The sequence below is a fragment of the Pinus tabuliformis genome, chromosome 7 (genome assembly GCF_031772625.1).
Source record: "Pinus tabuliformis cultivar Carrire ecotype Pingquan chromosome 7, CPIR1, whole genome shotgun sequence".
Classification (NCBI taxonomy): Eukaryota; Viridiplantae; Streptophyta; class Pinopsida; order Pinales; family Pinaceae; genus Pinus; species Pinus tabuliformis.
This window is the reverse complement of record NC_142293.1, coordinates 1,076,694,538-1,076,766,626: the sequence shown is the minus strand read 5'-3', so window position 1 is coordinate 1,076,766,626 and position 72,089 is coordinate 1,076,694,538. Positions and strand designations below refer to the sequence as shown.

The 72,089-nt window shown below is 38.7% G+C and overlaps 1 long non-coding RNA gene and 1 pseudogene across 7 annotated transcripts; one reads left to right on the top strand and one right to left on the bottom strand.

Annotated features, from left to right (window-relative positions):
- The first annotated feature begins 27,182 nt into the window (after window positions 1-27,182).
- On the top strand, window positions 27,183-29,227 carry LOC149251321 (uncharacterized; annotated as a pseudogene).
- Window positions 29,228-31,467: 2,240 nt separating this feature from the next.
- Window positions 31,468-56,396, bottom strand: LOC149251320 (uncharacterized). Of its 7 annotated transcripts, XR_016266867.1 has the most exons (6): window positions 56,259-56,396; window positions 55,952-56,062; window positions 35,468-35,631; window positions 35,060-35,352; window positions 31,818-31,980; window positions 31,468-31,702 (listed from the first exon to the last, which is right to left on the bottom strand). It is a non-coding gene; the product is annotated as an uncharacterized LOC149251320 (long non-coding RNA). The 7 variants fall into 7 exon arrangements; XR_016266862.1 differs by having other exon boundaries at window positions 31,818-35,352; XR_016266866.1 differs by having other exon boundaries at window positions 31,834-35,352.
- Between the last annotated feature and the right edge of the window lie 15,693 nt (window positions 56,397-72,089).

Genomic DNA, 72,089 nt, shown 5'->3' with positions numbered 1-72,089 from the left:
AGGCTTGATGAGACCCATTGTATTACTGTGATGGTGATCGAAGCACAAAAGAAATGAGTTAAGCCCATTTTGATCAAACTGTTTCTCCAAGCATTTTTGTTGAAGGTGACTTGGTCCTCCTGTATGATCAAGCAATGATAGGTTGGGAGCTAGGAAGTTCGAACCTATGTGGCATGGGCCATATATTGTAAAGTGTGTTTTACAAAAAGTCACCTATGAGCTAGTTGACTATGAAGGAAATGCATTGTCACAACCCTGCAACGGGTTGTATCTGAAAAAGTATTATGCGTGAGTTCCATGTAATTACTTTTGTACATTAGTGTGTGAATTCATTGGTGTGCAGTTTTGATTTTTTGGTGTGATTGTTTACTTTGCAAACATGTTTTTTCTACTTACCTTGTGTTCCACTCAGTTTGTAGATGTCATCAAACCATTATGTTGGTTTTGTTGATGGTGCTTGTCATAGCACACAGAATTTGTCTTCCGCGGCTTGGACACTCTTTGCCCCTGATGGTGAGTTGATCGATTTACAAGGTATTTTCCTGGAACGGATAACTAATAATATTGTCGAATACGATGCAGTCACTGAATTGTTATCAAAAGCAATTGCTCTTGGCATTAGAATATTAGTTGTTAAATTAGATTCACAACTCGTTGTGTTACAATTGAATAATCATTACTCAGTAAGAAATCCACAAATTTTGTGTATGTATCTATGTGTTCAATTACTAGAAAGAAATTTTGATTTTATCACATATCAACACATTCCATGTAACTTGAATACATTAACAGATGCATTAGCAAATTATGTTCTTGATAGACATTTGCGTAATTTATAAAATTGATCATATCATCATGATACATCAACACGTAAGTAGAAAATAAAATTTTATATATATATATATCGCGTATGTTAGAGTTTTTCCATCAAAATCTCAAAAAATAAATTGTTCCGAGACACATGGCTTTCAAATCCTACAACAATGCAAAAAACAACAAGAAAGGCTATTCGCCCGAATGACATTCACGATAACATGAGACCACTCTAATCACTCGTCCTAGTAACCAACACAGTCTGGCAGACACTTCGACTATATGCCTCTGGTATCGCAGTGGCACGTCATCTATAATCACATATTCTAGAATCCCACGGATGATCACTTCCAGATTGTGTTCCATCTCCACCTTGGGATCTACTCCTTCCTCATATGGAGCATCTTCTATCTGACGTGCTACTCATCGTTCTATTGGAGACATGCCAGGAGGTCTTTCTAGTCCAACATCTTCACATTTATTACAAGTTAAATCCAAAAAACAAGTTTTACCTGCATCAGACCATTGTTCACCCGGTGGTAGAGGTAGATCTAGATCCTATTTGAAATCTATGCCTACAGAGGAATAATCATCCACAACGATTAGTTAGCGACACAACCAACTAAAAACTGCAGAGGGAAATGCATCTGTTGGCCCCCTCCTCCATGAGGCATGAGTTCACTCCATCCTCGGATCTTGTGGAGTGGGATCTAGCACCTCTGTCCATTGATACTAAAATAGGGGCACTCACTCCAAAAACAAAGTGACCATGATCGAACCAAAGTCGAACTGATCCAAGTTTCCCCGCTTACCTTTGGTGAGTTGCCTCTTCATATTTGCCAATAACCCATCACACCAATTGAATATTGTTGGAGTAAGGCAGTCTACTGCATACTGGAATTGAGATTTTGAAATATCGTGTAAATCCTGTGACCCGGCTATACGATCCATGGTGTGTAGAATCTTCCTCAAGGGAAGATTGTTGACATTTATTATCTTCACATTCCCAGTCACTATTGTTTCTGCACCCGGGCAATGTCTCCTGACTAGGGCGCTCGTGCTCTCACCTCCAGGACGAGATCCAAAGAGTTGAACCATTTCCCTCTTCTAGACAATCCAGTAATGAAGTAGATGTCTGCTACTTCCAGCTCCAGTTCTTGGTCTCCAATAATGAAGATATCCCTATCAACATCCCATAAAATGATCAAGTAATGTAGTAGCTCGTTTTGGGCTACGAGTCCTGTGGTTCGGAAGAATTTCAATAGCCCACAGTTCCTCAAATAATTCACACATTCTGGATCTTGGGATGCCTAGTGATCTTCTACCTCGTGGCCTCTCTCCTTCCATTTGATGACCATGTTATTGAAATATCCTGCAAAACAACCATTAAACATTGATTATATGCTTTTCAATGGATAAAACCTAAAAAAAATCACTTTAAGGGGAATTTTTTCTTCAAATATTTTTCCCTGCAGCCATCACGTCTATTTTAATTAAACCTGCAATGCCAGTGCGAGAGCCTTTCAGGCTCTGGGGCAACCATCATGAGTCTAATGAGAAAACCTACAATGATCGCCCCCACTATAAAAAAATTGAAATCCACTACAAGAAAAAAGGACATTGGTGAGGGGCGAAAAATGTCACCATAAGCTCATTTGTGACAGTCAAAAGAGCCTTCATCACCAAAAACTGAACATCACCAAAGGTGGCGTCACTAAAATTATAGGTGTTGTAGTTACATTAAAATTTCGTCAATAATAATGATTTATAATGACGAATAGCAATCATCACCATTTCATATGAGCAATGGTGACAGACCATAGCCTCCGTCACCAAAAATTAAACGTCACCAAAGGTGGTGTAGCCAAAAGTATAGGTGTTGTAGTGACATTCAAAATCCATCACCAATAATGATTTATAATAATGGATAGCAACCATCACCATTTCACATGAGAAATGGTGATGGACCATAGCCTCCATCACCAAAAACTGAATGTCACCAAAGGTGGCGTCGCCAAAAGTATAGGTGTTATGGTGACATTCAAGGTCCGTCACGAACATTAATTATAATGGCAGATAGTGACCATCACCATTTCATATGAACAAAAATGATTTATTGTGATGGATCTTTCATGGTCGTCACTATTGGTGCATATATATAGTGACGTTTGTTGACCATCACCAAAAGTTGCATTTCCAGAAGTATAGGCGTTGTGGTGACTTTCAAGGTCTGTCAAGAATAATGACTATAATGACGAACAATGACCATTTTCATATCAACAACAACGATTTATGGTTACAGACCTTTGAGGGTCGTCACTATTGATGCATATATATGGTGGCATTCATTGACCACCATTTCATATTTTGGTCAGGGTCGAAAAATGTCACCAAAGCTCATTGGTGACGGTCAAAAAAACCTCTGTCACTAAAAATTGATCATCTCCATTCCATATGGATGTTAGGGCATGATGGAATTGAATCACCAACCTCCTACTTGTAAAGAAAGTTCTCTTCCATTGAGCTAGAACCCTTTAAAGAATGAGACTTTTAAAAATTAGACCTTGAAACTTCATAAATTGTAAATTCTACAACTTTCAATAATTTAAAGTCTCAGTGTTGGCTTGTTGGGCCTGACCCAGGTTCAGAGGTGATTTAGCCAAACAAATCCTGGTACCACTGGCCCTTTCGGCAACAGTCCATGGAGCGCGGACTGAGGTCTCACCCGAAGTAGTATGGGAGGGTGCTAGAAACAGGTTTCCGCACACTGGAGATGTCTGATGAGTTCAAGTGGTTTGTGGTTCGACCCTGCGTGCACGTCGCTACACGCACTCACCCGTACCTCACAGCTGGAAATGTTGCCTTCGTGCAGCCATACCCAAGGGTCAAACAATGTTACCACCCAAGTCCTTACTAATAATCTAATATTAGTTGATTAACTTAGCTTATATGTATGCTTTCAGTTATTCTTAACAATATTCACCATTCATATAAGTGCGCGCAGTAAAGAAACAGTATATTCGCAAATGATATAAAACATGTAATAACTCAGAACAAATACACAAAAGTGGTAGCAAAACCTTTCTTTATTAATCTCTTCTCTAGTTACAGACTCAACGCTACCCTGCGCACTCTGCTGCAGGGGTCCACGCACTCAGCTGCAGACTCTACCAGGCCTTTGCCCACTCAGTTGCAAAGCCTTTTCCTACTCTACGACCCAAGACACACTTCGCACTTCACTTAATCTCTAAGACCCTTCATGCCCATCCTCCATTCCATGTCTTTACAACTTAGAGCCTCTCTTTATTTATACAATCCCATGGTTTGCGGACCATGGGTAGGCTGAAATTATATTCAAAACTTAGGGCAAACAACCCTATGACTCTAACATACATTTCACGCCCGCAATTCCCGGAGCTTTACGACAATATCAACTCAAAACTTGGGCTTTGAGCCCCAAAACATGTTCTGGGGGGATTCCATGCCCAACAAGCCCCCAACACAAACATCGTGACTCACCCTCGAGTCACTCTTTCAGAGGGGTGACCTTGGCATGACTCCCTCCAACTATTCTCGAATGGTAACTAATGTCCGCAGCTTGCTGAACCTGCTGCATCCATTCTGTTGAGACTTCGGGGCTGAATTGTTCCCATCCATCTTGACTGGTATATGTTTATAGTCCCGTGCCTTTGTCCAGCTCCCTAGAGCGTGAAGACTGTACTTTTGTTGGTTAGTCAAATAGTCGGCCCACCCATGTAATGCTTCAAGCAGCTTCCATTCACTTTGCTTGGGAAGGGTTCTCCATTTAATTTGACGAGCTAGACCGTGCCTCCATCTGTGACTTCCTTAACTACATATGGTCCCAGCCAATGCATCCTAAATTTTCCCAGAAATTTTTCAAACTTACTGTCATATAGCAATACTAAGTCATTTACTTTGAATGTGCACAACTTAATATGACGATCGTGCCAAGCTTTCTCATGCTGCTTTTGAACCTACTAATGAAAACCAGCCAAGAACCGTTCCTCTTCAAGTTCTTCTAATTGCGCAAGTCTTTCTTCCAAAGCTTCGCGGTTCGTCATCCCTGTGAGCGCTGCTATTCATAGACTAGGTATGATACATTCCATTGGCATGAAAACTTCCATGCCATAAACTAACTGGAAAGGTGTTTGTCCCGTCAGTTTCTTTCACGTTGTTCTATAAGCCCATAGCACTGCCGATACGCGCAGGTACCAATCGCTTCACTGCGCGTTGCACACTTTGGTTAGTGCAATCTCCAGTATTTTGTTGAATGCCTCTATTATCCCATTAGCTTGTGGGTGATACGGTGTACTCTTTTTATGATACACCTGGAACTCTTCTGTGAGCGCACTGATGGTTTCATTTAAGAAATGTGTTTTGCGATCACTCATTAAAATTTTCGGACACCCAAATCGGGTCAACACATTGTCAAACAAAAACTTTGCAGCTGTAGTAGTCGTGTAGTCTTTGACTAGTTGCGCCTCTGCCCATCGTGTCAGGTACTCCATTGCAGTGATGATGTAGCGCGCGCCCGTATTTCCCTGAGGTTTGATTGGTCCCACAAAGTCGATTTCCCATTTCTCGAATGGTTGCAGTCTCACCTGTGAATTTAATGCCATCTCGTCCCTCGTGATGGTTTTCCAGTCTTTGACATATATCGCAAGCCTTACAATGTGCTTTCAAATCCTAGTGCACGGTTGGCCACCACAACCCTACGCAGAGAATCTTTTGTGTAGTTGCTCATCATGCATAGTGTCCTCCTGCAGCGCCCCCATGTGCTTCCACGAGGATCTGACTTCGTTCAAATTTAGGTACGTATCTTCGTAATATCTCATCATTACCCATTTTATATAGGTGCCCCGCGATGACAGAAAAATCCACTGCACGCACCACCAATTCCTTCTTATGTTGGACAGAGTATTCCTTTGGCGCAGTCCCTGTGGTCAGAAAGTGGATTATATCTTCGAAGTGTCCATCCGCGACACGCACAACAAAAAGCTGAGCGTCAGGTAGTCCCTCCTCCAAATTAGTGGGTTCCTCACTCGTCTCAATTCACAACAAGTGATCTAGTCCTGCGTTTAGGCGTTCCAACTTTAATATGACCTCAAAATCATATTCCTGGAACAATAAGAGCCACCTGCAGATGCGTACCCCCAACACAGGCATATTGACCAGGTATTTCAGCGCAGAATGGTTGGTATACATCTTGAAATGTCCTTCGAGCAAATAGTGTCGGTATTTTTGGAGTGCGTACACCATCGCCAACCCCTCGCGCTCGATGGTGGAATAGTTCTTCTCTACTTTGGACAACCTCCGACTTGCAAACGTGATAGGGTGATCCAAGCCTTCCCTGCCCTCCTGTGTGAGCACTGCTCCCAGCGCGATACATGACGCATCAACATGGACATGAAACTCCACATCCCATTTTGGGAAGACCAGGATTGGAGCGGAGGCCAATTTCCCCTTCAGGACATCCAAACTTTTCATGCAATCGTCATTCCAGCAAAATGTAACATCCTTTTTCAATAGTTTTTCCATCGGCGCGGTGATTTGGGCATAGCTTTTGATAAACTTTCTGTAGTACCCGGTGTGTCCCAAGGTAGTGCGCAACTGTTTAACACTTCGCGGTGCTTCCAAATTTAGAATAACGGCAATCTTCGCAGGGTCCACCATCAGTCCCTGTTTGCAGACCACATGTCCCAATAGGTTTCCAAAGGGAATGAGGAATGTGCACTTCTTAAGGTTCAGCGCAATCTGGTGTCGTCGGCAAGTATCCAGCATCAAGTGTAAACTTGCTACATGGTGCTTAACTAATCCGAAGACAGTCCAATCATCTAGATAGACCTCCAAGAACTTGTGGATGTATTCTTTGAACGCGGCAACAATGATGTGCAAAATATGGTTGGTGTGTTCTTCAATCCAAACGGCATAACAGTGTATTGGAAGAAACCCCATTCCATTGCGAAGGTCGTTTTGTTTATATCTTCCGGTGCGATCTTGATCTGGTGGAACCCCAAGAACCCATCCATGAACGAGTATGCTTCTTGTCCACCAACATTTTCCAATATTTCATCTGTGAATGGTGTTGGGAATGGGTCGTGTACACAAGTGTCGTTCAGTGTCCTGAGGTCCACGCATATTCTTATTTCTCCCTTCTACTTTTTCTCCTGTACTACCATAGGACTCACCCAGTCAAATTCTTCCACTGGCTCAATAATTCTGGCTGCGAGAATTTTGTCTAATTCTACGTGGACCTTTTCCTTATATTTCGGATTCAAGCGGTAAGGCCTCTACTTAACCGGCTTGACGTCGGGTTTTAGGGTGATCTTCATCATCCCTAAGTTGCCAACGATCCCTTTTAAATCTGTAATTTTGGTCAGGAATAAGTCTTGGTATTCGTGGAGTAATTCAATGACCTTATCCACCGCGGCATCATCCCAATAATCTCCGAGCATGGCATACTTTGGTTCTGTGTTTGTCCCAATGTTTACCTGTTGTGTTTTTAACAGTGCGGTGATGTCAGGATCCTCAATCAATGGTCCTCAAACCTCACGACATCCTTCCGTTTCTGGTATGTTAATATTCCATGGATCCTCATCATCCTCCTCAACATTTGCATTGTAACATTCCAGCACCCAGCTCAGCTGTGTCACCCATTTCGGCTGAAGCACTTCCATTGACTCCTGGGGAATTTTGGAGATAGTTGCTTTTACTGCTTGTAGCGCATCATCAACTTTATCCCACCAACGATCTTCAAATGTGAAAGTTAACAGAAATCCCTCGCGCAAGATATCCCATTCGCTCGTACCATGGCAGAGCTTCGTCTCAGCATACCAATTCATGGGTATGACATCCAGGGTATGGTAGAACAAATGCACCCATTCAAGTTGTGGCTCTTTCCCGTAGACCTTGGTCTATTTCGCAAGGTGTGCATGTGGATCATCATGGCCATCATATTTATCTATTAACCGCATCTGTGGTTTCCCAAATCATAGGTGCATCATCTTTCTACATTCGCGCCAGTCCCCAAAACTCTGCTGGTGCATACCCCACCACCTTGAGGGTGTGGTGTGCAGTGCCCATTTTAGAGCATCGAACCGCTACTGTTCTGGCACTTTGCTTTTGAATTTTTTCAGGAATTCATCCACCGCGGTCAACCTGTCATACATAGGTAAAAATCTCACCTCTATTACTACACATCGTAGTGACTTTATCATCATGTTGCAGTTTAGTGTGGTTACCTCGTGTAATTGGTTCTGCCATTATTCTATTTCCTCATTTGAATCCGACGTGCAGGAGCTTTCGCGCTCCCACAAAATCATGCCATCTATTGTTGGATTCACCCAATCCTACTCTCACATGGTTATCTTAGATATAGTCGATATCGTCATCACTATCATTATCGCGCACCGGTTCTGTATAGCGCGCTCCCTCCGAGGGGTCTAGCAGTACCACTATGCGTAATGACTTTTTCTCGAAAATCATCTTGCACTTCTTGAGATTGATCACCCCATTCATGTCAGTGGCCCAATCTATTCCTAGTAACGCGGGATAGGGATTGTTGTCATCAACAATCTCTATTACTTCGAAATCGGCAAGCACGCTCGCACCTTCAATATCCACCGTTACTCCCTGCAATCTTCCCATGGGTAGGATATTTTGTTGGTTCGCCATTCGAATTAAATAGAATACCACTGCAACGTGGGCCTACCCATGTGCTCCCATGTCTGCTTTGGCAATATATTCGCGTCCAATCCTAGATCCATAATTACTTGATCCATTTCATACTCCCTAATTTGTGCAGTCAATCTCATTTCCTTTCCTGTTCGCGATGTGTGTTTCCCGAGCTTCCGGGTTATGCGTGGTTCTCCTGACCCAGCGCACCTACTGAGAAGTTCCTGCAATCCCTTCATCGCTTTGTTGTCATGCAGCAGCTTCATGCATGTCTCTAGAAGGGTAGTGAGCATTGAAGGATCCATCTCCGATTCTATTTGATCCTTACTACCTGAAGTGGAGGCCTCCATGAAGCTCTTCTTAGCTTCCATGAATGTCTCCTTCGCGCGCTCCAAATCAAATTCAAGTTCCTTTGTAGGAGCCTTGTGAACCAACGCACATTCTTCAGGTTGCTTACCTTTGTCATCTCCTGTCATGATACCACTTCGAAGCATGATGTTTTCATTCGGGTCCTCTTCGTGCGGCTCAGATCTCATCATTTGTAGATTCTGAGTCGGGGGAGGCTAGAGTATTCCTTTATCGCGCAACCTCACTATCAATGTAGGGAATTCCTCCATCTCATGATCAAATTGGGTACAATATAAACATGATTCTCTCATCAGATTTGTACAATTGCGGGCATAATGCCCTGGCCCTCCCAATTGTAACAAATCAACTGTCTGTGACCCCTTCCTGGTCCCATTCCACCTTGACCTCGTCCGCGCCCCTGAAATCCAGTACGCGCCATCATTTTGATCGAGGGCTCACATTTCGGTCTGCACCATATAGGTAGGGGTATGATCCATCATTAATTCATAACTTATGCAGGTGTGCTCATCATGGCCTACCGACCTGCAGAAATTACAGAACAATTACTGGGATGTCTGCGTATACTTTTGTAATAGATGACAATTATACGTAGCATGTTTTCCTCCTATCTGACAAATCCTGCACCATAATGCAGGATCCACGCTCGGTCCTACTTGTTCCTTTGGTCTCAATGGCATTGGCCCTCCTCCCACCAAGAAATTCGCGAAGACTGGACAATGGTCCTTGTCATGTCCCTGTCCCTTGCATTCTATGCAGCATACCTCCTCGTGCACCTCTGGGCGAGTTGTCCTATCCTGTTTTAAACTCTGCATTTCCAGACATAAATTTTTCAGTTGCACGTGGATTTGTTGGACTCCCAAGCCAGGATCTTGTATTGGGGTCTCATGTAGTCTCATTGCAATCTCCAAATCTTCAGTATGGGTGGATAACTTCTGTTGCGATAGCGCCATTCTTAGATGTGGTGTTAGTGACGCTACAAACCATGCGCGGTGTTGTCCATCTGTCAAGGTCAGGTTGGCTTCACGAATCATTCCCTTCAGTCTCTGATCCAGCACCCAGGGGGTCTCGCCTGGAAGCATCATGATTTCGTTAAACCCGATAATTGACTGTGTCTCCGATTTTGGCTTGCTAAATTCCCTGTTCAGCACGGCTTGGATATCTGTGATCCCTGCATTTGGATTGTCATTAGAGTGCTTAATGTACCACGTTAGTGCGCGATCCTGCAATATGATTACCAGTGTTTCCTTCTTTATTTTTTCATCCGTGACTCCTTGCGCTTCCCATACAGCCTTACCCACGAACCAAAATTGGTCTGGATCTTTGTTCCCTACCCCTTTCAATACCGGAAATTTATTGCGCTCGCCATATGGAACTATGGTGGTGGCGGAGATGGTGTGGGTGGAGATGGAGGTGACGAATGTGAAACCGATGGCGGTGTAGGTGGGGGTGGTATGCGTGGAATTCGTTGCCTTATCAGACTGATCGCGCTTCTCGGAGAAACTTTCGCGAGCTCTTCCTCGTTTTCTCGCAGAGGTGAAATCAAGGGACTAGTCTCTAATTCTTCGCTCCTTCCGTTTTTGTAGATCTTCCCACTTCACATGGCCCCAAACATCAATTTATTCGCATAACCCGCTTTTCACACAGTAGCATTTTAATTCAAGTATTCAAATATTTAATGTACTTACCTCGCGGTCCTTCGAGGAAGCGTTGTTCCACCTCGTTGTAGCTGACTGACGTATTGACCGCGAACTCAGTGATAAACCCCCCTATAATTCGATCGAGCCAATGGTCCATAGCACGCGCAATTCTATCTTCCAACGCTTCTATTCTGTGCACCAACTCTGGAGTCCACACGATTGGTTTGTTAAGCCTACACCTTCCCTGACTATCTGCTAGCTTCGCGATCCACTCGTACAGCTCAGAGGGGAAGGATGCAAAGAAAATTTCATGGATTTCTGTATATACGTAGCGTTATAACCATTGTTCCTTCGATAATCGTGGATTCCTATTTTCCTGCACCGCAAACTCGTGAATATTTCTATGCAACTTCTTTTTAATTTCTTTCTTTGTCGGATTCCAATGACACGACATCAAACATCCCTTATGCAGATCCCGGTCCCGGCAACAAAACCATTTGTTGGCTTGTTGGGGCCTGACCCAGGTTCAGAGGTGATTTAGCCAAACAAATCCTGGTACTACTAGCCCTTTCGGCAACAGTCCATGGGGCGCGGACTGAGGTCTCACCCAAAGTAGTATGGGAGGGTGCTAGAACCAGGTTTCTGCACCATGGAGATGTCTGATGAGTTCAAGTGGTCCGCAGTTCGACCCTGCGCACATGTCGCTACGCGCACTCACTCGTACCTCTCAGCTGGAGATGTTGCCTTTACGCAGCCCTACTCGGGGGCCGAATAATGTTATCACCCAAGTCCTTAATAGTAATCTAATGTTAGTTTATTAACTTAGCTTATCTATATGCTTTCAGTTATTCTTAACAATATTCACCATTCATATAAGTGCACGCAGTAAAGAAACAGTATATTCGCAAATGATATCAAACATGTAATAACTCAGAACAAATACACAGAAGTGGTAACAAAACCTTTCTTTATTAATCTCTTCTCCAGTTATAGACTCAACTCTACCCTGCGCACTCAGCTGCAGGGTTCCGCACACTCAGTTGCGGACTCTACTAGACCTCTGCGCACTCAGCTACAGAGCCTTTTCCTACTCTACGACCCAAGACACACTTCGGACTTGACTTAATCTCTTAGACCCTTCATGCCCATCCTCCATTCCATGTCTTTACAACCTCGAGCCTCACTCTATTTATACAATCCCATGGTCTGCAGACCATGGGCAGGCCGAAATTACTTTCAAAACTTAGGGCGAACAGCCCTATGACTCTAACATACATTTCACGCCCGCAAATTCATGGAGATTTACAACAATATCAACTCAAAACTTGGGCTTTGAGCCCCAAAACATGTCGTGGGGCAATTCCATGCCCAACACTTAGCAATATTTTACTAAAGAAGCAAAGCAACATCGAATTTGTAGGTCCCTACCTAATGGTTATGGAAGTTATGAAAAGTGGGTGGAGGGAAAAATAAATATGTATAAGAGAATCAATATGTTCATATTAATACTCAATTAGAAGTGAACTATGAAGACATTTATAATCTATAAATGACCTATAACTAGCAAATGCACCAAATATTGCAAAAGAAATGTCATAAGTGGACAGCATATGGAAGAAGAACATTGATGAAGATAGATGCAATATGTTATAGGTTGAGTGAAAGAAAAATCTCAATTTTGTTGTTGTTTGGTGTTTAGATATCTGAATGATATCTAAACTTTTGTGCAAATGTAACACGGATCTCCGGAAACCATGAACGACATATGATAAAATATATATATATATATATATATATATATATATATATATATCCCCTTTACATAAACCAACATGCAATTTGGAATTTCACAAGTCCGCACTCAAAACATGACAACAACCAACAAATAAAAGAAATTGACTTGGACAGAAAGCAATAGCTTCACCTTCATTCTTGAGCTGCTTCTGTTTATTTGAATTTGACTTGTGACATTCTTTATTTGACAAGGAATCAAAATCATCACTAGTATTAAATTCGTCCAACGCGGACTTTGGAGATCCCATTGACATCTGTGTTTTTGTTGCCATGCCTAAAAACCATGGAGATCCATGTTTGATAGTAGAATAAGATGTGTGTATGTTGCTCAAGAAAATATTCCTTATTAACCATTATTACCTGACAGAAACCAAAGAGACAACACAATATCAGCATACACAAAATCCCCTACCGAAATATAATCATAAATTAGCTAAGAATTCTAACAGATGTTCTTAATTAATAAACTTTGTATTTGGAAATTTTGTTTCTTTAGATTTAAAAAAGACTATGTTGTACAACACATCTGTCTATTTATCCAGGAAATTATATCATAGCATATGTCACAAGGTAGCAATCTACAGTACCTAAAGTAAAAATACAAATTTGCTCAAGAAAATAGATTTAGAAAAGAGCTTTGAAAACTATATGTTTGCCATCAAAGCTTTAATTAGTTTAACAACAAACTAGTTGGAGTTTGAAAATCAAAATCATTCATAGGAAACAAATAGGACAATCGCCAAAGTCACTTTCATACAAATAAAGCTAGAGTCACTATTGTCACTGCAGATAACTAAAATTTGGGCACTGATCTAACAATTAGAGCTTATTTGCAGGGAAGACTCATCAATACCATCATTGTTTTTTCCACGGTCTGTTGTGTCTCTAGATCCAGATCAGATAGCTTGTTATTCTCAAGTTCTACCTTTCAAGTGTTGATTTCTGGCTCACCCTTTAAAACACAATTCTACCACTCCATTTGATTTTGTTTTGTCAAGAGAATTGGTAGGACCTTCCCATCCTTTGTTTTACATCAATCAATAACCATCCATCAATGATATAAAGAATAACGGATACACAACAAAGGCAAAAGATGCACTTGTTGTATACCTATGTTCTAGGAATTATCTGACCTTACTGGTGCAAAGAGATCAGCTTGAAAAAACAACATCCACGTGGAATTTACAAAACTTTTTTAAATCAAGCTCCAAGTAAACCAATCAAAATATGAATATCCTTTTAACCAATAAAATCTTTGACTTAAAATAAAAGTGGCCTAGAATTGAATGCTATATCAACCATGTCAAGTAACTAACATCGAGTGAGAAATACAGGCCATGCATATTGGATTAGCAAAATAATTGATGTGATAAAGCTCAAAATCAAACAAATGACTTACAACTAAGAAACGCAAAGAAATGACTTACAACTAAGACATGAGGTTGCCCTTTCAACCCTTTCGTTAAATAACTCTTCTTTGTGTCACAGACCATTAAACTTTTTCTGATACCAGGTCGAAGTGGTATTGTAAAATAAACCTCTGGTAGAGTCTATGTCCATGACTACTTCTCAAGATCCGCTCCATTACCAACATTTGGGGATAGATACAATACATGAAAAAGCCATCAACATGAAAATGAAATCTACATCCTTGTAAAAAAATGGGAGGAAAAAATAAATCCACAAATTGAAACAGACTGTAGGATAACTCATTCCTACAACATGATTATCCTGTCATGAACAATAAAAATAAAAATAAAAATAAATCAGGAGAAATGTAAATTTTGCCACATTTTGACAATCATTTCCTTTTGCATATTCTATGATAAATTGATGAAAAAAGTAAACTAAAGCTTGTCAACATCAAGATTATAGTAAAACACAAAGGAACCGATCCAACACATATAATCCTAAACATAAGTATCTATACATATAAGTATTTATTGAGGACATTGTATTTTGTGAAAATATGGAAGTCAAATTGATCCAGGAGGATCTTGTCAGATCAGTTGCACAGGTTCAGTTTCGTCGTCAGCACTCAGTGTCCGGTGTCGTCAGCTTCGACGGTGATGTTTATAGTTCAAGTTGTCCAGTAATGTATATGGTTTTCATGGTGATATGGATTGATACATGGTTTTCGACATGTGATTATCGTCAGTTCCACTAGGATTTGATCGTCGAAATGGGTTTGTCGACCGCCTCGCAGGTTTTGGTTCTAAACGGGTTTTTTCATCATGTGATGTTTGTTGCTAATGTTGCTTTATGACATTTGGTTGTAAATGGGTTATTTTAGAACAAAATGATGTTAATAACAAACCCTAACCTAAGACCTAAACCCATTATACAAAAACCTATGCTAAGACCTAGCCCTAAAAAGCTATGTATTAAAAATACATTAAAAACCATAAACCTAAGTTCTAAGACCATTACAATACAAATCAAATACCTAACCCTAAGCTAAAACCCATTCAGGCTATTAAAAAACATTACACATTAAAAAAAAATTGCATAAAACATATATCAGAGCTCTAACCGCGCGGGAGAAGACCGCAGCGGTTACGAGTTCATGTGAGCAGGCAAAGGTAACATAGTGGCTAGCATTCCTAACCATCAGGCTTGGAGACCGCAAGTCGGAACCACCAGAGGTAAGTCGTAACTGCACCAAAAGTTGTTACATATAACCATCAAATCACCGCAAGCTGGAATCGTCGAAGATCATCGCCAGGTGGCAGCCTGCGGTTTGACCGTGGCTGGCCATATGTTAACTGCTTGACTTCCTCCGCTCGGTTAGTAAACAGCTAACGGTTCTGATTTATTATAAGGTATATTTTGGGTTTTTAGTTGTTTTTTACATTGAAACTATTTGAAGACCATGCATTTTATTTGTAGGTGGAAAATCATAACTAGACCGAGGGCATATGAACCTTATTGTAGTTCATTCATTCCGATCTCAACCTAAGTAGGTTAGAGTGAATCTGAAGGATTATAAAAGGCAGTTTTTCTCATTGAAGAGGGGCGGAGTTGTTTTGAGTTTTATGTGCAGGTTCTGGAGGATATAGGCGATTTTGTTTTCAGTGTAACAAGGCATCGAGATTTGGAATTTTAAACCAAGATAGGCGTTGGAAAGTTGGTTCAGGGAGATTCCTTATGAAAGTGACCAGAAGTGCCTGCATGCACATTCCGTTTGGTCAATTTTTTGTGTAATCGACCTCCTCGGATTCAATCCTAATAAAGCGGCCGCCTATCTTGAAAGTGGACCCAGAGACGTAGTCCATCAGGGACGAACTCCGTAATCAATATTTATGTCTAGCATCACTGTGTATTTTTTGTTTTCACTTCTATTTTTCATCTTGCTTATGTTTATCATCTGTCGTAAAGTCTTTCTTCTCAAGCAGTTCTCACGGTTTCAACACTTTAAGTTAACATTTATTTCACTGTTGGCATAATCAATTCTACTTCAGTTTCAACATATGATCATTTCCAATCATATAATTTGGTATCAGAGCAAGTTGCGTTTATAGAATTTGTCAGTGAATGTTAACCAATTCAAAGTTGCAACGTGGAGAAGGAATCCTCAAGGAGATTAATCCAGAAATTGGAAAGTGAAGAGTCGCTCATAAGTCGACCATGATAGGATCTGATGCAGGTGAAACACCAAAAACTAAGATGAGTGATGAACAGTTTCAGAAACCATTCTTGACTATGCAGCAGATGTTGGGATAAGTTTACGAAGATAAGAAGGTGAGAGATGCAGCTTCTTCTTCAAAGACATTGAAGAAGGACAAATTTAAAGGCAAGGTTGATAAAACACCTTCACCTCCATCATCTTCATCGTCATATTATTCTTCTTCTTCTTCCAGTGCAGAATCTGAAACAGAAAAGAAACCTAATAAAACATCTCTTTTAAAACTTGATGTAAAATTTGAGTTACCTTTTTATGATGACGAAATGAATCCTGAAAATCTAGATAATTGGATTAAGCAATTAGAAGTGTATTGTCATATTCAGAAAATTTATGATGATAAAACGAAAATTCAGTTAGCTACACTTAGAATGGGGGGAACAGCTTTAATTTGGTGGGGAAAGTAAAACTCAAATAGATGTAAAGCAGAAAGGTAAAGTCATCTCTTCATGGTCTAAGTTTTTAAAAGCTCTTAGGGAACAATTCCCTTTGGCATACATGCAGCGAGTTGTTATTGATTGGCAGCATTTGAGGCAAGGTAAAGGGAAAAGTGTTCAAGAGTTTACTCAAGAATTCAGAAAAAAATAAAAAAAAATAAAATAATAAATAAATAAAATAAAATTCATTTGTGCTTGGTATTTCATTGGATACACGTGAAACTTTATTAAAGTACATCGGCAGTTTACATTCATATTTGCAGCATACATTATTGATGTTTAATCCTAATGATTTTGAGGAAGTGTGTGTTCAAGCCATACATATAGAATTAGGTGGCAGACCATTCAAGTTTTCATGACAATCATCCAAAGAGTTGGAAATTAAGGATTCCAATGATGATAAAGGGACGAACAATTCGAAGAGAAAGAAATCGGTGACAGCTCATAAGGAAAGACCTACTTGTTCTCATTTCTAGGGAATCGGTCATGATGAATCTAAGTGTTGGAGACTTCATCCAGAACTTAAGCCCAAAAATTTACTTAAAGAGAAGGATGACAAGAAGGCAATTGCAGCAGTCCAGCAAGATCTAGGTTCTGATTCAGGTGATGAAAGGAGGATAACTGCCATAGTTTCGACAAGTAAAACTTCTGACACTGGTTCAAGTTTGAATACTATTTCATCTTCATCAAACATGAATCCTTCAAATGAGGATAAAAGAGTTGAATTATTTAACATAAGGATAACTTCTAAGCACACAAAGATAGATACAATGTTTGACAGTGGATCACAGGCAAATTTAATATTTGAATGCTTAGTTAATAACTTGGGTTTGGAGACACAGAATCATCCAAGACCTTACCCATTAGGATGGCTAAATAAATCAACTCAGATAAAAGTCACAAAACAATGTCGATTAATATTTTCCATTACAGCTAATTACATTGATGAAGTGGAATTAGATGTGGTTCCAATAGACATATGTGGAGTTGTCTTAGGAAGTCCTTATCTTTATGATCGTGATGCAGTGTTTTATAGAAGACAACATAAATATCACCTTAAGAAAGATGGGGTTGAATTTATTGTCAGGGCACATCAAAGTAAAAATCACTTGAATTTAGTTGTTGCTAATCAGATGAAGCGATTAATAAGTTCAAATAAAATATTTGTAATCATGTGTGTAAAGGAACAACATAAGAATCGACAAGATGTTTGTTCAAGTTATGAGTCTCAGCTTAAAGATAGTTTGATCAAAGAGGTAGAAACTTTTCCAGTTCTATTTAAAGAAACCAAACATCTTACTCATAAGCAGGGAATACAACATGAATTACAGTTGATGCCTAAAGCTCCTCTTCCTAATGTCAGAATGAATCAATTCAGTCCAAGTTTGGAAGTTAACAGTTACAGGGATGCAGGTCAGTATTGGGGAAAGTCAGTGTTAAATTTCTCTTGTATTGTGTCACCATTTCATGTTTCAAACAGTTTGGAAGCCTCTTTTCAAGTGGAGAGGAAGCCTATTTGTTTTCATATCAAAGCCTTTTCTAAAGCAGTGTCAAAGTATTCAATACATCTAAGGGAAACTTATGCATCAGGGGAAAGTGCTAATCAATGGAAACATCATTTAATGAATAAGGAAATAATGATTCAAACAAATCAACAGCCACTTCAATACTTTCAAAATCAAACCAAGTGTAGTAGTTTTCATATTACAGTTTGATGGGTTTCTTGCAGCAACTTCACTTAGTAATCAAGAATCAGGAAAGTATCACAAGTCAAGTAGTTGGTAGGATGTCAAAAATGTCTTTGATTGTCTCTGTCATTCCGCAATATAGATTGTTAATACATGTCAGTAGTATTGAACAATATCTTGTAGAGACTATTTTCAAAGATGTGTATGAGTCACTAACTCATGGTATTTCATGGAAAGAAGTCAATTGCCATGCTCATAACAAGTTGTTTAACCATCTTCTCAAGTTGTTCATATTGCAGATGGATGGAACAGGTCATTGATTCAAAATGTGCCATGATCAACATCATCAAGGTCATCACTTTCAGGCGTTTGATCAAATGTATTGGTACATCTTCAGGACAAGATGGAGAGTGAGGGAGCTCTACCCTCATTTACTATATGTCTAGTCAAAATTTTGTGGTCCAAAAGCTTTCAATTGGAGAGGATTAACCCGGGAGGATCTTGTCAGATCAGTTGCACAGGTTCAGTTTCGTCGTCAACACTTAGCGTCCGATGTCATCAGCTTCGATAGTGATGTTTATGGTTCAGGTTGTCCGGTAATGTATATGGTTTTCATGGTGATATGGTTTGATACCTAGTTGTCAACATGTGATTGTCATCAGTTTCGCCAAGATTTGATCGCCGAAATGGGTTTGTCGACTACCTCGTAGGTTTTGGTTGTCGACAGGTTTTGTCATCATGTGATGTTTGTTGCTAATGTTTCTTTGTGACATTTGGTTGTAAATCGGTTATTTTAGAACAAAATGATGTTAATAGCAAACCCTAACCTAAGACCTAAACCCATTATACTAAAACCTATGCTAAGACCTAGCCCTAAAAAGCTAAGGTGCAAACCATGCATTAAAATGACCTAACCTATGTATTAAAAATACACTAAAAACCATAAACCTAAGTTCTAAAACCATTACAATACAAATCAAATACCTAACCCTAAGCTGAAACCCATTCGGGCTATTAAAAAGCATTACACATTAAAAAAACATTGCATAAAACATATATTAGATCTCTAACCGTGTGAGAGAAGACCGCAGCGGTCACGAGTTCATGTGAGCAGGCAGAGGTAACATAGCGGCTAGCAGTCCTAACCGTCGGGCTTGGAGACCACTGCGGGACCGTAGGACATGTGAGCAGTTGGGAGGTTATATGAAACAGTTACCGCAGTAGTTTATACTGCAAGTCGGAACCGCCAGAGGTAAGCCGTAACTGCACCAAAAGCTGTCACATATAACCGTTGGAGCACCGCAAGTTGGAACTGTCAGAGATCATCGCCGGGTGGCAGCCTGTGGCTAGATGTGGCTCGTCTCATGTTAACTGCATCCCTTCCTCTACCCGGTTAGCAAACGACTAACGGTTCTTATTTATTATAAGGTCTATTTTGGATTTTTGGTTGTTTTTGACATTGAAACTAATTCGAAAACCATGCATGTTATCCCTAGGTGGAAAATCATAACAAGACCAAGGGCATATGAACCCTAATTGCAGCTCATTCATCCTAAACTCAACCTAAGGAGGTGAGAGTGAATTTGAATGATTATAAAAGTCAATTTTTCTCATTGAAGAGGGGAGGAGTGGTTTTGAGTTTTATGAGCAGGTACTGGAGGATATAGGCGATTTTGTTTTCAGTGTAATAGGGGCATCAGGAGTCAGAATCGGAAACCAAGATAGGCATTGGAAAGTTGGTTCAGAGATCTTTCTTATGACAGTGACCAGAATTGTCTGCATGCACATTCAGTTTGGTCAATCTTTTGTGTAATCAACCTCCTCGAATTCAATCCTAATAAAGTGGTCTCCCATCTTGAAAGCAGACCCGGAGATGTAGTCCATCGGGGAAGAACTCCATAATCAATCTTGTTGTCTGGTATCATTGTGTATTTGCTGTTTTCACTTCTTTTTTGCATCTTGCTTATGTTTATCATCTGTCGTAAAGTCTTTCTTCTCAAGCAGTTCTCACAGTTTCAGCACTTTAAGTTAACATTCATTTCACTGTTGGCATAATCTATTCTACTTAAATTTTAACATATGATCATTTCAGATCACAAATCTTTGAAATAACACAATTTATGGTACCACTTCCTTATAAAGTCCATTCGTTCGAGTATTTACAAAGTCCATTCAGGGATTTCTTCAAAGTTAAAAGTCCAAACAATTAACATGTAGCCTAAAAAACTCAGATTTGAAAAGGAGATAACCCAAAGATGTAGAGTATATATCTCACATTTATATATCCTAATTTCCAAACATTGAAATGACACTTTTTAGCATACTATTGTGAATTCAGCCCAAAATGCTAGAAAAAAATATTCATGGTTATTTTTGTTTAAAATGGAAACTAGGGCCAAATTCCACTTTAAACAACACCTTTGGGGAATTGAATTGTGGCATTGAATTCCTCTTTTCAAGAGGACCAAAATCGATCTAAAGATCGTCAAATTTGGATAAGTAGAAGTGGAATTTTGAATTTATGTTTCTCTCATGTAAATTATTTAGGTCGGCCTCAACTATATGTCGGCTTAAGAAGATCAAAAGTCACGTCCCCTCAACTCCACTGAATTGTATATATAGAGGAGCATTCTCTCTCATTTGGGACACATCAATCAAAAGAAAAAGATATCTCTGTGGTAGTGAAGATTAAGGAGGATAAATTCTGGTTATTGTTGGGACTGTTTTGGTTAGGGGTTTGTCATAACAGGTCTGAGTTTGGAACAGTGTTTCGCTATGGTTAAGGACAATCTTATATATGGGTTTTGACTTGTTTCGTATGGGAATTCTTCCTGGATATATCTATCTAAGATATATCGAATACTTCAAATAACAAGTATAGGTTTGCATTCATTCTATCATTACTTTTGAAGCTGAGATTCTTTCCTAAGAAGTTACAATCCTGAACATCGATCAAGTGTACAAAATCCTAGACCAAAACATATTTTAGAAGGGTCCCGAAATCTAAAATTCCTCCATCAAATTCTGAACATGATCGCCATGATCATTGATTAGTATAAATTGTTCAACACCTATTCTCTCTATCAATGCCTTTGGTTTTGGAAGGATATTTTTCTTTGAAGATAGAAATTTTTTGTGATAGGGTCAAGTCACTATGATGCCTTACTTGAAGGATCGAATCATCTAACTTGCTGCAAAAATAAAGCCGATGGATTGCGTAAGAGAAAAGTTAAAGAAGGATCATATTGATCTCAAAAGACATATTATGGTTATGTTGTAGGTATCCCTAAAACAATGTTATCGATAATCTAAGCAAAGGAATTAGTCAACACTTGGCACTTGATGGTCATTTTACACAATCTCTCGGCCTCCTTGAAGGTCATTGTTGCAGTGAAATTATAGTATATTCTTGTTGGGGAAAGCTGCAGTAACTATGAAAACTTGGTTATTATTATTTGGAAGGCTCATATATGAACTTTGTGGCATATTGAACTTTCTCATTGACTGAAGCATGATAACCTTGTCATTAACATAACTGTGTGGCCTCCTTGAGAGATGACTGATTCATTATACCATCCTACAACTCGCAATTTGATTGGCTATTAAATTTAGATATATGTGAGCATGAAAGTTTAAATAAGTCATTTTTGTCAAGATTCTGATAGAGGTAAACTCTAGCAGCAAGACCAAGATGACTCTATATGATGGAAAACAATAACACAAATGAGACTAAATGAACACAGTCCACATAAAAATGGTTTTAAACTTTTATTGTTGAATATCCTACAATTGTGATAATTATCATCAACACATGTATCTATTTTCCTTTGATAACACTGTAGTTTGATAACTTAAAAGCAATACAGCTGAAACGCAAACAAAAAATTTACTACATGTAGAATTTCTTGCCAAGACTCTCATCAGATTTGTAGTCATGCATTTGTGCTTTATTGTTGTGACACTCACTATTTCCAAACTAAGAAAAACATGGAAAAAGATAAAAATAACTTGGCGAAGTTGAAGGCTCTGTTTTCCTTATTATCATCTTCCTTTGACAAGGATATTGGTCATCTATAGGTCTTTGGGCACACAGCACTGGATGTTAATTGGATGAATGCACAAGGTCAGATTCAGGATACTTCCTTGTCTCCCTTAGCTACTCAGATGAAAGACCTCTCTAAGCAGTTCTAGATGATAATAACCTCTCATGTGTCTGGAGAACTTAATAGGACAACATATACTCTTTGAAAGGAAGGACTGCAGTCGTAGGAGAACTAAACTCTGGACAAGGAATTCATTGATGGTCATTTATCTTATTTAAGAGAAAAACATAATAGGTTCCACAACATGGAGACCTTAATTCAAAGCATTCATATCAAACTACAGTTGTTTAACATTTTTAAATTGCAGTAAGCAGAGAAAGGTAATTTTATTGATGTCCAACAAATGACAAAAAAAATATGCCAATGAGACTAGAATGTACAATCAGTAATTACCAATCTGTAGAGGTGTCATGGACTACCTTGAAAGCATAAAGAGAAACTTGTTTAGTTTTGTTAGAGTGCACTTGTGCCAAAGTTTTAATTCTAAATTTGGGTTCTCTTTACAGACAACTTCCACACAAGCCTCCCTAAGATCCCACTTTTATCAATAAATGATCCCACATTTAGTGCAAAAACCACTAGTGGAGTTTTAAGACCTCCTAGTCATTAGGGAAGTTGATTATTAGTATTACTTGTGACATCATGTGTATTTTTCAAATGCCAATACACCATATATAATTCTTATGTATTTTAGAAACTCCAATACAAAATCAATATTACTAGGAGTCATCAAGGCCAACAAATATATCTTCAACCATATAGTTGGCCTTGATGACTCCTAGTAATATTGTTGCCTTCACTAAATGTATATGTAAGATGAATTCTACTCACATCCAAATATATGTTTATAAGAAATAGCTTGCAGGTTATTAAGGATCATTTAAGAGGTAGTGTCCAAATCATGTAGGTTAATTGTGTGTGCAAGTGTTGTAAAATTTAAATATACCTGGATCTCGTGTGCAGTGCTCTATTTACATTTTCCTAAAGGCAAATAGCATCATGTACCTCATGTGGAGTGCTATGTTTAGTTTGTCCTAAAGGCAGATAACATTGACTAGAAGTGATGAGGTATACTCATCTGGACAATTGAAAAAAGTTATTTTGTTTACTGTCATGTCTTGAGGCTCCACTTCTCAACATACCACAAACACTTGAAATGGTGTTGGTGGAAATACATGACACCACAGCAATGGTTGTACCACACCTGCCAATGAACTTGTATGAACCTGAAGATTATGGAATTCCTGGAAACTGTTTGTATTGATGTTGTTTCTTACCCTTCCCATTCTTCTTAGAACACTAAGAAGCATAGTGGTCGTCCATACTCGAAGCTTCTACAATTCTTGCAAACTATTTTATTGTTATTGTTGCTTACCCTTCCCCTACTTCTCAAGATACTGAGAAGCATATTGGTCATGCTTATTGCACTTGATATGGCTCAAATTACTCTTCTGATGGTTAGAATAGCTTGAATCTTCCTTCTTCTTCTAACCCTTCACAAATCCTATTTTATTTCCTCCTTTCCTCACCCTCCCAATGAGGTCTAGCTCTGGTACATCCTCATCACTGGCTAAAACCATCTCTAATCTCATTTCCTCCCCGATAAATGCATCCCACAAACTTTTAATTGAGGGTAGCTTCTCACAAGCACATACAAATTGTACAAAATGGTGCCAAGATGGACCAAAGCCATTCAAACTGATCCAAATTAGTCCATTCTCCTTGTCATCAAGTGTAGCTCGTTGATCTCTCCACTCTTGATCTTTATCAAATAGATAACTATTGTAGTAGTGTTGCTCATGCAAGTAATGGATGATTTCTTCATTAAGAGAATTCTCCTAGACATGTTCTCTCTCCAATTCAATGTAATCAAGGTAATATGCATTTCCATATGAATATTTTTCTCTACAATGAAATGGGTTAGACGATCCTTCACCAAATCCAAAACTATTCATTCCAGTTCAACCAATTTCTAATCATGCTCAGCCAACTCCTTGGTATCTGTTGAAAGTAAAATCTCCTTCTCCACGAGGTACCACAATTCAACCTCTTCCAAGAGATGTTTCATCCTAAACTATAATAGAGTTGGAAGTTCCCTCCAACATGTGACAATCCTAAAGACCCTAACTACTTGTGATTACAACTCTTTAAACAAACATGAAAACATATCAAGAACTAAGAATCAAACCTACAACCTCTTATAGGTGGAGGCCACCTTTCGCAAACACGCAAAATAACACTCCAATCCCTAGAGCAATTGGGACATCACACCCCATGGGCCACAACCTTTAACCAATCGAAATCTGCTTCACTTGCTGAAACTCGGGCATCCCACCCTTGAAACCCTTCAACAACTCCCTCTAACAAGATGCAATCCTATCCATGCACAACTTCCTGTTAGTTTCAATGAAAGTTCTCCAATACCATGTAATTCAGACAATAGTAAGTAAATTTTGCAGTAAAATAATATTCCTAAGATCCTAGGTAATTTAAATCCCTTAATGGGTATACTAGAATCTACAAAAACACACTACAGAAAAATAATAAGAGCATGTACACAGATTTGAAATCTCAATCACATTTATCTTCTATTGAATGCAGAGAAAATAAAATACAATGCAATACCTCAAAAGCAAAATCTTGCTAACCAACACGGAAGTGTTCACTACATCTCCTTTATAGAATAGGAAGATGAGAAAAGATACAAAGTATTTGGTCACATGCATGAAGCACTCAAGGTGACTCAGTCAAACACTAGCCTAAGTTCAATCATCTAGTGTACCCATGTTGCATGGATAAGTGTGCCAAGTAAGTGCATCTCAACTGGAAGACAAACAGAAGCATGCATCCCCTTCCTTGAGAATTGTGCCCCCTACCTAAATTGGAACATTATCATGCAAAAGCACTCTAATTATCTAGGGTTTTGTGCCCTCCAAATATTAGATCATGCATGCAGAACTGAACTGAACTGAATCTGAACTACAAACTCAATTGAACTGAGGAAAAAATGGAATTTCTTAATCTTAAACAACATGCAAACTGAAATTAATTGAGGGTAGAAAAACTAGAAATATATCGTCTACTCTCTTACATAACAACACCTCCCTCATACTATAATGTGCACAGAAACCATGAAAAATTGTTGCCATTATTACTGTTGTATGGACCTGCAAAAAGTACACCCTTACTATTGTTGTACCTTCCAATTAAGTGCACCCTGGTACTGTGGAGAAGACTGTCAAAGTTAAACAAGGTAGAAAATCTAACAAAGGATATGAAGCAACTGATCAAAAAAATATTACCACAGTGATAAATTGAATCCTTAAAAGAGTGACTAGCATGGGAAGACACATTGTTAAGTCAAACACAGTATAAATATTTGCCATAGATAAGACAAAATTTACTGCATGGTTTTAAGAAAATTCATCTCAATGGGAAAATAAATTGTTTCAAACCCTGAGATTGAAAGGAAAATGACTTACTGTACAACAAAATGTTAGTATTTTGTTATGTTGCATCTGCATTTACTCAGAGGTGTTGATTTGATGCTATATAATTCGTAAATCCATGTTCAACCTACAATGAGTCTCTAGCTTTTCTGTTGTTAAAGTTGCAGACCTATTTTAGCAAAGTCATAGGCTTTTATCATGATGAAATGTAGTTAAAGGGTTTTTTATGGATTTATATATTTTTCACAGTTTAGTTTCAATTATGCATTTTTTGGGACCAAGTAAGAAATAAAACAAACCATTAGCAAACAAAGAACATATCAATCAAAGCTAAACATGTAAAATAGAACGGATAAAGGATATACAAATGCAGAATCCAAAGTTTTAACTTAGAAACTGAATAGAAAGTGTGGTGTTAATAGTACTTATATAGCAAGATTTGATATCAGGAGTAAAGACACACCAAGTCCATCGAATGCCTCTTTCCAAGAACCCTCAGTAAGAGTTTTCCAAAGTCCCTTTGATTTCCCAAATGTGCTAGTTTACATCCGAGCAAAAGCTGTGTCTAGTGGCTTTCCAAAACAAAATAAACCACCACATAACATAGTGTTTATGTATAAATTTGAGCAAGAAATGTGCAAGTCAAAATACCAAAATTTGGCTAGAAAATCCAAATCACTAGGACAAATCAGGACGAAAAGGAGTTGTACCTGTGTTATCACAACTATGTAAGCTCTAGTTGCAGCAACTACAGTGAAATTTGCCTTTGTTCCCATGTACGTGTTCCTATGTTTCAAGTAAAATCTCTTAGACTATAGCTATAATAGTATTGGTTAAATTTATGATGTATAATTACTTGATGAAAATTGAATAAGCTAAACGAATGGTAAATAATATCACAAGTATCTGTAGATCAAAAAAGGTTTTTCAACATGGTATCAAAGAAGTGAGATGAGGCAGTGGAGTGTGTCTTGGTGGAATGATCTTCCATCAAACAAATCTGTGTATTTTCCCTGGAACTAGTTTATCTGCAGATCTGAGAATTCAAGCGTGCATTACGTAAAGATCCATTGGCTCTAGCACCATTATTATACACAACTGCTTTTGAATTTTTGTTTTATCTTATTCTGGAACAAGTGTAAGGAAGTGAGAATGATCATTCTCCATATTCAAGTTGAAGGGAGTCGTAGCATCAGCTGTGTGGAAAAGTAAATATTAATTCATGACAATTTGCAATCCCAAGGGCATGGTTTTATGTAGTCTCCTCTACTCTGATTTGCTTTGAGCACCACAGATATAAAAAACTGAAGGCAAAGGTAAGGGGGCATTGCAATAATATTACTCTATATTCAAAGAGTTGTCACATAATTTCCAGACATGCATTGGAAGATGTACATATATATGGCAACAAAATAGAATACATACATGTTTGGTGCGATCAAATTCTCCACAATCTAAATATCACACCATGAGATAGAACGTCTAAATCGACTTGAGGATAAGCTAGTGACAACAATGGCTCAGTATAGCAGTGGAAGCATTTACTGGTGGCGCAAAAATGTCCATACCCATTTTGCAAACCCTAGTTTCTCTAGTATGGCACTGCAACCTTTTCTATACCAATCCACTTGGGATGAGATTAACCATGGATTGAGTCCTAATGTCGATATTGCAAGGCTAGGGTTAGGCCTTGGGAAATTATTAGCACATTCATCTTGTATTGTTTGCTTTTGGGATGACAATTGCCCCTTTCTAGGTAGTCCTTTAGAAAGAGAAGCAGGAAGTTAAAGTTTGAAACCAAGCTCTGTATAGTCCCTGGGCCAAGAGTATGTTGAATGGCCTTGCGGAAAGGATTAGAGAGAGCACAAGCGAGCAAGCAAAAGGTGGTAAGGGTAGTGATGGTGATGACGATGGCAATTTCAGAAGTAGTGTACGAGATGGTGAATATGGTGAACAAGAGAACCAATTTCTACTACCTCTATTGACTATGGCGTTTGTAGCTTTTAATTTAGGGTATTGTATTATTGTCCCGGTTATGGATGGCAATATGAACAACAACTTCTTGCGAACAAGTTGTGGACTCTTTTGTCTCCTCATGCAATTGATTATCAGATTCTTGAATGACAATCTAAACCTGGAGGGAATGCACACCACACCTAAAGTTTTGTTGAGGAAATGGTGTACATGTAGGAAACCTTCCTCAATTATATCAAATTTTTGTTTCGCCAAATTGAGATCATTGAGTATATGCAAAGTGTTGTTCCTTTATTCTCATGTATGTCTCCCATGTTGTCCCCTTCTTATGAATATGTTTTGGTAGGGAAATGATCACCTCCCCTTCTTCTCTATCTCCTGTAGGTGATATATGCACTGTACTTTGGAAAAATTCAATCCTCTTAATCAACAAGCTCGCATAATCATTAGCTCTGATACCACTGTAATGTAACCAACCACTATGAAACGCAAGTTGTAGTACCTGTTCACTATGAGGTGCAAGATGACAACACTAGTTCTCTCTTTTGGTTTTCCTTTTTAAGATTTGTTCACTGAGATTGTGTGGTTTTTATCTGGTTGACTACTAAGTGTATAGATTGTTTTATAGGAATAGATTGTTTTAAGGGTTTCTTTTATAAATTTGTTTGCAAGCATGGGATACCATTCATCACAAGGTAACAATTACATACATACATAAATATAAAATATAAAATAAATACATACATATATAAAGAGATTATAGGCTCAAGGATTAGCTCCATTGCTAAATGCTTCGTAGGGTGCTCCTGTGTGAAAGCTCTCAGAGGTCTTCGGATTACTTCCATTGAGTATGTTGGAGATACCAACCAGTATTCTCGTTGGTGGTTACTATCCTACTCCATCTAGGAAGGAAACCAGGGAAGGGAGGAATATATTTCTCTGTGAAATAAATAAAGATTATATAATGTGAAAGGAAATTATATAACAAAAACATAGATTATTAGACAGTTTTATTTTATTTTAATTATGCAATTGCCTATTTAAAATCCATCTTAAAATGGGATCTTTTAAACACCTAAGATATTTGGATCTCTATCCCTTTTTAATCTTTCTTGTTGCTTAATGAATCTGAGATAAGATTAATCTACATTATGTGTGGAAAAATCAAAGTTGTGGCAACTTTCTGAATCCTTACCCTAAGAATACGCCTTTTCACGCCTCGGCTCATTGCTTTCTTATTGACTGAACTGTCAGAAAACATCTTCATAGTACAGTTGCAACTTCTAATTAGGGGAGAGTCATGAGATCGATATAAATCATTTCACCAATGTCCAAAGCCGCATTCAGAAATAAAAAATTAAACGTTTGCTGCACAAGAGGGGCTGAAATTGCCAGAAACCTTGGAAGTGGGTAGATAGCTGAAATTGCCAAAAACCTTGGAAGTGGGGAGATATCTTACACGCATTACAGTGCGATCCGCTAGGTCCATTTTATTTAGAAGAACCAGACGCTTCTTTCTTGATATGAAGTCATGCATGTTTGCATTTTCTGAACTCAGTGGACTCCGTTACACGGACAACAAATAATGTTATACATAATAGTGAAGCATGCCTCCCTAATAATTCATACAACTCGTTTTAGGCTTTGAGCTGCCTGAATAAACTGTAAATTTGGATTCATTTCCAAAAATATCACAAATAATTCTCACTAGTAATAAAATTCATATTCTGAATCGTATAAGTTAAATCTAAGGATGTAAGTAGAAACAATTATAATGGAATGTAATCACTGATGTAATGCAGAGAGTAAAGGGTACTCGGGTGTCTCGGATATCGAGGACCATATCAACTAAGTCGATTCGCTCTCGAATGTCCTGGAAAGCGGCCGCTTGAACACCTGAGAAACTATTTATAACTCCTAATACTGCTTCTCCTCTGTCATTGAAGGCTTTTTCTCCCAGACGCTTTGCCAGTCCCGCCATCGCCATTGACGGTCTAACTCTGTTCCTCTCCTTTCCTAAAACCCTTCTAAGACCTTTCCAATTTTAAGGTCTATTTTGCTTTTCTGTTCGTATGGAATTTATGGTTTTAAATTTAGTTAGATGTTTTGCCACACCCGCCATCCGCATGAGGAATCCACTTTCTTACTTTCTTCAAATTCTCCGGAAAGCTGTGAAACAAATTTCATTTTTGCCCGCTCAGATTGAATCGATCGAATCAGAGAAGATACCATACGTTGATCAATGATTTGGTCAGCAATTTTTTTTAAAGTAAATTATTGAGTGGAGATGGCATTAATTATTTAAGTAAATCGTTAAGGGCTAGAATTGTAAATTATCATTGCCATTAACATAATCAGAAACATGCTTGAATAATTGTTGAGATAACAGATTGCCGATCTGAAGCTACCATAATGGTCTGGTGTGATTATGATTATATAGGTGTTGCACGCTCTTAATGGATCTAGCCAATCAATTGCACATCTGGTATGATATCTCGTATCGAGAGCTCCTGGAATGACTAACTTATCTGTAACGTAGATCTGGTTTACTCCTTGTGGATGTGATAAATTCAATGATGGCATTCGATGAGGACTCGAAATTTAATGTCTGTGCCTAGTTCTTATTCTCCCTGCAGTTCTTATTCCCCATGCAGGCCCTTCAACCTTCTCCAGCATATATATATATATATATATAAACAAACTAACATGTAGCGTAGATCTGGTTTACTCCTTGTGGATGTGATAAATTCAATGATGGCCTTCGATGAGGACCCGAAATTTTATGTCTGGTACCTAGTTCTTATTTCCCATGCGGCCCTTCAACCTTCTCGAGCATATATATATAAACAAAATTATTTGTAGCATAGATCTGGTTTGCTCCTTGTAGATGTGATAAATGTGATAAATTCAATGATGGCCTTCGATGAGGACCCAAAATTTCATATCTGGTGTGTAGTTCGTATTGCCCCATGCAGGCCCTTCAACCTTCTCCAACATATATATAAACGATGGTCCAACCCCCGCGCTTCACAATGCACCAGCGTATGTTTTCCAATTCAGAATTGTGGTGTTTGGTCACTGTTATGGGCCCGATCTGACCCTAATAACCCAGGCCCTCGAATATCCATAATTGCAACCCTTTTGATGATCATATCTGTTATGAGCCATCGCATAATCTTCTGTTGACTACCCACAGTGGCCACAATCATCCCGTCACACGGGAAAAATTGGACCAGTGATAGTGGAAGTATAAATTTGATCTTCAACCGCATAAGAGCAACTCTTACCTTTACCTTTACGGGATCATATTAGTAAATAGGTTGGAAGTATAAATTTGATCTTCAACCGCATAAGAGCAACTCTTACCTTTACCTTTACGGGATCATATTAGTAAATAGGTTGGAGCTAAAGAAGGAACGGGAATAAATTTTGAAGGCTCATGAACGATTGAATTTGTAATGCTGCGGGAAGAGAAGTAGTTTATGCTGCAAGCGGCTACAGACTTTTTTAAGTAATTTCGACTTATAAATCATACCGTTTTTAAAAGTAATTTCTACTTATTACACCGTTTTTAAAAGTAATTTCTACTTATTTTACCCTCCTTGTTGCGTCTTCGAGACTGAAGACCACATTATGACATATCTTTTCCAGCACGAAAAAAGCCATATATTCATATTGTATATTTAGCAAGATTGCTTTACATGTGCCTTAATTGTTTTTTCTATGATCCGAGGCTTAAATCAAGGACTTAAACCCTTTGAAATCCACCTGGAATGAGTACTTGTCACTTCCTATTGTTCACCATTGACTGCTACATGTGAAGCCATGTCATCGCTATGACAACGCCATCGAACATTACTTGAAATCACCAAGTCATTGTTTAAACCACACCACTGCTACTTGATGCCATGTGAAATGTTATGTCAACATTAGAATTTCGTATTGGATCATTTCTGCATAACATGCGTCTGGAAATAGTCTATCTTCAATTTAGTAAACACGTCTTGCAGAATTTTATAATTCTAGATCATGTCATGCTCTGTTTTTGCATCGAAATTTACCTGCAATGTAGCAAATTCCAAAGGGTCATCAAATACTCCATAGATTCTCCATAGATTTCAAAAATTTTAGGCAGAGTGAATCATCAAAAGACGAGCAGCGATTCAGACCAACAACCTGGAATAGGTTTTACCAGATCTGTTGTGCTTCTAATGTATAATACAAAACAAGTCTGCATAACATGCGTCTGGAAATAGTCTATCTTCAATTTAGTAAACACGTCTTGCAGAATTTTATAATTCTAGCTCATGTCATGATCTGTTTTTGCATCGAAATTTACCTGCAATGCAGCAAATTCCAATGGGTCATCAAATACTCCATAGATTCTCCATAGATTTCAAAAATTTTAGGCAGAGTGAATCATCAAAAGACGAGCAGCGATTCATACCAACAACCTGTGCATGGATTCAAATAGAATTACATGGCAATTGTGCTCAAAAGCCATTGTGAGTTTTATTTAATTTAAACCTTGTGCATGGAGACAACTCCTGGGTGAACCATGTCTATCACTTGGCATTGAACAGCTCCTGATGCAGCCTGTATATATATACACATAACCATCATCCTGATTTCAGAAATCAAGACATGGAAATGTGTTGGGCCCTCAAATGATACATACAGAATCCCTTACAAATGATCATTCAATGATGGCATCCTGCTACTATCATGTTTTAACATCTCAGCATTCAAATACTGGCGATAACAATGAATTGGGTATGTATTGACTATTGAGTACCTCCTCTATTTTGGAGAGATTGAGCTGCAGGGCAGAATTGATCCATGCTAGGAGTTATTTATTAAAATAATAATATATATTTGGTTAAGAAAACTAGTTGCTAGGAGTCCAAATAAATCCAAATCTTGCAGCTCGTTTCCACCATTAGTATTAGTTAAAAATCCATTAAACACAGCAATCATTCTATAATGGTAAAGGCATATAGATTTGGCAAACACCGCAATCATTATTAAGGGCACAGGACACATATTCAGTCCCTTGTCTATAAGTTAGATGAAGGAAAATGGCTCTATGAATTTGCTTCCCCACAATGCCTAGACCCTGTCAAGAAAAATGAGGGGGCTTAAACCCTGACAAGAAAAATAATGGGGCTTAGACCCTGTCAAAGAAAATGAGGGGCTTGCAACTTTCTCTTCAGCGAACCTCTTATTTGATCAATCAAGAATAATAATGCCCAGAAGTTGTTCTTCAACAGACAGAATTACGTACAGAATTACAAATTAGAGTTGTAATTTGAATTGTAATTTTGAATAACTGCTTTTAATTCAATAGAATCATCGCTACATGGTTGAGTTCATAAAAAACATTCACGAGTTCTCTTCAACCAAGGGTCCGTTTAATAAGGTTTCATTGGTGAAAGAACCTTTGTGTGTGTATTATGATTGCATTTATATTCTATCATTTACGTTATTTTGATTGCATTTATATTCTATCATTACGTTATTTTGACTGCATTTATATTCTATCACTATGTTTATGATTATTTAGTTCAGCGTCCTAAATGCTGGGAGAATTGTTATATAATTATATACTTAATTTAACATCCACTTCTTCACATTGTTTTCTTGTTGAAATCTTACTAACATGACACGACCTTATATTTTGCAGAAGCAAATGTTGTAATGTTAAATGTAAGCAGTTCAGGCAAGCCCTGCACAGACAGATCAATGTATAGTCTTTTCCAATGTTATAAAAGACTTTTTCTTCAAGATATATGTATGAGCACATCCCACACCTAACAGAGAACAGAGAATAGAGCCTTATAAATTTGATTCAAAATTATTTCCTAGTTGAAATAATTTAGTTATATATATGCTTTCTTGATAATTTAAACTTTATCCCTTTCTGTTAAACTAATGCAACGTGGTGCCATCGTGTCTGTCTTGTTTATTCAAAAATGGTCATGATCATGCAGTTTCACTTGCATTCATAGTAGTCTTTGCAGCTGCTAGGAGTTCTTCAGAAACAGGGCTCGCTTTTATCTTTAATGAGTCAAAATCTTCTTGGGCAGAATTTGGCAAAAGAAATTGTAGGATCGAGGCAAGCTATTCAGTGCCTTTATGGGAACAGGGCACAGCTGAATTTGATATCTGCGCACCTTGGAGAAAGTGTTGGCAATTTTTTTCTTTACTACTTGTTCTCGGATCATCTTGCATGTAGTCCAATCCCTTTTCTGTTATTGAATTTGCAGTTGTTTCTCCCTACCTTTATCTGACAATGGCCATTTTTTACTATATAGCACGCATTTGCAAGCTAAATGTGATATTAACTAATTTGTAGTTGCTGTTTTTTTTCCCTTTTTACAATAGTTGGATGCTAAGTTAACACTATCACGATACATCTATGGGTTGTCCCGGAAACATTAGATAGAATGGAGTTGCATGTTTTCATGTTAGAATGTGTATCTAGCTCATAAGGCTAGCATTCTAGGTCTTTTTTTGCGTCTCCTATATTTCATAACTTTTCAACCAAGCAAAATATATAGAAGTGGATAGAAGCTCTTCATTTGTTGGTCAGAATTCTTGCATCACTTTAAAAATTGGGAAATCTCACCAACTATTTAGGAAAGCGTGTACTCCCTTAATGCTTTTCAACTATTCTGATATAATAATCACCTCTTAATTTGCATAGCACTGTGCAGCTTATGTTGGTTGCTCACACAGTAATGTTAAATACAGATACTTTGCCTTTGCCTACTCTATTTTCTCACTGGGCAATTCAACTTTCAGCATTGAAGGACATTTTTTGGGCGTTCTCTGTATTTCTTCGTCTCCGGTAACAGCCTTAATCTCCTTTCCAAGTTTTTGCTTCATTCCTATTCATCCATGGACCATGATAGAAAATCCTCTTCCATCAATTGTACATTAGCCACTGAGTAGCTACAGAGCCTTATAAATTTGATTCAAAATTATTTCCTGGTTGAAATGATTTAGTTATATATATGCTTCTTGATAATTTAAACTTTATCCCTTTCTGTTAAACTAATGCAAAGTGGTGCCATCGTGTATGTCTTGTTTCTAGTGAACAAACTCTTGTCTTGTCTCTAAATCGCTTCTTTGATATAGTTGTGTCCTTTCCTCCTTATTCTCATCTAACTGCAAAGTGCAATTTCTTGACTGCAATACCTACCTTTTTAATCTTCAACCCCACAAATATCACATCGATAGTTCTTCCTTATATATCCAGTATCAGTTTCTTGTTAACTGTTAAATGTGGTTATTTTGGATTTATTGATAGTCGTTTATTTTACAACTGTCGAATACCAGATACCTAGAATTGTGCCTTAATTGTTTTTTCTATGATCCGAGGCTTAAATCAAGGACTTAAACCCTTTGAAATCCACCTGGAATGAGTACTTGTCACTTCCTATTGTTCACCATTGACTGCTACATGTGAAGCCATGTCATCGCTATGACAACGCCATCGAACATTACTTGAAATCACCAAGTCATTGTTTAAACCACACCACTGCTACTTGATGCCATGTGAAATGTTATGTCAACATTGGAATTTCGTATTGGATCATTTCTGCATAACATGCGTCTGGAAATAGTCTATCTTCAATTTAGTAAACACGTCTTGCAGAATTTTATAATTCTAGATCATGTCATGCTCTGTTTTTGAATCGAAATTTACCTGCAATGTAGCAAATTCCAAAGGGTCATCAAATACTCCATAGATTCTCCATAGATTTCAAAAATTTTAGGCAGAGTGAATCATGAAAAGACGAGCAGCGATTCAGACCAACAACCTGGAATAGGTTTTATCAGATCTGTTGTGCTTCTAATGTATAATACAAAACAAGTCTGCATAACATGCGTCTGGAAATAGTCTATCTTCAATTTAGTAAACACGTCTTGCAGAATTTTATAATTCTAGCTCATGTCATGCTCTGTTTTTTGCATCGAAATTTACCTGCAATGTAGCAAATTCCAATGGGTCATCAAATACTCCATAGATTCTCCATAGATTTCAAAAATTTTAGGCAGAGTGAATCATCAAAAGACGAGCAGCGATTCAGACCAACAACCTGAGCATGGATTCAAATAGAATTACATGGCAATTGTGCTCAAAATCCATTGTGAGTTTTATTTAATTTAAACCTTGTGCATGGAGACAACTCCTGGGTGAACCATGTCTATCATTTGGCATTGAACAGCTCCTGATGCAGCCTGTATATATATACACATAACCATCATCCTGATTTCAGAAATCAAGACATGGAAATGTGTTGGGCCCTCAAATGATACATACAGAATCCCTTACAAATGATCATTCAATGATGGCATCCTGCTACTATCATGTTTTAACATCTCAACATTCAAATACTGGCGATAACAATGAATTGGGTATGTATTGACTATTGAGTACCTCCTCTATTTTGGAGAGATTGAGCTGCAGGGCAGAATTGATCCATGCTAGGAGTTTTTTTTTCAGACGAAAAATCAAAATATATTATATTCAGGAAATATAATGATCTGTTTACATATGAAACTTGAAAGTTTGAAACTCAGAAATAAATAGCTAAAACATAACCAGCATGACTGGCTGTTGCGGTAGCAAATAAACCCCTGCATCCAAACATGATAAACCAGCAAAAATGATAAACCACCCATCGCCGAACTGAGTGAAACTAAAACATCTGAAGACCATCAACAACTTAACAGGACACATTACGCATCCAGGGGATGGATTAAAAACTGTATTGGAAACTATAGAATCATCATAGACAGAACAGCATGCCAAAAACCTCTAGAAACACCCGCATTTTGCGAATGAGGACCAAGAAGACGAAGTATAGAAAACATATCAGACCATGGTTAATCAGAGGAGGGCATATGGCCCGTGATTGAGATGAGGACGGAATCGAGGGGCCTCCTGATTTTCTAAAAAATGCATGTATTACGCCACTTCCATAGGAACCAGCAAGTGAGAATAAATAGTGTGATAGGAGTTATTTATTAAAATAATAATATATATTTGGTTAAGAAAACTAGTTGCTAGGAGTCATATCATTTTTATATGTAGGCACACTCATCAGATATAGTTGAGGTGTTTTTCATGTAAATCTACGGAAATCTTTCGTAAGTGCTGGTTTGCAACAATTTGAATGTACCAGCGACTTTCAAAAACGCGTACAATACAGCCGGGATGTTTGTAACCCCTTCAATAATTCAAGCTCCCAAATTTGCACACTTATATGTAATCATTTCAACAATTAATAACTTTAATTTGAATTTGATTTTGTTCAAAAAAAAATGAAAATGCTAGAGATTAGATAAATATGATCTAATATATGATCGAAAAGTCCTGTTTCATTTTATATTAAACATTTACAATAGTTTTTATGATTTTTTTATTCAATCAAATACACATTATATGTGTGGTTTAGCTCCGTCCAAACATGGTAGGTTATATTTTTCTTCTAATAGTATTTAGAAAAGAATTATCAAGTATCATCTTACTTCAATTTGTCTTGGATAATACAACAGAGCAGAGAATTGAAAGGTTATAGCATGGCCATGTTGTTCTTTATCTTTTCTGTCATTTGTTTTATTAATTTTGTATTGGGATTTTTTTGTTTTTTTTGTTTTTTGTGTCTTTATTGTCTATATTTATATCCCTAAAGAAGTCATGGATAATCTGCAAGTAGGGAAGTCATGCATAATCTACAAGTAGGGACTTGCTACTGAGCAGCGTCCTTGTTCATTAATGAAATAGTAAAAGTTGGAAGTTGTGTTCAAAAAGGACATCTTGTTATTTATTAATTAAAGATGTGCATTCTAAGATTTGCTTATCAGTGAAATGTTGTTGTAAGCATTTTTCAACGATAACTGGATGCCAATTGACTTATAACAAATGGATTGGCATGAAATAGAATACCTACATTTCTGGCAATGATCCTCATATATTTCATGATAAGAAAAAGACCGATTAAGTGAATCTCCTCAAATTTTATATAAACCATTTAAGTCCATAATAGGAGGAAACATTACACCACATTCATGAATTAATAAAGGGAAACACAATCATAGCTAACAGCAACCGATGAACTGTCATAAAAATCTATTTGTAGTCGGTTTCTGCAATTAGTCAATTACTACTACCTCTCATGGAAATGGCCATAAATTAATGACTTGCTTAACGCAATTGAATCCCAAAAATGATATCTAACATTAATATTCTTGCAAAACATTCTAATATACACTCTCTTAATACATAGATATACACTGTTATAACCTACTGCCCTTAATCTTTGCCACATATTGAGTGGGGTCTTACTACTACACCACTATGACTGTTGTATTAATTATTATCTGTTTTCTTCAAATTTCAAGTGACTATCATTGCAACTGATTGGTTGTCTTTGTTTGTGCCAATATGCAGGCTAGTCAATCTGAGGTTTGTTGCATTTTCTTTGTTAAATTATGTACCATTGAAGTTCAGGATTGCGGGCATCAAACTTGAGGGCACATGCTCGATTCCCTTGATTGCAATAATGGCATTCAGGAACATATAAAGCCTGCACAAGAGAAAAAACCAAATAAAGTGCAGGACCTTACCTCACTTGGAAGGCATTGAATTCTTTGAGCTCAGTTGAAATACCCAGTAAAGCTTTTCAGTATAAAATGAAGCTGGCACATGAACTTATCTTAGAAGGTTAGAGTTTCCATGACCAATCTATGAAAAACTCCAATTCACATGTACAAACCTCTGTTTGAATGCAAGGCCTCTCTTCAATCTCATTCTTTCAACTGTATTATAGAAATTTTATAAGTTATTGATGTAGACAGACCTCCCAAATCATGGAGTTATCTTTGAGATTTTATCTTTTGATAGCCTTATAAATTACTTATAAAAGAGACTGCATTATGAACTATGGGACCAACCTAGAAGATGAGGTTTCTGTTCTTAGAAAGTTTTTAGAGACTCAACCAAGTATTTATGGCTATGAGAACACCATTGAAGTTGATGTGGATAGAATGTTAGATGTTGGACAATTCTTCTTGGAGGTAGCATTCTTCAATTTGTCATTTTATCTCTTCAAGTGATATGGGAATAAGCTATTGGTGTTGGTCCCTTCTCTCTTTGACTATTTGGCTATGTTCATGCTCTATTATGAACTGTTGGACCACTTTCAGTATTGTAAGAATAACTCAATAAATTTCAATGTTATGGGTATCTTTTCAGGCACAATAAAAAGTCTCATGATGTTTTAATGTTTAGGGAATCACTCGAAAACATTTTTGTATCGATTAGTACGACCAACACAGGGGCAATGAGTGCACATAGATGGATTATGAATCCATTAGTTTTATCATTAAACATAAATTTTGAATGATACGAATTCTTCCCTACTGTGTTCTGTCTTTAAACAGCAGCAATAGACAATTTATTTCACTGGCTTTCAGATGGCATTTTGGCAATACAATGGTAAATGGAAGATTCAAATCATTTTATTTCATGGATATGTCAAAATGAGTTCGGAATTTTTCATCTCTACCCACCAATCCTAGCTAGATTCGACCTTAGGAAATCTCCTCTTAGGTAAGGAAGTCCCTTCTTAGCCTTAAAGCAAGAGGCAAGGCCACTGAGGTGACAGTGGGTGGCTTGCCTGTAGTTGCACCTTGGCTCTCCCATTGGCTTGGGACTTTTTCCTTAGGATAGGGTTCAAGAAGTAACAGAAACCAAAGGTAAGTCACCTTAAAATCTTTACGTATGTTGCTTATAAGGCGGTTATGGGGGAAGTATGAGTGAGTATCTAACTGCTGTTAATATTATAATTTTTACACCTAAAAGCAAAGAATTTACATAGTCTAACTTATCAATCAATTTACTTGGTCTCATCTCCCATAGAGAGAGGAGAGGAGGATATGTATACAATAGTGACTGTAAAAATTATTCACTTTATAGTGATGATTCTTGGGGAATATCTGGAGGAGACAACTTACAGAGGGATATGCAGTATCATAAGAAAAGAGATCAAGAAAATAATACTACCTATCCTTTATATTAAGACAAACGTATTATGGAAGAAATAATGCAGGAAAAAAAATACCTCTGTTTCTAAAATCAAGGTTACAGTAATGAGTTGAGTGAACCTCATGGCAAAAATTATATGAAAGATAGAGGCAATGAATGCACATAGATGGATTATGAATCCATTAGTTTTATTTGTTATTATTTTTGACTTGTGATCATCACTGACATTGTTTTTTCTAAAATCATGTACAATCAAAGCGTCATAGATGCGTGATGCTACCACAATGACTTCAGTAGGAATAGATTTGGATGCCTATAATCATAGTTTTTATATTTGACCAGGGAATATTTGCGAAGGCAATCTCATGTGCCTTTTATACAAACCGCTTACTTAACTTTATGCCCGTTAATTTTGAGCGTTGGACCTTTCGATAGGTTGCACGGAGACTGTAACAAGGTTGGTTTACCAACCCGTTGCTTTCACTAATAGTAATTGTCCTATAATTTCACTAATAGTAATTGTCCCATAAGCTAGGAAAGTAGCCAAGAGTTTTCACACAAGCACTGCATCTTACATTAAGGATGAAATTCAATCAACTATGGAAGAAATAATGCAGGAAAAATAATCCCCCTCTGTTTATAAAATCAAGGTCATTAAGACAAACAATGCAGACTTCAGTGAAAATTTGATCCTATGATGTTAAGACAAAATTGATAGTTTTATTGGAAACAGATTATGCATGGTTCTGTTTCTAAACCTAAACTTATTTAAATAAACTCCCAGAACTGATAGAAACTATTGTAAACATTGTTTAAATAGCCTGCGTAAAAAAACCCACAACTAGGAAATATAAAATGTGTTAGTTTCAAAATGAAACACACCTGTTTAGTTTTGTTTGTTGTTTCTAGCTTGTTGAGAGTATAGGCACAGGATTTCAAGTGAAGAGGGAAGCTTATCAACAGGTAACTTGTAATACCTTTCCAATTTCTAATACACTAAATAACTCGAGCTTGGTCTCTGGAACTCTATTTTGTAAATCATTTTGCAATGAAACTGCAGTCTTCTTTGCAACACTTTGTCATCATGTTCATTTTGTTTTCCAGGTGGAAAAATTCAAATGTATTCCTTGGAAATCCAATCATTTTCCCTTTCCAGTATTCCAATTATTATTCCACCCAACTAATGGAAAAGCTATTTTTATTTCTAATGTATGGCATGCACTCTTCCTGTTTTGCTAAAATTTCAGTGCAGTGTTTATAATTTGTCTGGTCTGCTTCTGCATCTTAGATATTCAATGTTCACCCCTTTCAATTTTGGATCAGTGGTATGAAGATAGACCAAGGACATCAATGGGCACAACATACCAAGTCGTGTTTTATAAAAATGAAAAGTTTGCGTCATGGGAAAGCAACCTTATAAAAATCATATAAATAATTCTTCATGGAGGGAGCACTAAGGCAGGGCATAAAAACATGAAGAGGATGGAATTATGCATGACATAGGTGAGCAGTTTAGGTTATCATCCGTTGCCCAAAATCAGAATATTTTGCTCCAAAGAAATGACAGAGAGGTTATCAAATCAGAATATTTTCCTCCAAAGAAATGACATAGATGATTTCAAAGGTATCAAAGGCAAGTCTCCAAAAATGCTTCCATCACATCCAGGAAAAGTAGCCCATGTGTTTTGAACACACAAAAAGTCTGAAAATGTCTCAAAACAAAACCCAAAAGATTCTCAATGTATCCCCTGAAGCTTTTGCCCAACAACATCAAAATAGTACCGAAAAGAAAACCCAACACACTTAAAAAGCATGTAAGAGCCTACAAATTAGTGCAAATACTCTGTGAGGAAGACCCTTGAATCAGTTCTATAACAGATAATGTCATAAATAAAACCCAAATCAATCTAGCGATAATCAACTTTGAGGTGAATAAATACTAATTTCACAAGTTAGTAAGATTGACATGTAGTCAAACTAGCAATGATCCATCTCAACTTTGGGATTCTGGTATTCCAAATATTATTTCACCCAACTAATGGCAAAGCTATTCTTATTTCGAATGTATGGAATGCACTCTTCCTGTTTTGCTAAAATTTATGTGCAGTGTTTATAATGTATCTAGCTTACTTCTGCATCTTGTATTAGAATATTCCTATTTAGTATTTAATGCTCATTCCTTTTAGTTGTTGCTATTTGTATTCTTTTAGCAGTTTCTTAGATGAAACTGAGTGTTTCTATATTCTACATAGAAACTTGATGTTTCTATTATTGTAAATATCTCTGTATTATGATTGAGCTGTTTGCTCATTCAGAATTAATTCATTCAACATTCTTTTATGGTATCAGAGCAAGGTTAAGAGATTTCTTGAACAGTTATTCTCTCTGCATCTTAATCTCTTGAGTCCTTTCTAAGGTCGAGCCCTCTGTAAGCCAGGTAGCCTTCACTGAGTCTTAGCCTCGGCTTTGCTCGCTGTGATAAAAGCTTACAGTCGTCCATCTCGATACAGAAATGGATTCTTCCCCTGCATGATCATTTTTCTAAGGAATTAACTTTGTGGCGGTGACTGTTTCGTGGGAGCGGAATTTTTTTTTGCTGGCCAGTTTGCTTGGAATCGTGAAAGTCATTTTTCCGGTTTGGAATCGTGAATTGAATCCGGCTATTTTCTTCTTCGCCTGGCGGCTACTCGAACTCAACACGTATCCACGGATATTCACGTGGACTACTTTTCTTCGGCAAACGTGACCCAGGTGTTTTCTCTCATTCAAAACTCATTTGTTTTTTGAAAATCGGAGTCGTGGTCTGAAAATACGCTCTGCGGGCAACAGTCTATTTGTTTTTTTTGTTTGAAACCCTGTCACCTCATCGTGGCTCTTGTAATTAAAGACCGATTCAAATCACGAGTTCGAGCCTCTAACGCTGCTAAATCCGTAGTTCTCTGTCTCAAAAAATCCTAAATTTCTCGCTGAAAATTATATGCCCTCGGTCCTGGATCCCGTCTGATTTCTACCCTCGAAACCGACAGATCTTCTGCGTCACATCCCAGCACTTTCTTCTGAGCGCCAGCGCGTATATGTCTGCCTTTTAGATACCGGCCTCGATACGCGTGTGTTGGTTAATTATATTTCAAACCCGTGGATACACCTCGGTTCTGTGGAACTATACCACGGAACGTAGCTGAGACGTGAAGCTTTGATGCCTCACGTGGGTCCACCTTTGATCTACGTATTTGCTTTATCATAAACGGTCCTATTTGCCGGCAGTGTTTTCCCAATCAGCGGATTTCTCTTTTCATCGTGATCATGACAGCCTCCATTACAACTCAGACTTGAAATCACCTGTTGTAGCTCGGATTATGGTGCAGCTCCACGGACCTGAGCATACCTGTGACATCTGTTTATAGCTCGGACATTGCAGCAGTATACACTTGTGGTAGACTTGCATTCTCAGACCTGTGGGAGACTGTATTCTCAGACCTGTGCTTATCTTAGGACAAAACTCAGATCTGGACAGAGAAAGGAACCTCAAACTTTACCTTATGATTTGGACCTGTCACATTTATTAAAGCTCTGTCCTGTGTTTTTTGCCTAACTAAAAGAAGGGGACAGTTGCAGCAGTATTGCTATTGTTTTAGACTGGAGAGATATTTTTGCTGGGTAAATATTTTTTCTAGCAGAACAAAGTCTGTTTTTAATTTACACCAGGATAAACAGGCAGCTACATTTTTTTTTTGTGTGTCAGACTTCTGTATTTTCTTTGGGAAAATGGCCACGCTCACCAATCTAATGTTAGAAGGAAATCAACACTTTAATGGCAGCAACTATAACATTTGGAAACAAAGAATGTTGACCATTTTTGAATACAGGCGTCTTGATCAGCTCATTTTGGGCAAAGAGCTTCGTCCCGGTACAGCTGGGACCGATCAAGATAAATTTGATGATCGAAATCGAGAGGCTGTTATGCTTCTCAAGCTCTCTATTGCTGATGATCAGTTACCACAGATTCCTTCTGGCAAGACAGCTGTCGAAATCTGGCAACAGTTGAAAAAACTGCATCAGACATCTAACAAAAGCAGAGCTTTTTTTCTCAAAAATCAGTTGTTCTCCATCATGATGGACGAACATATGTCTTTACAGGAACATCTCAACAAAATTAAATACATTCGAGATCAGCTCGAAGCCATTGGTCGGACCATGGAGGAAGAAGATATGGTAGTCATTACTTTGAAAAGTCTACCGAAATCTTATGAACACTTCATAGAAACACTCAACATTACCACCACAAATGTTGATCTGAAGTTTCCAGATTTATGTACCAAACTTCTGCAGCAGGATCGGTGGAAACAGCAGTTTGGTAGTAGTGCTTCATCAGTGTCCTCGGAAAATGCATTTTCTGCAAAATATCAGTCCTCTCAGTCCTTTCAGCAGAAAGGCTCCTCTCAGCCTTTTGATTCTGCTAGGAAGAAAAGTGTGCAGTGTAATTACTGTCACAGGTTCGGTCACATGAAGAAAGATTGCCGACAGAGGATTGCTTCTGAACAGAGGAAACAGGGAGGGCCACATCAGACAGCAAATGTTGCAGAACATTCCGAGCAGATAGAGTCTGCCTTTTACGCCTTTATGGCTAAAAGGTCTTCAGATCCTGTTCCTTCCTCTGCATGGTACATTGATTCTGGCGCATCACGTCATTTCTCTCACAGGCGTGACTGGTTTATTGACTTCTCACCTTTCAGTGATTCCGTGGTATTTGGCGGAGGTGAAAAGTACACAGTAGCTGGCAGAGGTACAGTTCAAATTCAGTCTGGTGGGCGCACACTTATATTTCTGAATGTATACTATGTTCCTGGTATGGAAATTAATCTACTATCTGTCAGCCAGATTATGAGGAATTCTCCTCAACTTGATGTAGTGTTCAGTACCCACAAGTGCTCCATTATTGACAGGGAGACTAGTTTAACAGTTGCTGTTGGCCTAGAGGACCATGGTCTATACAGGCTACTTGACACCGGTGACTCTCCAGAAGTGGCTCTAGCAGCACGTATCTCTCCTATCAGCACTCTATGGCATCAGCGATATGGGCATCTCAATATGCAGTATCTCTCTCAGCTCTCTCGGGAGGGACTTGTGTCTGGATTACCTGATATTCAGACTCAGCAGTTGGGGGTATGCAGCGCCTGTCAAGCGGGAAAGCAACATCGGTCTTCATTCAAAAATGGAGAATCTTGGCGCGCATCTAAGGTACTTCAGTTACTTCATGCTGATATTTGCGGTCCTATGAATACAGCTTCTATCACTGCTTGCAAATATTTTTTACTTATTGTAGATGATTTCAGTAGAAAGATGTGGGTATATTTTTTAAAAAATAAATCTGATGCTCTTAGTACCTTTCAGAAGTTTAAAACCTTAGTGGAAAAAGAATCTGGTTGTAACATCATGACCCTTAGGACCGACAATGGGGGGGAATTTTGTTCTTCAGCGTTTGCCAACTTCTGTGATATTCATGGCATCAAACGTCAATTAACCACTCCTTACACTCCTTAGCAAAATAGTGTTGTCAAGCGTCGCAATCGCACGGTTGTTGAAATGGCTCGTTCCATGCTACAACACAGGAGTGTTCCAAACAAATTCTGGGCTGAAGTAGTATTTACTGTTGTTTATCTTCTTAACAGATCACCCACTCAGGTTGTTACAGGGAAAACTCCTGAAGAGGTTTGGTCTGGCCGTAAGCCTAAGATCAGTCATCTCAAAGTATTTGGCTCAATTGCATATGTTTGGATTCCAGCTGCTAAGCGCTCTAAGTTGGATTCCAAAAGCCAGAAACTCATGATGACAGGGTACAGTGATCATCACAAGGCCTATAGGCTGATAGATATAGCCACTGGTCGTCTTAGCTTCAGTCGGGATTTAGTATTTGATGAAGACAGAGGATTCTTTCAGTCTTCTTCTTCTGAGCAGTGTTCTGAGGATCAGCCTCACAGTGTTCTTCTTCCGGTCGGTCCACCTGATGGGAGGGATGATGTAGCATCAGTATTTGATAATACTCTATCTGAGCTTCCTCCAGAAAATAACCCTCCTCTTACAGCCCCTATTGCTCTTGAGTCTTCTCCACTTCCTCCTGATATTGGTTCCTCTACTCCTGCTATTGCTTCTTCTACTCTTCGGCCAAAATGGTGGGCTAAAACCATTGGTGATCTCCGGGATGATGAGCTCCTTGAAGGCAGAACTTCTAGACATAAGAACAGACAACAGTCTACAGTCAATTTTGCTCTTATGGCTAACCTACACAGTACTTTTGAGCCTCAAACCTATTCAGAGGCTAAGGGTACATCTGAGTGGGAACAGGCTATGGAAGCCGAATTCCACAGCCTTTAGAAGAATCACACATGGACACTTTCTGATCTTCCTGCAGAAAAAAAACCCATAGGTTGCAAATGGGTGTATAAAGTGAAATACAAAGCTGATGGAACCATAGACAAGTATAAATCTCATCTTGTGGCTCGAGGGTTCTCACAGAAGGAAGGCATTGACTATGAGGAGACTTTTGCTCCTACAGCCAAGATGAGTACCATAAGGCTTATGCTTTCCATAGCAGCTCAGTTCAATTGGAAAGTGCATCAGATGGATGTAAAGAGTGCTTTCCTAAATGGTGATCTCCAAGAAGAAGTCTACATGACGCAGCCTCCAGGATTCAAGGTTGCTGGTCAAGAACAGAAAGTGTGTCGGTTAGCTAAAGCAATCTATGGATTGAAACAAGCTCCTCGGGCTTGGTACATGAAAATTGATCAGTACCTGACAGATCAGGGTTTTCAGCGGAGTCCATCTGATGTAAATTTGTATATCAAGCATACTGGTGATGATATCTTGTTTGTGGTTGTCTATGTGGATGACCTTATCATTACTGGCAGTTCTGCACATTTGATCCATGGGATCAAACAAGATTTATGCAGAACTTTTGAGATGACCGACTTAGGACTTCTTCATTACTGTCTGGGGGTTGAAGTTTGGCAGACTGAAAATCAGATCTTTCTCTCTCAGTCCAAGTATGCCAAAAATCTTGTGGACAGGTTCAGAATGCAGGATTGCAAACCGGCCACGACTCCTATGGAACCAGGGCTCAAACTTTCAGCACAGTCATCCTCTCCCCTTGTGGATGAAACTTTATTCAGGCAATTAGTGGGCAGTCTCATCTACCTTACTGCTACCAGACCTGACATCAGTTTTGAAGTAAGCTACATTTCCCGTTTCATGTCAGCTCCTAAAGCTGATCATTGGCAAGCAGCAAAGCATGTGCTACGATATGTGCATGGCACCTCTGATTATGGTCTCCTATACACTCGAAGTTCCAAACCTATACTCCGTGGTTACATTGATTCTGACTGGGCCGGTTCGGTTGATGACCGTAAATCTACAGCTGGGTATGTGTTTAATCTAGGATCCGGTGTTGTTACTTGGACTAGTAAGAAGCAACAGGCAGTGGCTCTCTCCTCAACAGAAGCAGAGTATCGGGGAGCAGTTAAGGCATCCTGTGAGGCAGTTTGGCTTCGACGTATGCTTGCAGATATGCATGTTTCCCAGACAGGGCCTACTTCTTTGTTTTGTGATAATCAGGGAGTGCTCAAACTTGCCAAGAATCCAATCTTTCATGAACGAACAAAGCATGTGGAAACTCATTGCCACTACATTCGCCAGCTTGTTGAAGACGGCTCAATTCAGTTACAATATGTTCCCACAACAGAGCAGCCCGCCGACATTTTCACCAAGCCTCTTGGTCCTGATAAATTTGTAAAATTCAGAGGGTCTATTGGTGTTGTAAATAGATTGAGCATTAAGGGAGGGTATTAGAATATTCCTATTTAGTATTTAATGCTCATTCCTTTTAGTTGTTGCTATTTGTATTCTTTTAGCAGTTTCTTAGATGAAACTGAGTGTTTCTATATTCTACATAGAAACCTGATGTTTCTATTATTGTAAATATCTCTGTATTATGATTGAGCTGTTTGCTCATTCAGAATTAATTCATTCAACATTCTTTTATCTTGGATATTCAATCTTCACCCCTTTCAATTTTGGATCAGTGGTATGAAGATAGACCAAGGACATCAATGGGCAAAAAATACCAAGTCGTGTTTTATAAAAATTACAAGTTTGTGTCATGGGAAAGCAATCTTATAAAAATCACATAAATCATCCAAATCATCAAAACATTAGCAGAGTTCTAATTAAAATTATCAGTGAAAAGCACCCTTATTATTTGTCAACATACTACCGGTATTATTCATGGTTAACCATGGTCAACCATAGAATTTCATTTCTATTACATTTCTGCACCTTATTTAGATGTGCCTATTCCTATATTGCCATTGTTCCTCAATTTATGCCTTACGGCGTTTCCTTTGCAACATCTGGTGCAAATGCTAGTTATACCGTTTTTAAAAGTAATTTCTACTTATTTTACCCTCCTTGTTGCGTCTTCGAGACTGAAGACCACATTATGACATATCTTTTCCAGGACGAAAAAAGCCATATATTCATATTGTATATTTAGCAAGATTGCTTTACATAGACATTTGTGCGGATTCCTCCACATCTAGCAAAATGGCAGAGTTTAGATGTATGTCTGGGATATATATAAAATATACGGTTGGATATAGCAGCATAATATTTTCAGCTAAAGACAAAAACTGTTTAAAGACAGCAGAGGAATAAATATCTCAGAGAGTAAGAAAATACATACCATATAAATCATTGCTATTAATTTATATGTCAAGAAGACAGAAGTCCTCAATCTGAAAGCAGTTGGTTGTCGTTTTAATCTACATTCTCCACACCCCTTGGGGAGTAGATAGGCCTTGTTTGGATAATGCATCAGCTTCCCTGTTGTTTGTTCTGGCAGTATGAGAAATAGAATAATTTTTCTTGTTGATCCATAAAGCTGTTATTCTATCCAGCGATCCAGCAAGATGGACGTTTTCTATGTTATGCTTTGACAAAACATGTTCAATAATTAATTTAGAGTCTCCATATATATGTAGCTCCGGAATATCCAGGAAAGTACAAAAAGAAAGGAGTCTCGCTAATGCCACCGCCTCAGCTCTGTTGTTGGAGCCATGTCCTGCATTCCAATGGATTTCAAAAGACTGATCCTCTGTTGTTTTGAAGAAAACACTGCATGCGCTCGTTCCCTGTTGTGCTACACCATCGAAAAAAGCACATGGCGGAACCATGGATATCCTTGTCGAATGATTCCTATCACCTTCATGACTGTTGTCTATTGTTGTGTTGTTTCTCCTTTTACTTCTTCTGATTTGTCCAGCCATATCCAGGGAGTTGTATAGGGATATAATAGATGACACAACAGAAGTAATGGGTTCCACTTTAGCCTCGAAGAGCCTGCCATTTCTCCATTTCCATATAGACAAAATGGTCAATAAAAGAATAGGCCTCCATCCTTTGTACATGGAGCTCCAGCTTTTGAAGGCCACAGGAATTGAAGAGAAAGAACCATGTGTGAAACCAAAATGAGCCGCTAAATTTTCCCATATAGGCCGCACCTGTGAGCATGTGAGAAATAGATGAAAATTACTCTCTAAATAGTTTCTACAAAGGAGGCAGATTGCAGGCCCTTGCCATTTCCTTTTTTGCAAGTTTTCCCACGTAAGGTTCTTTTCGTGGAACACCAGCCATGCAAATGTAATAATCTTCGTGGGGCATCCTGTTTTCCAGAAAGCAGAGGGAAAAACTTCTCCGTTAGTACCTGCTTCCATGGATAAAAGTTGCTGGTATATTAATTTAACCTGGACCGCCGAGGATCCACCCAAGCCATTCCAAATCAGATAGTCGTTCTCAGCCACGCGAAAAATGTCATGGGCACGAAGCTTTAATAAAACATTATTCCATTGAGACTTTAAATCCTCCCGCAGCTGAAGTTCCTCTGCAGTTTTCCAAAGTGGGATGGCCCCCTCCCATTTGCTAATAACGCTGGCCTAGAAGAAAATTCCACGATTATGGAGCGCTTGCAGCAAGAATGGGCCAATATGTATTTTCCCGACGCCTCCAGCTAGCTCATCCTGTCCAATTATTAATTTTGCATCTGTCTGGAATTTCCAAATGAGGTTTTGTCTAATAAAAGGTTCCAATCTCCTGAATCCTTTCTAGATAGCGGATCCATGGAGGGTCCCAATATGATTTTTCCGGATCCAGAATGACATGTCCCTATTATTCATGTATTTAGCACGAATTGCCAAGCTCCACATTGAGTTTGCCATGATGGCTTTCCACATCGACTTACATAGCAGTGCCTTCCGGAATTTTGATAATTCTAAAATGCCCCATCCTCCCATATATTTGGGCCGAGTCAGAGCAGATAGTCTGGAAAGATGATATTTGAATTGGTCCATTTTACATCCCCATATAAAGCTGGCAATCATCCTGTTCATGTTGTTTATAATTGCGGATGGAATATAGAATAAGTGTGCCCAGTAAACCAATGTCTGAAGGAGAACGGTTTGGGTCAGAATTAAGCGTCCACCTTTTGATAGGTAAGTATGTTCCCAAGCCGCAATTTTTTTATAAAAAAGGTCTGCTATCCAGGACCAGTCCATCACCCGGTACCCATTAGCTTTCAGATTAAAACCCAAGTATTTGAAGCCGTTCTGGATGGGGTTGACTTTGATATTAAATAATTGAGAAAGGAAAATAATTAAATTCCCATTTATGTCTTGGACATAAAAAGATGATTTCCCTTCGTTAATATTCATACCTATGGCGCTTTGAAATCTTCCCAAGATTCTATGAAGGCAAATCCAGGAAGCCCTGCACAGCATAGCGGAGATGAGAATGTCGTCGACAAAAAGGTTGTGAGATATGGATATTCCTTTGCATATAGGAAGGGGCCGGCAGAAATTTTGATGTATTGCCCTCCTTATGTGGAGACTGAGAGAGTCCATAGATATAATGAAAAGCAAGGGGGACAGGGAACAACCTTGCCTAAGCCCCCTGGAAGCTTTAAAAAAAGGCGTAGGAACTCCATTGATCAAGATTGCGTAATTTACCTCTTCCACACACGCCATGATCCATCTCGAACATCTGTTATCAAGGCCGATCCTTGTTAGGAGACAACGAATGAAACCCCAGTCAACACTGTCATACGCCTTCTTTAAATCTATTTTTAATATAGCAGCTTCCAGATTTTTGTGATGGATAGAATGCAGGGATTCTTGTGTGAGTACAACTGCTTCTAATATGTTCCTATCTTTGAGGAAAACGTGTTATTCAGGAGTCAAATGCAATGATAATACATTCCTCATGCGCTTTGCTATGATCTTTGATATGGTCTTATATAAGACGTTGCATAATGAAATGGGACAGAAGTCTGAGAATGATGTAGTTAGCGCCTTTTTAGGGATCAAGGCGATGTAAGTGGAGGATAAACACTGACTGATTTTTCCACTTACTCTTGATTCTTCAACCATGTTAAGAATGTCATTTTTAAACAAATCATAGAAATGGATGAAGAAGTCGATTGACCAGCGATCCCGTCCCGGAGATTTGTCCTTTTGAAATGATTTCATCGTTGATAATATTTCATCCTCTTTAACCGCAGCGAATAGAGCAGCATTTTGTTCATCATCGAACATAGAAGGGTACGACTCTATGCCCCATAAGATATCGACTATGTCGCTACCGGTATCTCTGTTGTAAGCCCTTTTGAAGAAGTTGACAGCTTCACGGGAAATATCCTCCTGGGAAAAGACAGAATTTCCCAAATCATCCTTAATCTCCCATATCGAATTCATCTATCTCCGTCTATTTGCATATTTATGAGAAAACTTTGTGTTTTTGTCGCCTTCCCTGAGCCATATGGCCCGACTCTTGAGTCGCCACATAGATTCTTCCTCCGCTAGAATCTTTTGCTTCATTTTTTCAAGGTCCCATATTTGTTTCCTCGTGAATGAGGAAATGGAGGCAAATTTGAAAAATCTTGATAAGCTTTGAAGTTTTTTATCTATGTCATTCAGCTTCCTTCTATTTGTAGCCTATTTCTCCCGTTGCCATGATTTCACTTTAGCGCGGAGACAGGATAAGCGATTTATGAAGTCATGTGATTGATAGGGTGTCTGTGTTGTAAGTTGCTGCCACGTATCCTTTATGAACTAGATGAAGCGTTCATCAGAGAGCCACGTTCTATTGAATTTAAAAGGATAACCCTTTCTGCTCCCCGAATTCTTCCACTGAATAATGATGGGGCGATGATCAGATATATATGCCGGATAGATCTTCATTAATGGGAAGCCGAATCTCTCAATCAACTTGCCGTGAATTATGAATCTGTCAAGTCTCTTGGCCATGAAGGAGTCATTTGTTCGGCCATTATCCCAAGTGGGACCTTGACAGACTGGCTGGATGTCAATGAAGTTATATTGGATAATGGCATTTCGAATCATACGGCCAATAGGATCCATTTTCCTGCCATTGCCCCAGACCCCGTTGATAGATAGAGTGCTAATGAAATCTCCTGCGATCGTGAGGGAATCCATATCAAAAAATTCAAAAGACAATAATTTATCCCAAAACTGAAACCGATTCCTATATGGGGTGTATAGATTTAAGATGTGGACAGGCTCGGAGCAATCTCTAAAATGGGCCAAAATCAGAATGCCAGCAAAGCATTAGAAGGCTACCGCTTTGATCTATCTAGGGTCCCATAAAACTGCTAAACCACCTGATAAACCATCAGCATTTGTAGCCACCATGTGCCAGGATGGGAGCATCCTCCTGAAATATGAAATAGTCTGAGAGCACTCATGCATCGTCTCCTGAATTAGAAGCAGTCTAGAATCAGAGGACCGAAATAGGTCCTTTAGGGCCATGAATTTTGGGTTTGCACCCAGACCCCGGATGTTCATGGACAAGATATTATTCATTTTGTACTACCGGGGGCCGACATGCTCTAAGAGGCCCAAGAAGAGAAAGATCATCTGAGACTACTTCAGTAATAGGAACATCAATAAGATTAAGATTTCTGGGGACCGATTCCTTTCTACCCGGTCTTCCGCGGAAGTGCCTACTTCCCCTTTTCTCTTTACGTCGAACCGTTATGTTGCCAGCCGATTTCAGGCTAATGACAAGGGACGGGGAGCGGTCAGGCTTATAAATGGTAAGAGGTTTCAAATTAAGCGAGGCCTTTTTTAGCAGGTGGTCGATATCACAGTCAAATGAGTTTTTATCCGAGGACCCCGAGGAGATGTATGCAGTTGGGGTATCGCACACAACTTTGCCTTTATAGCCAGCTAACAAAGCAGGAGAGGGCAGGATATCATTGAGATGGGAGGGATAGATGGCCGGGGATCGGGGGGATGATGAAATGTAGAGAACATTAGAGGAAGGACCAGCCATTGATGGGTTGTATGTCTGTGGAGGAAGGGGGATGGCTGAATCGAGGAAGGGTTCCGGAGGAGGGGGGGATAAAGGGTGATCCAACCGGGGAGAAAACTGATCAAAGTGAGACCAAAAATGAGGATAGGGAGAGTGAGCTGACCGTGGACGACATTCCATGGAATCATTTCCCCGCCCAGAATGGTCCGCTGATAACGATTGAGCTCGGAAAAGACGGGACGGTCTGTCCATGGGCCGGCCATTATGAGGAGAGAGCTGAGATATAGGAACAGAAGAATAGTAAAGGAGATCATCATGAAGAGGTTGTTCCTTTAAAACACCTGCATTAGATACACCGACAATTTTTCCCGGAAGGGACTTTTTTTGATGTTTAACAGCGGAACACCAAGGGCATTGTGGGAGAAGATGACCTGTTCTGTGACACGCCGAGCACCTGAATGGTACTCCCCAGTAATCCAAACATTGGCGAACAAAAGACGTATTCCAATTTAGATCAATCGATTCTAGAAAGCTTCCCCTATAAGCTTTCTCTATTAAGATCCAGGCAACGCGCTTATCCTTAGCGCCAATGCATCTTGGATCCACATATATGAATCTTCCAATCGCGTTGCCTATTTTTTCCATCGTTTCTTTGGTCCATAGCTCGATAGGCAGTCCTGGCAATCTCATCCAGATATAATTGTTTTGCGGAGTCTTCTGAGGGGATCAAAACCAATATACCACCTGTATAATGCCAAAAAACTGCGATCTCGAACCCAAGGCCTTGAGAAAATGAATTCCAGATCTCGGTCTCGGAGGAAATGGAAACTATACCAATTGTTCATTAGTCGAACAATGGTAGAGAAATAGCCAAGCCAGGGAGCCCATCTGGCAGAAATCCATTCTCTGATTTGTGCCTCCTCCATAGTTGGGAAGAACCAGCGACCCACTAAAGCTCGCTTTTGCAGACTTTTTATTCTATCAAGAAGTAGAGGCCCATCCAGGTTGATGGCTTCAGGCGGCGAAGAGGTTTTTACCGGTCGATTGGGGCAATGTTTCGGTTGTCTATCAGGTCCACCACCTTTGGAGGATTGTGCCTGCTGGGAAGAGGGAATGATGTCAGCATACAGCGTGGCTACCCATTCAGATTTTGTTGACTGGCTGACGAGAAGGTTTTCTGCTTCAATGGTTGCTCCCACCAACGCCGAAGCCGCGGAATTGTCAGAAGGGATGTCCATGCCAGAGGACATATACGATTTTTCGAATTCCAAGATAAGATCCTTCAAAGATATGCAGGAAAACCAAGGACCTCCAGGTTTTATGTCTTAAGGGAATAGGACCAAAAATAGTCTTTAAAAGCAGTACAAAACGGTCTGGAAAAGGATGGGCTCTAATAGAAAAATAGGGGAATGTCTGCCAATGACATAGAAATCAGAACCCAAGAAATTTCCCTTCAGTCAGGTGAATTAAAGCTATATCTCAAACCTCTATAGAAATTGGGGAAGTGGCTGTGGGCATTAATCATTGATTAGGGAGAGTAGGTGATCAAATATTTCCCAGCCGCCAGAAACGGGAAACCAGAAAATTGAAAATTTTCCGGCACCAAAAGTTTGGAATTAGCAAATGAAAACCAGATGAGAAGCTGCCTCAGGAAGACACTTCTGAGCAGATAATGCAACAACAGTATATCTCATACACACACCACCATGGACCAATCCTGATTCAAAAATCAGAACATGGTTTTGATATGATAATAAATTTCTTGAAAAATATTTTATTTTTCCCCCACTAGCTTATGAATTCTGATCCAGACATATATTACTAAAACCAGAGTTGAACATACTATGGAGATAGCAAGATTTGATTATTGTTGATTCGCTAGAAAATCTTAGCCACGAGCAAACCAGGTGGAGAGCACCATGGGCCAATTCGATAGTTGCACCAAGAGTGGTTGAATCCATGTTCAGTAGAGGTATATCATGAGGGAAAATATACAGTCGATGATAATAGAGGTCCGAGCCGAAGACTAGGTGACCGGGCTTATACCACCCACAGACGGGGAATGAAATAGCATGAGAGATAGATGCGGAAAGGAAAGAATAAAGTGAGCATCAGCTCAAAGGATGGTAGTGGATGGACACAAAGGGGATGGCAGTCGGTAGAGAACACGTTCAGAGGGGAGAGACGTCCAATGAAATCTCACGAATGTTCCTCTTCCTTCTTAAAAAATAGATGGAAGGCCATGGACCAGAAACTAAAAACAGAGGGCGTCATGGAAATTACCTATTGGAAACTGGCTGATGCTCTCCAGTGCGGCAGCTCGGAAGTTGCAGGCCAATGTTCTACATGAGGACATCCTTGTACATATTATGATATATCTTTATTAGGCTTGGCTTTAAAGAAGGTGTTGATCACTAGCAGAATGATCTAATTGATCTTTTGAACTCCGAGGAACAACAAATTCTCCAATGTATGGAGAGACATTGATTTTCAATGTGGGACAGTGGATCCTGGATCGCGTCAATGACAGAAAATACCCTTATTAGAATTGTTTGACGGAATAAGCTTATGTGCTCCAAACGTTGGAGGTGGAGTTTGTTAACTTGTTAGACATCCAATTCCATCATGCTCGACAGTGCGATCAGACTAGGATGCACTTCTGTAGGGTTACGAAAATAACTTAAGGGTTTTCACTGAAAGAGTGAGCAGATCACACAGAGTTTGGATATTTCACTCCTTGCAAAATATCTATAGATTTTTTTAAACTAATTTCGACTTATAAATCATACTATTTTAAATTAATTTCTACTTATTTTTATAATTTAAGGCTTTTCACCGATTTAAAAATAGAGAATAAATAAATGGAACAGGAACATACTAGTGGTGACATCACTGTCTAGGCTCTACACTGACATCATTCGTGTTTTCTGCTCTTGCTCCTTTTTTATGATAAATAGCTTCTCAAACTCATCAAATTCCAATCCCTTCTCTGCAAATAGTAACAAAATGCAGCATAGGGATTAAAACCTAAACATACGAATGTGAAGCAAAAAAACAATAGATTTTGAACCAAAAACCTGAGGTGTGTGTACTCCTCTCCTCTCTGTGTGGAAAATTGAAAATGCAGTGAATCTCCTCTTTGTGTGGAACACTGAAAATGCAATGAAGTTGAAAATGAAACATACATTGGCGTAGTCAATGGACTGAAGATCACTTGAGTGAAGATCATTTGGTGGGGTTCGATAACCTAATTAGCAACTCTCTTAAATCTCGTTTTCGCTCTGGCCTTGTGAAAAGTGAACATATACTACCTATTCTAGAACTTAAACAAAGATTGGGGCTAGGAGGGATTTTCAAATATGCTAAAATTTTCCCTTTGAAAAAACAATAATTACATTATTTTATTTTATAAATATATTATATTATTTTATAGATATATAATATTATTTTCACTTAAATACATTATACATTATTTTATTTTTTCTTAGATAGTATGTTTTTAGTTCTATTTCATAAACTAACGTCTTTGGGAAGTTTTTTTTGTTTGAAAACATTTTTTTTTTTGGCATATTTGACATATTTATATAATAATAATAATAATTTAATTTTAAGATTATTGTTTTTATGCAAGTTTATGGAGGTGGACATACTTTATTTTTGGAATTTGAATGTGAAACCTCTGAGAAGGAAACACGTACTCTTTTAACTTGCTTGTATTGAAAATATTTAAGTGTTCTTGCATATTAAGTGGGTGAAAACAAAAGAGAGTATATAGTAAGCCGATTTAATAATTAAAAACAAGTGTTAGTTTCTTAAAAGTCATATGACAAATTTGGAAGGAGTAGGGTATGTACCCTAGGTTAAATATATTCAAATTATTGTGTGAATGGGTTTGTAAGACCCTATGTTTTTATCTTGATAAAATGGAGTCCTCTCCGAGTCACTCACATAGTTTAGGTTTTCATAAGAAAAGTAGGTGTTTTGCCTTAAGATGTAAACATTTCATTTTAAATAGTGTGATGATGTGGTTTCTGCGAGGCATTAAAAGATGGAACGAGCATGCACATTTGGGATGCTAGTGTTATGTTCTACTCGAGGCATGGGTGCATGTCCAAGAAGACTCTAACAAGGGTTGAAGAGATGGAATAGTTAGAGGGGTTGGGGGGTTGTGGTCTCACTTAGAGGTGTAGAAAAGCAAGTTATTCACCATGAGAAGTTGTGAAGCTAACTTAAGACATTTGACAAGTTGCAGAAAGGCAACTTGGCAGTGATACTAAGTGAACATTCTTTGATCAAAGTTGATATCCTCTCCTTTCGCTACCACTTTGCAAAATGAAGAAGAAATGTGAAATATATGTGCAACCCACTAAAGATGTTGGCAAGGTTTTTGCAACTTATATACGTGGTGTTTTCATGTTGTAGAAGGAGGTATTGGAACTTGGAAGGTGACCATTGGAGTATATTTCTCATGGGGTGTTAAGGAGGTGCAAGGATTTGATAAAGATTGAATTACACAAATCTAACAAATAGGCCATATTGGATTAGAATAGTATTTTTTTTGGGCATCCAAAGTTGAAGGTGCATTTTATGGAGGTGTAGTCTAAGTGCTTGGGTGTGGGCCACATCTTATGATTATCTTGGACTTTTGGTGTGTGTTAGTGGTGTTAGTGTATTGTGTTTGATTAACACTAGCTAGAATATGTTCCATCAAGGCAAAAAGCGCACAGGCTTTATATGGTTTAACCATTTCACATTGTAAGGTGTGTTATTCCCTAGTTTTTAAGAGACAATTAGAACCATCTTAGAGTGTGATGGGTTGTACCATGGACTTAGGTCCACTTGCATGGGTTGAGGTGTAAAGGTACCCCATGAGTTGAGGAAAATGATTCCAATGCTTACCTATATAGAGTGTTTATGATATAAGATTAATGATTTTTTGTTGGGGAATGGAAGAGGAAGATAAGAAAGGAGAGGCACTAAAGTTTGTTGTAAATAAATCAAAAGGAAGGAAAAATGTCTCCTATTAGCAGGATTTTTCATGTTGCCTATTCAATAGGACTAAATTTTAGTTGGATCTAGGGAGTTGGCCTCAAAATAAATGATTGGGTACTCTATAAATCCAAGACCTAACATATCCAAGATAGTCCATTAAATAGATTCATCTTGGGAAAAGGTTGCAAAGGCTAAGGTTAAAATATCCCCTTTTTAATGTGGGTTTTAAACCTTCCATTTGAGAATGCTAAAAACAAGGTCATTGTCTTGAAAGGAAGTCCTTGATTCTACCAAAACCTAATTCCAATGCTTAATCCATGGTGTGATTCTTTCTATTTGAGTTTGGCCTTGAACGTTGAGATCTATCTTTCGGTCCAGTTATCAATTTGTTGTTTCACTTATGTGTTGAGAAGGTCTTAAGGGTTATAGAGGATAAGACAATTATTTTCCAATACCCATCCCTTGAAACCCTGTAAAGAGATAGTGTGCCCCATTTTTTTTTCATAATATTTCAACCACAAGCTCTTCCTATGAGGATGCACTTGAAGGGAAGGTTTGTAAAAGAAGTGAAAAATAAATTAATTAATTAATAAAATAAAATTCTTGTTGAGTCAAAGGAGGGGTATAGATTACAAGTGTCTCTAAAGGTCTTGACAAAGGTAAAGGGGAATGGAGTTTTCCTCCTATTGCAGCACCTTCTACTCCACCATTCAAGGTGCTAAAGGGAACTAACTTTAAGGGTCATAGGTGAAAGCTCGCAAAGATCTTAAAAATGAGAAGGTAGGTGCGATTTAGCATAAGATTGATTCTTCAATGGTTGACTTTTCGGGTGAGATTTCCCAGTAAATGGAAAAAATTGAAGCCCTACTACCTCTAGATTAAGTATATTATGAGAAAATGTTTCCTAAGATTCAAAGAGTCTCTCCATATTTTGCCCATGAGATCCATAGAACCATGTTCAAGTGTCAATAACTCGTGTTAATCATCCTTGATTCAAGGCACATATACCTCTTCAACTAGTGGTGGAGAGTCTAACTAATGAGTAGGAAAGGTTGTTCATTTACAAGGTTGGAATCAATCAAGAATTCTCCCTCTCTGCCCAACTCTATGATGAGGAGTGTGCATAATGGATTTATTATTGTAAAAAATTACAAATATTGGATTATCTTGAAGTTCGAGTGCTTGAAGTGATTGCCTCAACCTACAAATCTTTAAAGGAACTATGTGTTTTTCAATTAGACCCTTGTGGTCAAGGAACTGCAAAAGAGTAAGGCCTTATCGTTATTTTTAAGGGGTTGGCCTAGCCTCACCTATGTACTAACTTCTTTTGTCAAATGACAAATGAAACTTTGGTTATTGTTGCAAGAAACTAAATTTCTCTCTTCTCACTTGTTTATAATGTATATTATTGATCCCAACAAATTAGATCATGTGATAAGAAACCTCTACTTGAAGGTTTTGGAGAAATTGTTCAATATTGTAAAAGTTTACAATGTTTATCTTTCACTAACTTTCTCATGAACAAGGCCTTTCAAAGTATTCTAAACAAATACCTGGAACAATCAATGCCAATATTATCCCTCTTAACATTCATGGAGGAATGATATTGTTGATAACAAAAATAGGTCACACTTAGTAAGTAGATTTGAGATATCAGAATGGATTGACACTGCGAGCTATCAATGAAAGTCTAAGATTATAGAGAAACCAATGACCACTAAAACACTAATGAAGTGATGGGATAGCTTCAAAATCATTCAAGCAATTTAGCTAGGGGTGGTACTCCACTTAGAGTTTCAAGTTAGTAGTTTAAGATTCCATGGTCCTAATAAGAATATCATATGGGGAGGAATACAAAACCCATTTCCACAAGAATTGGATCCTTGTGCTCTAGGGATCTATGAAGGCAAAACTATCTTCAATGAGGTGGAGATCATATCCAACAACTTGTTCCATGCAATAGGTAAGTTCAAGAAACATTTATTTGGTTAATGTTTCAAATTATTTATGATCTCCTACCTATTGGATTGTTAAGTATGTTCTTTCAACCCATTCCCTGACGTGTCCTTTGGTTTGGATGTAGAATGTATCTTGCAATCAATGTATTTTTGCAAAAATATTTAGAATTTGAAGCATATTCACTATTATCCCGGGATTTGTAATGACTTTATTGCCCCACTCTATAATTATCTTTGAGAAGGAGTGCCTCGGGTTCTCCTCCACAATTTTGGTTTCCTTGGAGTTGATTGGTAATAGATATATAACTAAGAATGGAAGCTATATACATGCATATGGAGTTACTAAGCCTCATTGTTCCTTCAAAATCATACTTTGGACATGCCCTTTCTAAAATAAATAACCTATCAAACTACTCTATATGGCCTCAACATTACCATGAATATTAGGGTGAATAGATAATGGCCTCATTATCTTATTTTTTTGGTGCACACACCTTCCATGATTTTGGTTACATCATAATTAAGGTTAGAGGGAAAAAATATTATCATCTAAATATGGAACCATCCACAATGCATGAACTATTCTTGTATCTATTTAATTTATTTTTTAAATGTTAATGATATTTCTTACATGAATTTGTTGAAATGTTGACATTACTAGAAACAAATTGGAGAGTTGCAGGAATAACAGCCTAGAAAAAGGAAGGAAATCGCAGAAGAGTAGCAGTTGCAGAGGGATGGCGGGAAGGATCAGATACAACCAAGCAGGAAAAGAGCAAGGAAATCTGAGCAAGGGAGAAGGCGAAGATCATGAGAAGGAACTGGCAGTTCAAGTTGTCACACAGAGATGAGTCAAAAGGCAGAAAGGAGAACCACAAATGGTTGTTTTTGTTATTGATGTTGTTACCATTGTTGTTGCAGAGCTATGAGACTACTTTGTATCTATCATTCCATAAACCTGTGTATTGTTATGTTGAGAAAGAGGCCCTGAGCCTGATGTAAGGTATTCACCACTCAGTTAAATGATGAAGACTGCTATTGGGACCATTGTGTGTTAGTTGCATGTTATTCTGGTTCTTTAAGATTTTTATGTATGCTCATATTTTAAGTAGTCTCTCTATTATAGTATATATGGCCTGTTGCGATTAGACTTCCTTGTAGAATGATTCAGTGTTCTCTATTCTCGATTCTCTAATATGATTCTCCCTGATACTAGATCTCAACCCCCATCTAACTAAGGTCGCGACATGCTTCAGGTGAGACTCCTTACCCATTCTGGGTAAGGTGAAAATGATGGTGTTGTGCTAGAATACAGTGGAGCCTTGTTGGCCCTTATGCCCAAACTCGTGGTCTCGAACTTGTTGCTATTTATGTGCCAACAAATGGTTCCGTTGCCAGGACTTGAAATTTGAAAAGGGGGTTTGGAATATGGTATAGAGGATCTTTAAGAAAGAACTACCAAACTGGTGGAATGAGCAAGTGGACCAGTTTTTTTCTCAGCAAGCTCAACTCCGCCGACGAACTATTGGAGAAGAAATCCTGTATTCGAAGCCAACTAGTGATCAGTACGAGATATTCTGGTGCAAGTTTCTAGAAGAAATTTACAACTAGTTGCAGACATTGCAAGTGAAATGAAATTCCAATTGACAAAACCCATCTCGTCGCACCTGAACTCAAGTGGATCTCCCTACGCTACATCGCCTTGATACAAATATGACGAGAGTGGTAGATTCTGGGTACAGACCACAGTGGAAGGGTATACTATTGAATTTGCAGTAGAAATTCATCAGTATTTTTTGAAAGTTTAAGTCGTGTTCTGATCAGGGTTGCAAGGGAAGCTACAGAAAGAGGTTATCCTATGGATTAAGGTTTTAATGGTGGAAGAGGGCTTGTTGGTGTTCCAAAACCAAAGCATGACAGTGTAAACACCTAGCACTGGGGGAAGGACCTAAAGGGAATGATTCTACTAAGCGAGGAACTATGAGAATGTCATGAGGATGGATGCAAATGATTTTTGAAAGGCCAGGGATCTAAGAGCATAAAGGAGAGCACAGATAGTGTAGAAATGGTTAAGGGCCATGCAAACGATTAAAAGGCAACAGAAGGAATTTCACCAAGCATGAGAGGTGTTAAGAGATCCGAAAGAGGGAGAAAGTATGGAAGGAAGTTCAGTGGGAAGGGCAAACACGGCCGCAACCAAAGTGGGTCCAGAAGGTGATAGGGACCCACCCCCGCCAATGGAAATGTGGATAATTGACAGTGGGGTGGATATGAAATCAACACTAGATGTTGCACCACAATATGTCAGATCAATTGGAAATGCACTGAGGTATGAGATTTCCCTATCTTTAATGGTATATATTCAGTAAATTCATTTATCAACAAGATTGATGCAATGGTTATTGAAGAACATAAAGTACCTCTACTAAATGTCGCATTACAAGCGACACCACCAATATGGTTGGGAGCTCACCACAACTACCTCTGAGAATGGGAGAAGATAAAAATAGCCATGGAAGTAACATTCAGACAAGTGGGGGAGTACACTCAAGATTTTTTCAAATACAGGGGGGACTCTAATCCTCGACAACATTTGCAAAATTCTAAGGAGAGATGGAATTGGGAAGGAGTTCCAAAGGAGTTATGGGTGCATGGTTTTATACACACCCTGAGAACCTTTCCAAAATCTTGGTATGTACAAGAAGAAATAAGGAAACATATTGGAGATTGGGACAGTTTGGTTGATTAGTTTTTCAGTAGATTTTGATTTTTAGACCGCAAAAAGAGGTTGACTGAGGTGTTGCAGGCTGTCAAGCGGATTCTTCTCACCTCGAGTCAGCTAATGGAGGGGTGCATAGATCATAAGAATTTACAACATATCTACGAGTCCAGATATCATGAAGCAATAGCCTGTGGGAAGGTGGACAAAGACCCGGATAAAGATGATCTAGAGGAATTATGACATCTGTCATTCCACGAAACCAAAGGGGAAAGGGATATCAAGGATGGACATGTCAATGATGATCCACATTTACTCCCATTGAAGTTGTGGAAACATAACATCAGGACCAATGACAAACCCAAGTTAGCCTCAATTGGAGATTTTTAGGATAAGCAGACTACAAAGGAAATTTTTGACCTCTTGAGAGAATATGAAGACTTGTTCCCTTCATCGGTCGCGAAACTAAAGGGGATCAAGAGAGATATAGGGGATATGAAAATCATGATACAACCATATCCAAAGCCAGTAAATCATCAACCATACCCACTGAACTTGCGGGTTAAGGAGAGAGTGAAAAAAAAAATAGACAAGATGCTAACAGTAGGGCTTATATTTTCGGTGGACGAGGCAGAGTGGGTAATTCCGATTGTGATATGAAAATTAGAGATAAGGGTTTATGTGGACTACTGCATTTTGAACAATGCTTGTGTGCATGATCATTTTCCTACACCATTCAGTGATGAAGTTCTAGATAATGTAGCGGGGAATGAAGCCTACTCTTTTACAGATGGATTCTTTAGTTATCACCAAGTTAGGATCGCAGAAGAGGATAAGAAGAAAACTACATTTACCATGAAATGGGGATCCTATTCCTATCATGTTATGCCATTCAGTCTCAAGAATGCACCTGCGATGTTGTCAAGAATTGTGATTTCCGCCTTTAGAGATTACGTCCACATGTTCCTAGAAGTCTATATGGATGATTGGACAGTCTATAGTATGTTGAAGAAACACTCCAATCTGCTCAGAATCATGTTCAATTGATGTATACAACTACAGATCTCGTTAAATTTGAAGAAGTATTGCATATTTGCAGTCCCTTTTGGCACACTTTTGGGCCACATAGTGTGCAAAGAAGGAGTATGTGTAGATCTTTCTAAGGTTGCAGTGATCATGAATATGGACCCACGCGCAAGTGTAAAACAACTCAGATCCACCTTGGGACATACCAGGTACTACAGGAGGTTTATCCACAACTATGCCTCAATTACTACACGATGGAAAAGATATTGAGGAAGGTTGTAAGATTCGTGTGGTCAAAAGAATGTGAGGGTGCACTCAACATACTGAAAGAAAAACTAGGAATCACATTGATCTTGGTCTACCCAGACTAGAACAAACAGTTCCATGTCCACATTTATGCAGCAGGCGTTGCTCTAGGTGTTGTTCGGGCTCAGTCAGGGGAAGGCAGCCTCAACCACCCGATTTATTTTACTAGTAGAAAATTATCCACAACAGAAAAGAACTATACTACAACTGAGATGGAGGCATTTGCGATCGTATATTCACTCCAAAAATTCATAAATTGTTTACTAGGAGGCCGATTCAAGTTTTTAACTAACCATTCCGCTTTGAAATATTTAGTGAACAAGCATGTCCAATAGTAGGGAGGGGCAGGAAGCATCTTGCATACCAGTGAGTCTCATGTAATTATATTTAAGGCAGACATTGGTAAAGGGTTCAACAACAAGGCTGAGCTAATGGCACTAAATCTTATCTAAACTCTGGCAGTAGAATATGGGGTTCCAAAATTTCTAATATTTGACAATTCTCAATGTGCTATAAAATGACTCAATAGGTAGTATACTCTACAAATATCTACCATCACTAATGAGGAAATTCTTGGTATTGTTGAGGGGCTTACCCAGGTTTCCTTTGCTCACATTTTTAGAGAAAGAAGTCAAGGGGCAGATCTCCTGTCAAAAGGTCTCGAGCTTTAGCCTAGGGAATGGATTGTTTAAGAATATTTAAATGGGTTGCACACTGAATATTCCCACTTTCCTTTCCTTTGATCAGTGGACTCTTGGATTCTTTTTTTATTTCTCATAGTTGAATGTACATTTTTTGTATGAGAGGATTGTTTAAATTTTTTGGATTAGAATTGTATGCCAGCCTACCTAGAGGTATGCAACAACAGAAAGAAGCAAAAGATGCATAATTTTTTAGAGGTAACGTCTAGATATGCATAGGTCTATTATTTTATAATAATATCCATGAACAAAATACAACCTTTTCCTAGTAAAAAAAGGGCATAGGAAAGACCATGATTAAGGAGAATTTCTCCAAGAAGTATAGGAACATAAGCAAAAATAGTTCTTATCTTTGTCCTTAATGATACCAACAACACTAGTAATAAATGATAGGAGGCCATCAAATCCATAAACAGAAATATTGAATGCATACCTCTAGTTCCATCCTTGAATGCCTTGGCAACACGTAGTGGAGTTTTCTTCAATCCATCTCGGTTCACATTTTCGCCCTAACGCCTTCAACAACACCCTCACAACAACCATGATGGTGGGGTTTGAATTTGATCCCTAGTATTCGTCTGTGCTTGCATCTGGGTATGGTTTGAGATCAATATTGATTGCAGGAGTGGTTCAACCGTCCTCCCAGTCCTGCATTGGCGGAGGAAATTTCATCCCCCAAATGGATAGAAAAACGTTTGGGTTATGGAACTCTGAGGTAAAGAGGACTGTAAAACAAGCAAGGTAAAGATATGGCCTGCTTGCAATGGTCTTCTCAGCTCTTGATCCTGGAGCGTGTAAGAGAAATAATATTAGAGTGATAATATTTAAAAGATTTAGTCATAGGAGAAATAATATTAGAGTGATAATATTTTAAAAAATTAGTCATAAGAGAAATAATATTAGAGAGGTGTAATATTTAAAAAAATTAGTCATAATGATCCATATGCTTTGATATAAAATAAATTTTTAAAATCTCTCATGTCGTTATCTATTGTCAAGTAGAATATCACAATAATTTATCTCAGTAATGGTGTGATCATTTCTTTTATTTTTTTAAAGGAACTTTTTCTAGACCTACACCCCATCAAGCATAAATTATTTTAACATATACCTACTTTTGAAGTAATATAAATCATCCTATGGCTATCCTCAAAAGAATTCACTCATAGCCTTAGTGATAGTGTAAGGCTCGTGTCAAAGTGGTATGAGCTTCTTATAGGAGTTTGTCAATTTTCCTTTATGCAAGTCCAACCATAACTCGTCACCAACCTGAAACTTATGTCGAACCCAATGGATTATGTATCTACTTGTACTTGGAGTTGGCAACTTTCCACAAAATATCATGAATTCATTGTTGAATTTGTCAGATATGTTCCTCAAAATTAGTTTCTTTACTTATCTCGTTCCAAGTATAGGAGGTATCTTCATCTGTTATACCATGAATATAGCTACATCAATTTGTGCCAATTTTTGGGACCCAGACAAGCACACCTAAAAAGGCTTGTGGCAATAGAAATATGAAGAGTTATGTCAAATTTATGTTGAAAATATGGAATGATTTCAACACATGTATGTGGATGCTCGGAATTGTATACTCTAAAGACATCTATAATAATCCTATTGACTACAACTTTCTATTTATCAATCTAGGGATGGAAAGTAGTGGATTTGGTCAAGCTTGATGTCCATCATGGACCAAAGGTTAAACCAAAAAATAATAAGGAACCTATTATACCGATCAAGAAATATGGTATTTGGAAAGCCAAAGTGAACCAAAATATGCTCGAAGAAGAACTTATGAGTGGAGTTTGTTGCGACAATCTTGTTACAAGGTGCCAAAAATCCCATCCTAAGGAAGCAATCAACAACAAAAAAAACACATATGTTACTGGTGAGCTCCAGTATTGCAACAATAATGCTGCAACTCCTAGGGCTCCCTACTTTACTTTTATCAACCCGGTTGTTCGTAACAAACTTGGAAGCGACAGTGTTGTATGCACAAGTACTAGCTCTTACTGCAGGCTGTCACTTGATCAGATAGCACAAGTTCGCTGGGAGCTTATGCCAACTTCCATGAGTTCTCAGAAGAAGCTTTTAACTGTGACGAAAGAAAGCTAACTCGAAAGAGGCTATTCTACTTGCTGAAAGAGAATGAAAACTGAAATGAAACGCAAACCCTAGCAAACCCTAATTTTACCTACTAACCCTACTTTTGCGAGAAAAGAGATGGAAACTACTGAGATGGATGCCATTGACTACTAAAAAGGTAAAATGCATGTATTCAAGCTACTTCTGAAGAGAAATGAGAAGAAATCATCTTTTTGTACTTTTGAGCAATTTTATGTGGAATTATTATGCTTGTGTTTTAACTAGGTGTGATTGTGCAGAGGTTTGGTGGCGAAGAGAGATGGATTTAGCTTTTGAAGGAGGTGAGGAAGGTGAGGAGAGGTCCTAAGAAGTCCCTAGTACCCTTGTGGAGACTTCCATTGCGATCAGACTTTGAAAAATCACTCGCATGAACTTCTACAAGAGGCTGCAGGGGATCAACAGGAGATTCTACATGAGGATCTACAGGAGGAGGCCGAAATTTGTTTTTGGGGGTTTGTAGGTGGAAAAAATATGGGAAAAGGGGAAGGAAGGCTGGATGGAGGTGTTGAGGGGTCTAGGACTCTGTCAATGAAGATCAGGAATGAAGGAGATGGTTGGATTTGTTTAAAGGTCAAGAAAGCAGCTTTGTGAAAAAATGCAAAAATTAGGGTAGTGTTATAGACATTTTTGTGCCTTACAGCTCTAAGCATGAAATGTCCATAAACCAAGGGATCCTAAGTCCCTAAAAGTGTTTTTCTGGCCCCTAAAGGAACAAGGTCAACGAATTACGGCTTCTCCCAGAAGTTCTCCACCAGAAACTACTCAGAATCAGTCAAATCAGGATCATTTCAGCTGCTCCACTAGCTAGCTGCGTTGCATAGCACCCAAGTACACTAGCTAGGTGCGTTGCAACGCACCTAAATTCACTACCAGGGTGCGTTGAGTGGGAAATGACAAATGGCAGTGTCATTCCGCGAGGTGGACAGACAATGGAAGCTTCCAGAATCTTCCCCAATGACACTTGCCTCACTGAGTTCAACCAAGGATGAGTAAGAGGCTCTCAGTCTCCAAGTGGAAGCAAGAACTGACAGAGAGAAGCCACTAGTCAAATTATAAGCTGACTCATCCTCTTTGCATACATCTATATATGGATCCCTCATCCCAGAGATCCAAAGGCTGGAATTTTGTACATTGCAGAGAATTGTTGTTGGTTTTGAGATAGATATCAGAGTATTGGGTGATTTATGCTTTGTTGGAGGTGAAGAGGGGATTCCTTTGCTGGGAGGTTGATGCTGGATCAGGAATCATCGGTTGTAACTCCTCCTGGATCTTCTTGTTATATCAATAAAACTATTTGAGTTTCTCCTACATGCTTGTGTATCATTGATGTTTGTTACATTTGTATGTTTAGCTTAAATCTGATCCTAAGCTATTTATGAATATAAATCCATGTCTTTGTGTAGTTTTCTTCTTCTGTGATCTTACAGGAACTTGGTGAAGCTGGGCAAGTGAGGGAGCAGATAGTTGGAAGCTGTCAAAGAGGAGAGAGATTGGATCAAAGGACTAGTGCAAGACACAGGTTGGTTCATCCTATTTCTCTTCGTTTATAGTTCATAAAGAAGAATACGAAAGTAGTTTTCCTTGTTTGTTTCTAAGGTCACTGTCACACCTTAGTGGGATAGGGTCGTTCTGAATAGACACTTTTCCCGTTAACAAAATGGCGACTCCGCTGGGGATCGTGTCTAGTTAGTTTTTTTGTGTTTCTCTTGTTGTTTGTTTCATAAACTGAGAAGTAGCAATCGAACTGCATTTGCCATTAACAAATGCAAAGTAGACATCTGCTACTTCAATCCATTCACTGGATTTGTTTATGATTTGAACAGCTGATTCACAAATGATCTGATTACCCTTTGTGACAGCTCTTAGACCTCTTTTAAATCTACCCTCTGATTGTGCATTACTGATTGCTTTTACTCGGCCAAAAACCATAGATTAAACTGCAAACCGTGACCCAGAACCCGGATAGAATTCTCGTTTCTGCCCCAGCGCAGGCTCTGTGAAGAGATTCTTCATTTCAACGCAGTTCCCGAGAGGGCTACCTGCGCTGCAATCTAGTTTCTCTGTGTAACAGGTGCACTGATCAGCCTAGCCTTGTGCAGCTGAGGTTCTTTGCTTCATTTTTTCAGTTTTGTCTCTGATTTTTGCAGCCTGTGATCAGTGTATGTGTTTGTTTAAAAACCCCTTTTCTTTGCCTTAATTTCGCCTCCTTTGTACAAAAAGACTGTAGATGTTTTTGTGTGTTTGTTACATCGTTTACAGTTTTCCATTGAAAAAGTAGAATAGTTATACTGTCGTCCTTTGATTTAGATATGTCGTAAGTGTCGATTTTGATCTTAGGAGAAAGTTTATTTGCTGTTGACAGTCGATTATGCTTTTACTTTTACCTTTGGTTTGAATTTGTGACTTTCTAGTGTCGAAACGAGTATTTATTTCAAAATCATAAAGTGTCGTAATGATCTCTACCTTTTGATTTCGAAAAGAAGCTTGTTTGTGTTTGTCACTTGAAAGCAAATTCAGATTTGTACATCAACTTTCCTTTTAGGCATCAATATTAAGAAAGTGAAAACAAATACATGCACATGTGCATTTGCATATTGACAATCTGTTTGGCTTGATTTAGGAAAAGTGCATTTACAGTGTGCTCTTTGCTCTTTGAGAAAAGATTGTGTCTTTATTTTCCCCTTGTAGCTAGGATTTTCATTCCTGAAAAGAGATAAAAGTTTGCTTATCATCTTTAGATTGCATTTTAGGAATTACATCTACATCTCGTGGTGAACCCAAAAGGCAAACTTCATAAGAAAGATCAACTTAAAATAAATTGAATGAATCTAACAACGCTTTGGAACTTAACGCACAACATTTAGAGGTCTAGGCTAGAGATGTATTCCAGCGTCGTAAAGCCTGGTAACTGTTGTCCTCACTGATGGTTGGGTGATTCCTCCACTTTGAGACGATAAGTGCCAGTATGGACTTGTGCTCCCACGTACCGTCGAGTATATATTGGGAGACCCCTATAGGCTTAAAACCTTTTATCCATAGGAAGCCGTGTCGGCCGCCCTACTGATCGCAATGCACCGAACACAGCATTTGGGAAGATTGACTGCCGTACCGTAAAAAGTATTCTGCAGTTTTGTGATTGGTTTGGTACTCCCTCTACCTAGATCTCCAAAGCAGTCCCTTTCGTTCCTTTTCAGACTCCTTAACGGAAAAGGTCCATCTGAGCACTTGTCACTTCAGGCTCATTAAAAATTGAAGGAGACTAGAGTCATCTTTTGTTTTTTCTCGACTCTTAAAAATTGAAAAAACAAGCTGTGTCAAAGCGTCTAAAAATTTATTTTAAATGGAATATTCATACCCTTTTCCTACGTTGATCTTAGGTTGAGAAAATGGAGTCTACCAACCAAGGAATTCCCCTTGGTGGAAATCCTAGTCCCTTCTCCTCTTGGGGAGATGTTGGTGCACCCCATATGGCCACATTGTCACTTCCAGGACTGACAATTGGCTTGCCAGTATGGCTCTTCTCAACCAATGTCGTTCAGAACACCACTATTCCTGAACAATCGAATCAGCAACCAGACGAGTCCAGAGTTGCCCACCAGCCTTCTACTTCCTCTAATTCTTCCTCTCCTCCTTCCTCTTCGCTTAATGGGGCTGGCAAAGCCAAAAGTAAAGTTCCTAAGGAGAAGAAGGAGAAGAAGAAGAAAGAGAAGAAGAAGAAGGAGCGAAAGGCGAATTGGGGAAAATGAGTGTCGTCTAACGAAAATCCACACACTGCACCGACCAGGCCTAAATCGCCATGTGTCATTTGCAAAGGAGACCACTTTCACAGAGATTGTCCTTGCATCCCTCGGATACTAAGGGACTGGTCTCCTCGTTTGCACAATCCGGTGTCATCAACCTCTGATGATCATGTTGAAAGCACACCATCAACTAGCGAAAGTGAAGCCCGAGGACAAAAAGGGAAAGCTAGATTTCCTTGTAAACTGTGCGAAGGCAATCATGCCGTCCACCATTGTCCCTTCTTAGACGAAGCGAAAAGAGTTTTGGATGATCGTCCGGTTTCACCGTTACGATTTCCTCCTGGATATAAAAAACTCTTGCCGAGTCCGTCGCTAGTTGAGAATCCAGCTGGCCCGCTCAAGTGGTCGGCTGAAGCGCCTATCATTGAAGATAAACCATCTGAATCCATACCAGATGAAAGTCAAAAGGTCGAGGCGGCAGTTGACCCGGTCTTGCCTTCAGAGGTTTTATCTTCGGATGATACAGTCACTGAAGAGAACAAGGATGACACCGTCCAAATTCTCTTCATCAACACAGACTCCGACGAACATGGGGGCAATCTACCCATTCCCTTACTGCAGGAGGGAAGTTCGTCAGAGCCATACCCGGCCGTCTACTCGGTCCCACCTCCGAGCAACCTAGTTGTCTCCTTCGACTGGAATCAACTAGGCAGACCCCGTTTACCAGCAAGTGTACCATTCCGAATTATCGTTCAAATATATAGAATGGTCATGGTTGGTACCATCATAGATGAGGGGGCTTCTGTGAGTATCCTTTCCTCTATTGCTTGGAAAGCGCTTGGCTCGCCATCGCTGTTGCCTGAGATGAGAAATCTGACAGGCTTTGATAAAGGAACCAGTCGACCTTTAGGGATCCTTCCCGATGTGCCCATAACATTGAGAAGGAAGACAGTTCAAATGAACGTAATGGTAGTTCAAGGACCCTTGGATTATAACCTACTCCTTGGACGAGACTATATTTATTGCATGGGAGCCATCGTCTCCTCACTCTTTAGAGTAATGTGTTTTCCGCACGAAGGAAGAGTGGTCAAGCTCGTGGACCGGCTTTCATTTCCCGGATCACGCATAGCAAATAGTCATATACCATCCCTAAATGGTCTCTTCACGCAAGAAATGTCTCAATCCCCAGTCTGTCCTCCCGATGAGCGCGAGTAATTCAAAGGGATATGACTGAAACCCAGGAGGCATGCGTCCTGGTCTGCTTCGGCAAGAAAACTTCGGGTATAGGGTAGGTTTCCACGGGAGAATACGACTAGTCTATACCCCGTCCGTCGGTGGAAGAGGGGTTATTCTAGAATAAGATTCTCTTGTCAAATTTATGTGAGTGGCGGACGTCGTTGCTCACCTTTGTTTATCTCGGTAGACA